The sequence below is a fragment of the Lemur catta genome, chromosome 12 (genome assembly GCF_020740605.2).
Source record: "Lemur catta isolate mLemCat1 chromosome 12, mLemCat1.pri, whole genome shotgun sequence".
Lineage (NCBI taxonomy): Eukaryota > Metazoa > Chordata > Mammalia > Primates > Lemuridae > Lemur > Lemur catta.
The window spans coordinates 88,306,818-88,378,906 of NC_059139.1; the positions used below are offsets into that span (position 1 = coordinate 88,306,818).

The 72,089-nt window shown below is 39.2% G+C and overlaps 1 long non-coding RNA gene across 2 annotated transcripts; it reads left to right on the forward strand.

Moving 5' to 3' along the window:
* Positions 1-242: 242 nt before the first annotated feature.
* LOC123648023 lies at positions 243-40,103 on the forward strand. 2 transcript variants are annotated; one of them, XR_006738457.1, is made up of 5 exons: positions 243-473; positions 4,161-4,258; positions 17,779-18,205; positions 18,451-18,560; positions 39,966-40,103. It is a non-coding gene; the product is annotated as an uncharacterized LOC123648023 (long non-coding RNA). The 2 variants fall into 2 exon arrangements; XR_006738456.1 differs by lacking the exon at positions 39,966-40,103 and adding an exon at positions 22,981-23,062.
* Positions 40,104-72,089: the final 31,986 nt, after the last annotated feature.

A 72,089-nucleotide genomic window follows, 5' to 3' on the forward strand; every position in this document is an offset into this window, starting at 1 on the left:
ACCATACTCACTTTAGAATCCTTGTCAAAGTACAGGAAACGCCTGATCTGCAGACACCCAGCTTAGAAATGATCCAGCCATCCACACACCTGCCTTCTGGGGGCTTTTTACCCTCAACTGATCAACTGTGGGGAAATGGTGGGGGGGGAGGGCAAACTTCAAGAGGCTGTTTAGAAGTGAGTGTGGTGGGGAGCAGGGGGGAAAGTGGGAGGGAAGATACACTGCAGAGGAAAAGACATTCATTCATTAACCCACTGCGATGAGGCAGAAAAATTGCCACCGGAAAGTTAGTGAAATTCACAAATCCCTTTTTAGTCCTTGTGTTTGAAGCACTGGACTAAGTGCTGGGAATACAGATCCAAGGTCTGCCAGTAACTCTAAGAGAAGACTGGGCATGAAGCATGGTACAAGAGAAGCACAAGACAAGTTAGAACACCGAGTCTGGAAGGTTTATTTCTGGCTGAGGCAACCAGGTAAGGCTTTGTGTCCAGTGATGGGGCTGTGATGATGAGCTGGACTCAGTAAAAGTTCTAGTTTCGGAAGTCAGGCTAGTGCGTTATTACTCTCTTGGTTCCGATCTTAGGCCCAAAAGGTTTTTGTGGGGTGTTCTAGGAATCAAATCACTTTTACAAAATAAGGTAAAATACATGAAGCAATGGACATAGTGTATAACAAATTCTACTAGTATGTCCTAAGCCCTTCTGGAGAGCAAGTTTATGTTATCATTAATTTTTACAGCTATTGTACAAAATAGATATTATAATATATTACAGTGGAGGAAATCGAAGTTCAGCAAGACGAAGTCACTCACCTTCACTAGTAAGTGGGAAATTAATGCAGTTAACTTCCAGCAAGCAAAGTGGCGAACAAATGAATAATGTTCAAATTATAACATACGTAGATAAGCCAACCTTGCTGGTTATTTAGGGAGGTACAGTGTGTAGAATCTTCCACCAGAAAAATATTACTATTTTGAAAAGGTGAGCTTTTCATGTGCTTGATCCCTTTTTAAAGCTTTTGTATGTAATGCAAACCTTTGCAAAATACATTTTCTTTTCTACAAGACAATGTCACTTTTATTTTGGCTAAGCATTACTTCTCTCTATTCAATAGGGAGCAGCTGTCTCAAAGACAGGATTTACCTTAATTTAAAAATAAAAAGAAGGAAAAGCCTATATGTAAATGTGAAAATTGATTTTGCCTGAATGAGAACTAATGGTTCTAGGGAAAAGTAAGTGATTATGACCTTTTTTTGTTTTGGCCTGTCAACTCCGGCCAGTGTCACCAGAGTCCTCAGTGTATTAACTGTTCAGACGTTTGATTCCGAAAGGAGAGTCTTCTTTAAGGCTGACCCATTGCTTTGGCGATGCTGCTTTAAATTTGGGTCTCTAAGAAATCAGTAGGAGCAACTTTCTTTGAGCCTTCAAAGTTAAGCCAAATGCTTGGTCCTCAGCGGGAAAGTGACTTTAATTAATTCTGGAGGACCTTTCCATTGAAAAGCAAAACACTGCCGGAGGCTTTGTAGAAAGGTTAGGTTGTACCTTTTCCCTCTTGCTGTTGAGAGGCAGATATTAGTGTTTCTCACACAAGTCTCCCCCTCCTGTGTTCTTGTGGATGAGTGCGCTTTTTCATAAAGGAAAAACAAAATAAAACAAACAAGCCAGCAGAAACCCCTGTTTGTAGCCAATTAACTTCTGGATTCTAACAAGAACTAAACCGGAGTACAGACTCTTCCATCACAATAAAATATGACTAAAGACCTCATCAATACTCATTTAGCAAATGCTTTGTACTGGACCATCTTTTTCTAATACTTAGGAATTCCATTATTTCTTATTTCAGTGAACATGTTAGAAAAAAAAATTAAGTGAAACGGGATTAGGTTTGCCATTTGTCATTTACTCAGAGTAGAATTCCGGTCTGACATGCAGGCACTCATACCAGGGGCTTAATGCTTTTAGTAATTATAAGGATCATGTAGAGTATGTTGATTGGTGGGGAAAAAATCTTTATTAACTGCTCAGAAATAGTTAATTCTTCATTAGTCAGAGCACTGCACTAGAGGCTGCTGCCTGTGAACCATGGATTAGAGTTTATGATAGTAATAACCTCCCTGAAAAAACATTTGTTACTATACTTAATGACCAGATTTTAGTGCATTAACCTTCCTTGGGAGGTCAACTAACAAAATGGATGTTAACTGCTTGTAACAACCAATTCCTCTGAAATTAATATTTAGATGCCTTTGGTGTCAAAAAACCTTCCTTCCATATCAGGGCATTAAAAACACTTCTAAATTATTAATAGCAGGCAGAATTCAATGCCTGAAAGATTTCCATTCCATTGCTCTTTATCCTCAGCCTCTTCCCATTTTCTCGAACAGAGTTCTCTTCTGCAGGAACAAGGAAGGCATTCAGGGAAATTAGGTCTCAAAAATGCATGTGGGTCAACAATGCACTGCAGTTTTGAAAAGGTCACTCTTGAAGTTCAACAGAAATAAACATAATAGGAGTGTGAACGGCGGCGCTGAGAGCACACTGGGAACCTGACAGGGACAAACTCCCCACCAGCCTGGCCACACAGCCACAGCCCTAGACACCAGCACCTGTCAGGAACTCCTTAACGACATTTCTGCCTCCTTTCCGCAACCGGCCCCCGGCTGGTCTCTCCAGCCCCTCCCCCTCCCTTCACATTGGAAACAAACCACACTTATGTCAAAACGACTTCTGAACTAGTTCCTTCCTGAGCAATCCCAGCATATAAAGCATAGTCTGAAAACCTGCTCCATTCCCTGGAGAAACTTTATGGTTTGGTAACTGCAGCTCAGCGTGCGCTGCTCCTTGGCCGAGGTAGCCTTGAGTCCTTGCCAAACAATGAAGCAGTGCTATTATTAGCCTTCCCATTCAATGGTGACAAAACAGTCCATGTTTCTATTTTCAGACTGTTCTCTTCGGGTGCAATAGATATGCAGACACCTAAGCCTGGGGCTAGCACCGGACCACAGTTAAAGCAGCCATCTATTGCCAAAACATGCAGAGTGGCACCAATGTGAAAATTCACGGTGATATTTTTAGGCGGACCTAAAACACAGATACGTAGCCAAGCCCTGCCTGCCAAAACCTCTGCTGGTATAGCATACATGAGATGTCAACCTCGAAGCTGCAGGGTTTAATAATTTCCTCAAATTGCAACGATGTAGTAATGTCTGTGACTCAGTTATTTAAATTAGACCATGTGCAGGCACCAAATGATAGACCGATATTGCACAGAGTTGTGGCTTGGATGATAAGGGTGACAATGTAAAATGCATGTGTGAAAGGGCAGCTTCCTCGTGGCATGATCAGTTACAAGCCCACCAGAGACGTTTCTAGAGGAGCCGGTCAACTTCTGGGCATTCGTGATTGTTACTGTCTGATGAATACTTCTGTAACATTGGAAATTTCATGTAGACACAGGTCCATTAAAATTTTTGGTCTGTTTCCATTTGTAAGTAGGATTTGCTGTCTGACCATTCAACTGGGGCAAATTCTGCATAATAATGATTTTAATTTAATGGTCAGATTCTTCATTGCTTTGGACTTGCTAATTGAAAGGTCACTATGCCATTACATATATATTATTTCTCTTTCCTATTGTAGCTGCCTTTCTCCTTGTTTATATTGTCTTAAGCAAGAAGCATTTGCAAGCAAGAAATACGCAATTCCTTCTTTTATACTGCTAACAGGTTTTGTAGATTTAATTGTCAAAATTTCAGATAATGGTATCTCTTAAGATTTGGCATTTTATTTTTGCATTGAAAAATAAAAATAAGACAATTAGACAAAATTCATAAATTAAAGGGAAAATGTGTGATGATGCCTTGGTTTCTCACATCTTTTTTTGCTAGAAATTATTTTTAACAAAGGTATTAGGAAAAAGAGCTCATCCCAATTATAAAACTGAAATATGAACTGTTGACATTTCCCCTAGCCCCATCGTCCCTATTTTCTACAGAAATATCAATTACAGGCTGCTGGGAGCCAGCTTTGAGACACAATGTTTTCAGTGGTAGGAATGATTAAAATACAGTTATTGCCTTGGTCTGCTTTATCTCTAAAGTGATAAGATTTCTGAAAGCTATTTAACTGTCATGTGAATCATTAACTTCATTATGTTTACAGAGAATATGTTATCTCCCCTGCTTCTTGGGAACATGGATCCTTCATCAGTGACCTGGAATGGTTGCTGAGTGTGATGCAGGTTGCTGAGAGTGATGCAGGTAATGTACCTGTGCAATTTATTAGTGGTGGGTGAGGTTTTAAATCAGGATGTTGATTGTAGTGTCGTTCATTTAATGAACTTCTATGCACTGCTTCCTGAAAACCTTTTTATGGTTTCTGTTGGCTCCATATGGCATTCTGATGAGCTTACACTTCTCCTTAAGTGCTTCTATATCAGAAAACAAGAGCAAAGCTGAAACAAAGTGAGTCATCTGGTTTTGTCTTTGCTTTCACTGCATGAGATAATGTGGAGGTGTTAATTACAAGACTTCACTGAGTCTTGACTAATAACAGTGTGCAAACAAATGTATGTCAGGCTCAGCCACAGAAAAGCTTCTACTAATAAGGTAAAACTAGCAATTAGAGCTGACAATGAAGTAATACTTTCCGTTGAATATTCATTAATGAAGTTCTTGTTTGGGAGAAGGGAGGCTTCTGATTGTCCAGATGGAAACCTAGAAGAGGAACCCTGGTCATTCCTTTTAAGTGAATGAAACACCATTTGGTGAGCCGGCATACTGGATTAATTCCCTTTTGTACTAATGCACTGACCCCTTGCTTCAAAGGCAGAGCCTTGATGGCCACTAAGATTCCTCAATCTGTGACCTTGGAGTAATAGGAACAAATTGAATTCCCAGAAAGAGAAGAATGATAGTGACCATAGAACATCACTCAGTGTGCTGGAAACACTACATGTTTTATCTGAATTCTTCACTATGGCTCCCAGGGTTTCAAGAAGGAGTATTGTTAGCTCACTTAACCTAAGCCACGTCGCTGAGTCTTGTGTTTCCCTCCCCCTGCCCTTCCCATTCTCTTTCTGTTCCCTTTCCTTCCCTTCTCTCTTCTCTATTTTTTCAGAAAGCAGTTTGACATGCATGGTATAATATGAAATATATTTGGTCTTTGTCCCTGTTCTTGCCATAGATCTCCTAAAGCCCCTGGAATTTCCTGAGTGGTAGGAATATGTTTTGTTATTCATAATAAGCCCCTTTGATAGCTCCTAAATTTGTGCTAATGATTACTTAGGTGGGACCCGTAGATGGCCTCAGGATAGGGCCAGTCACCCGAAAGACCAGGTGATGATTAGAAGACTAGGGATTTGCAACTTTCAGCCCAACCCACCAACCTCTGGGAAGAGGAGAGAGCTGCTAGAGATCAAGCTCTATGAAACTCCAGAAGCTTTGGTGAGCTGCAGGGTTGCTGGACACGTGGTGGTGCGGGGCAGTGGTGCGCCCAGAGAGGCATGGGAGCGCCACGCTCCTTCCCCCTGCCTTGCCCTGTGCATGTCTATGTCTGGCTGTTCATCTGTATCCTTTTTTTTTTTTTTTTTTTTTTTTTTCACAATATTACCGGGGTACAGATATTTTGGTTACATGAATTGCTTTTGCACAGTTTAAATCAAAGTTATAAGTGTGTCCATTACACTGTTAGGTGTGAACTTACTCATCTCCTCTTCCCCTCTCCCACCTGCTTGATTAGCGTTGAATTTTACTACCATATGTGCACGAGTGTCAGTCAGTTAGTTCCAATTTAGTCACGAGTACATGTGCATTTTGTTTTTCCATTCTTGCAATACTTCACGAAACAGGATGGTCCCCAGTTCCATCCAGGTTATTACAAAAGGCATTAGTTCACTATTTTTTTTATGGCTGAATAATACTCCATGGTATACATGTACCACATTTATTATATCCTTTATAATAAACTGGCACATGCAAATATGTGTTTCCCTGAGTTCTGTGAGCCATCCCGGCAAATTAATGGAACCCAAGGAAGGGACTGTGGTTGCAGTCAGTTGGTCAGAAGTACCCGTGGCCTGGATTTGCGACAGTCGGCGACTGAAGGAGGGGGAAGTCTTGAGCGACTGAGCCCTTACCCTGTGGGATCCAGGTGGTGTCAGAATTGAATTCAATTGAATTATATCCAGGACACCCGGGTGGTGTCTGCCGGAGAACTGCTTGGTGTGGAGAAAGCCCCACGTCTGGTCTCAGAGGTGTTCTGTGTTGAGTGTGAAAGGAGAATAGGGAAAAAACGGTTTGTTTTTTCCCCTTTTACAATCTGCTGCTTTGAGCACGTGAGAGCCTCTGCTTTCAGACTGAAGAGAAGCCTCCCAGCAAGGGGAACATTGAGCATGTGAGGCTCTTTTGTACGTGATGTTATAATTTCTGAAACACCGTTACAATTTATAGAGCAATGTATGCCTTTTTAGCATGTCTTAGTAAAGATATGCAAATGAGGGACTCTACTGATAAAAGCGGTTCATTTAGGTGACCTTTAACAGTTACGTATGTATGGAGAGAAATACAGAGAGGATGTTGTTTTTGGATTGGGAGAATACAAAATCTTCCATCAATAAATCCTCAAGATGTCAAATTTTAGAATGGATCAGGACTTGCATAAAATAAAACAATTTTCTGTTTGACTTTTTTGACAACCAAAATCCTAATTTGGTCAAAGTGGATCTGTGCCCAGATTAAGAAGCCACAGTCACAGACTCTTTGCAGGTGGCCACATAACACATATCTGGCCAACGATTCATAAAAGGAAGTTACTTGAGGCTACTTAAAATAGGGTAGGAGCAGCTAGAGGCACACAGTTTGCTCTCGTGTGTCCTCCTTTAGTAGCTGGAGTGAACTAACCGTTTGGTGGTGGAGCCATGAGAGAAAGGTGACCAGAATCATAGAGCCAGCAGTGTGGTCCTCTGGAGCACTCTTTGTGGGACCCCCACCCCCACCCCAACACTCGCACACAAACACACACACACACACACACACACACACACACATTGTTCAAGCCACTGATTTTCAGGTCTCCATTTTATACAGCCAAATGTAATAGAATATGCTATCAGAACTGATAGGGGACATTGGGGGAGGGGTGCTTCAAGTAATAGAACACAAAATGTCTAATTTGCCTAAAGGCACGGGCGGGATAGCGCAGGCAGGTATGGTAGGCAAGTTAAAGACAGGTGATCTGCATTAAATGGGACAAACATTTTTGCAGACCCCAGGAAAGCAGTCCACTGACTTTCAGATGCAGAATGTTGGCATTTGCTGGAACTTCCTGGTGCTTTTAGTAAAGCCCTAAGAAAGAGATGAACTTATTCAAGAAATACACAGTATACAAACAGATATGGAAGAAAACATAGCGCTGCTAAGAGAGGTGCTTTTGCCCAAGACATGCAATCTAAGTTGTTTGAGAATTCCAAAACTTGCAGCTGTTTATTCGCTGGGATACAAGTTTGACTGCTGTAATAGAAACCCAAAGTACCATGTATAGGAAAGTAGAAGCTTAGTTTTCTCTTTAGTAATAGTCTAGGTGTAAGCAGGAGAAGCTTGGTATTTGGCTCCATGTCGCCTTTCTATCTTACTACTTTTCAGTCACCAAAGTATTGTCGTCTTCTCAGGGATCCAGGATGGCTCAAGCCCAGGGAGGGGTGAGAAGGAGGGAGGGGAGAGGGCAGCCTTTCACCTTATCTGGAAGCTGCACACATTATTTCTGCGTGTATCTCTTTAGATGGAATTTTGTTATATGGCCATCACTAACTATAAGGTCTTTAATTTGGGCTGCTGTATTCTCAGCTAAAAATCATGGATTCTATTACTGTGGAAGGTGGGAAAAACTGATACTATTTTGAAAAGCCCACTGCTCCTCTATCCCGCATGGAAACCATTGTAAGTTTAGGACCATACCTTGTTTTCCCTTTCTGTTCTCCTAAAAATCCAGACTTAATAAGCTCTATATACTGTTGTTCCCTTTGGCTTCACACTGGAAAAAAAGATTGTAATGTAACTTTAATAAGGTGATGATGCATTGTATTTGTATTTTGTGTTTCCATTAGGGAAAAGGGGATGGCATTGAAATGGTCTTTGGCAGTTCCAATCAGAAGAAACAAGAAAACCTAAAATACCTTTTGAAGAAATCTAGGATGGTGGGAATGTCTCAAGGTTTAGTTCTAATTAGCATCTAAAATTCTTTTCCTGGAGATTTTATTGGACAGACTGAGCTCAGACCAGGCACCCCAAGACATTTCCTTCTGTCTTGGATGAGGTGCGTTGCTCATTCTGTACTCAGTGAATGAACACTACATTTGCCAAACAGCCCAACGCATTACATAAATATAATTCACAGCTAATTGTTAAAAAACAATTTACTGTGATTTGGTTAGATTTTAATTATATTCTTTGACTTATAAAAACATACTCTTAAATAGTGGAAAAATCTTTTTAAAATCTCTATTTTGAGAAAAAAACAGGCAATATCCAATTTTTAAAATCACATGTACAAATCAGTTGACTCAAACATTATTAGGTGAACAAATATATTTCTACAAGATTGTCCACTGAGGCAATATTTACAATTCCAAAAAAATTGCAAGCCACTTAAATATCAACAAAGGAATGGTTAAATATGTTGTATTTAAAAAAATACCATGTAACCCTCAAGAGGAGATATGTCTACATGAAAGGATCTCCAAGATATAACTTTAAATTTTAAGAAATTATAAAACAGTATGTATAGTTCAAGTTTATTTGTGTAAAACAGAACAAAACTGGAGGCATACAGATGTAGTTGCATGGAATTATATGTATACAATGCATGGAAGTTTCCAGAAGGATATATGGATGGTCCTTGATTTACGGTGGTTCAACTTCAGATGTTTCAGCCTTATGACGTGTGAAAACAACACAGAGGTAGGATGCTGTCTCCCGTTGCTGGGCAGCAGCAGCAAGGTGAGATTCCGAGGGTAAACAACTCATGCTGTACAGTGTGCTGTGTTGCCAGGTGATTTTGCCCAGCTGCAGCTAATGGAAGTGGTCTGAGCATGTTTAAGGTAGACTAGGCTAAGCTATAATGCACAGTAGCTTAGGTGTATTAAATGTATTTTGACTTAACGATATTTTCAGTTTATGATGGGGTTATTAGAATGTAACCTCATCGTAAGTAGAGGAGCATCTACACAAGAAGCTATTAATAATGTTTACAACTAGAGAGTGGGATTGCTTGTACTGGCATGAAGAATGAAGGACTCTTACCTTTTATGGTGTAACCTTCTATACTCATTGGACATTTAATTTTAAATTTGCACTAGTTTTAAACAGAAAGAAGTAACTAAAATTCATAGAAATAATTTTGTTCCAATACATATTGTCTTTAAATATTGTTATGTATGGAATATGTAGTATAAGGGATTATTGAAGGAATGACTAAGTTGAATTCTGCTTCCTTTTGCTTTTTACTAAGAGTCTACTATAAGACAAACACTGTATTTGCATATGTGCTTAGATAACATATAACTTGATACTGATTTGTTTAATTTATACTCTTGCCCTGGAAGTGAAGCCATTGCAAAGGAGTGCCATAAGATCTCTTAGTGATGCATTTACTATCTCACAAATGATTTCCCTTTTTTCTAAGTTTTGCTTGCAGAAAAGGTTTTAAACTTAGTGAAGTTCATCCTACTCAGCAGTTTTGGAACACATTGCAGAAAAAGAAGCGCTCTTTGTCTCAAACCAAGTCTAATGCTATCCCTTAGGATGCAGAACCTGCCAGAGAAGACATCATCAGGGATTCCCGACCATATCTGCAAGCTGAAGAGCAGATTAAGGGACCTGCGGTTCATTTTGATAACCCAGAAATTTATTTTTTGAATTTTCTCATTTTATCAAAGGAAAAGTGCTCAATCAACTGGATTTGAAATTTGAAATGAGTATGTGGTAACTCTAAGAAAGACTTTAGTCCTCTTACAGAAGCATGGATTTGAATTTGACAGGCTAAAATCAAGTTTAGCCTATATATGCTTCAGAGCTTCGCAGAACACAACAGAGATGTGTTTATTTCAGGAGAGGTTACACTTAACATTATGGTAAAAAACCAACCGCTGAGGGTCTACCATGTCCTAGGCCCACTGCAGGAAGGGGAGAAGACATAAAACCTGCTGTCTGACATTTTATAACATAGCTGGGGGAAACAGGACTTTTGCTACAGAAATCATTCATAATGAAAAAGTTTTATGTCAATATAATACCACATTATTCAATTTTGTCCTTCAAAAATTGAGAGCTAGACCCCTCCCTCCATGCTAATGTGATAAAATGATTTTTAAAATCTAATTTGCAAACAGAAGAGCAAGAATTGCTGCATAATAATGGCACTTACTATTGATGAACAACTCACCATGAGTTCCTTACTTTGCAGACATCATCTCTGAACTTCATGGGCATTATTATTTTCATGTTGCAGAGGAAGAAACTGAGGCTGTGCAAAGTTAGAGACTGAGTCAGGAATCAAGCCCAGACCCGAAGCACAAGTCTTTTGAACCTCTGAGCTGTAAGGCTTTGTAATCCTAATGAAGAGAAATGGAAATGGGGAGGGGGTGGAGAAAATCTTTAAATTCTTCTTTTTCCTTCTGCAACATTTTAAAAAGGGAGTGAGGACAAAAGAAGAATACGTATTCTATATGCACATTTCTTTGCAGTCCTCTGACGAAGTACCTCAAAAGCTAAGCTCCCATCAATCCTGAAGAGATAGGATCGGCAGAGCATAGTGGCACAAAGAATGGTTTAAAAGGAACAGCAGTGACCAAAGAACTTTTTATGCAGAGAAGCCCCAAATTTGGGGTAAAGCCCTCCTGTTCATTTTATTTCACAGAAAGTAGGGAGCTGCCTGTCAAGGTAATGCATTACTACACTATTTGGAAAAACTACAGTTCTAATTAGATGAGCAAATAAATGTTCATTTCAATTTATTAATATAGCTGTAGGCCTTGTTACAATTTATCTCTGGGTTCTGAGACCAATCCATCTCGAGCAGGGAATCATTGTGGTGCAGGAACGAGTTTTAATAATGGATACAGGCGGTGAATTATTCAGGCAGAAGGGAGCAAGCCTTGATGCCTTCACTCACTTCTTTAATTAACTGTGAGATGCTGAGTCTGGGCTGTCTCGAGGCTTTCTAAGTTTATCTCCATCAGAACGGTGAATTTTTCCTGGGCCATTGGATATGTTATGTTCAGGCCCAAGCTTATCTGAGAAAACGTAACACCAGCTATCACATTCTCGTTTTGTCTCCTTATATTCTGAATTCTGTGTCTGCTTAAGTATTATTGTTATGCAACTTCCTGAGCGATGGACATTTTTCTTGATAAAATCAACCCCTTTGCTCTTCTGCACCTCTGGATAAGACTTCAACACAGGAAAATCCAAAATGTTTCAGTCCTTATTTAAGTTTGGGAGCTAATCAATAAACAAAAACAAAATCCAGCTCTGGTCACTTCAGACCACTTAGCTTGATTTAAAGCCATTTATTTTAGTGGCTTAGAAATAAATGAACTGCTAGAAAAGATTTTTTAGTGTTTCCACTTGACGTAGCATCAAACAAACAAAACTAAAACTCTTACCAAATGCAGGTTCCATTATTTGTGCGGAACAGGGGATGTTATTTATGGAGACTTGCAATATGCCCAAGTGGTTCCTGTAAATAAAAGCCTCTCAGGGCTCGGCACGAAACAGATGACAGAACGTGGCTGTGGCCGCTGAATTTTCTCCTTTGCCTGACAGATCTTCTGAGTGAGAAGTACATCTGGCGCGGAGACTTTGTCCCAGTGTAAATCAGTGGTTTTGCTGTGCACACATTAATAACATGCTTAGATAATTGATTACCCTTATCTGGACGATCTATTTTACTATTCCCTGTTACCATGAAAGTTAAAAAAGAAAGTGCATATAAACTGTTGTACAGCAATTTATGGTATGACAAGAGAGCTCCTCTTTCAATTTTGTCACATCAGAAAGTAAGAATCTGGGGGAGGTCTGAGCTTACCACTTCTTGGTAGAAACGGAATCACTTTTTCTATAAATCAAAAGTCATGTTAAAAGCTCTGTGAAGTAAACAATGATGTATATGAATTAGCAGCACAACCGTAGTCGATACAAATCAAAGTGGCTTTATGAAGGTATTGATGTTTTCAGCTCTTCCTAAGGTTGAATACATTTAAGCGTTTATCCCCCCAGGGTATTGTTCATCCAAATGAATCTATTCACTTTGAAACCAGACTGTGGTTGCAGCTAGAGACAAAACTGCACACACTGACCCACATATGGTTCTTCCCCAAACTGAGTGACCCCGGCTGTGGCCAGAGTGCTCACAGTCAACTGAAATTACATGAATGGCACGCAGGACAAGACACTGGGATTACAAAGAGGCTACATTTCTATTTGGTTTTCTCATGTATTAATTTTGCAAAGTTTGGAATCTCTTGGAGTACAATGTAAGTGTGTTTTTCTGAGAATTTGGCCGAGTGGCACTCGTTTGGATGCAATAACCTGTTTATCTGTATCATGATTTACCTTAAACTATTCTTTTGAGTTACCAATTCTGTATCTTCACGTTGCATTAATACATCCTGTTGCTGGATATTGGCTAATTCAGTAGGTGCCACAGGCATATCTTACTTGTCTGAAAGGAAAGTTAATTTTATACTAAGATGCCATATTTTTAAAAGCAGACAGTGCAGGCATCCTGTTAGGATTTACTAGATTAGCTAAAGCATGCAGATTGTCATTAGATGACTGCAGAGGAAAATACAGCATGCATATTTCCACAAAATATCTGACATTCTTCTACATATCCAAAGTAAGATGCTTACCTTTACTATTTTGGCCTCTATGTTGTTCAGAGAAGGGTTCTTTGCACATTAGATACAATCGGAATTCATCTTCCTTTTCTTCTTAGTATATTAGAGCATCTAACTATGTCTGCAAAAGAAACAGCCTCAAATGATTTGGCCAAAGCCACTTACATAGAGATCTGCACTTATTAGAAAGAACACTGAGAAATGAAACACAAACTGATAAGTGGGTGTAAGCCATTCATCTTTTGAAGCCCATAAAAAGCGAGAATTGTAAATTAAAATGTCTACAATAGGTTCAACACCTCTCTCTCGGCCCCTCCCCTCCCTTTGTCGTGGTGTAGCATTCAAGTGTGGGAATGTTTCCCTTAAACATGTGTAAATCACACATTTAGTCATGCTGTAGCCGGAGCACTGCACCAGGAGGACCGGGGGGGAGGGAGGCAAAGGATATTAAATACTGGTCCAGCAGTTTGTTAATGAAACATTTACACAAGCAGTTTATATGGTTGTAATAAAAAAGGGGGGCCTCTTTCATCGCACCCTTTCATTACTTAGCACAGTCTTTAAGAGGATTAATGTGGAGGGGGGAATAAAGAATGTGCTTATCAGTTGAGTCTCAGCATTGGTGATGCTGAGTTCTTAATAGATTGCCTCTGGATTTAGGATTACTGCGGTGCAAATTCTTGCGGGCTTTCAATAGAATAGAAAGCAGTTTGTTTTCCCCCCTTCAAGGAGAAGGGCTATTGACTTGGTGATGAAATGACCTGAGACTGGGAGTTCATTCAAACCACTCCCTCCTGCTTCTGTCACTTCAAACAGAGAGATTTCCGTATTTATTTGGGCTACTGGTAGCCAGTGCATCAAAATGTGCACTAATTCCACCACTCCTATGATTAACTACTGTGATTACAGCTAAAAATGCAAGTTTCACAGCAACCACCCGACTTTCATGAGGTTCCTATTAAGGATCTGGTTGATCAAAAGGACACAGCAGAGAAGACACATCTACTTTTTAGAAGCTGTGCATTCTCTGCACCTCATTTCTGGAAAGGTTTCCTAACAGCTCAGATAAACTACATATTTTGGAGGACACTGAAGTGAATAAGTGGCCCTTTTATTTTTCTGGGGAGTTAGAGGCAGCTTTTGTTGGCAGTCTTGTGAAAGAGTACAGTACTGACGGATCATGCTGCTTGAGGTCCCGTGACTGCATACTATTTTTAGCCCAAGGAAGATGTTAGTTGTAACAGTGTACAATGGGCTAATCAGCCGTAATAGAACTCACACTGTTTTTCACTTCACATTGCACTTATTATGTGCCTTGAATGTAAACAGCTCTTTGCTCCTGACAAAGATGGCAGTTTGCCATGGTGGGATTCAGCCCTCTCTAAAGCTCAGCAAACATTGAATAGAAACAAGCCTGAGGACTCTGAAAAAGCAATTGTTTGAATTTATGTCACTTACAGCCTTAGACAAAATTATTTTTTGTTACTTCCGTCCTTTCCTTACTACCTCCCTCAAATTAGCAAGCATTCACATGTGCCAGTTATCTGTGTATGAAAAATTATTTCTATGATTTCTCCACCCACAGTTTAAGATCCAATAAATCACATTTTATATAAAGTCTTGTGAATGATGACATCCCTGTACATTTTATACCCATTGTGAAATATGTGGAACTTAATGTAATAATATAAAGCTTGATCATGTAAATAGATTGAAGTCACTTTAAAGCATGATAAAAGATATTCTATTTAAAATTACACTCAACACCAAAAAGAAGTTTATTGTTTCATACCATATGTATGTACCATTAGCAGATCCAATAGTTTGCTCTCAAAACAGATTTAGAGCAATTTACTAGAAAGCAAATTGTTGTTGGCTGGGCTTCCTGCATCGTTATCCTGTGATTTTCCAGCCACGGTGGCTTATTTAAAAGTTTTCTGAATTTTTAGCACAATCATACATGCACATGATAAAACCAATTGAATAGCATAAGACGGTTTTTAAAGAAAAACACTCCCTCCATACTCGGGCCCATTTGTAGCAGCGACTTTCAATCTTTTTTTATTTTTAAGTTCTTGTGGGGATTATGTCCTAAACTCTAAGTCATAGGCTTGTAACAGTATTTCTTGATTGATTCATTCATTGATTCAACAAATATTTATTGAGTGCCTACTGTTTGCCCCACACCACTGGAAGACTGAGATATAACAGTAAACAAAACACACACATCACTGCCCTCCGAAGCTTCCCTTCCACTGGGGTGGTGATGAGGAGAGGTAGACCCTAAACATCAGTCAGTAATTTGTGTAGTATATTGAAAAGGGAAAATTGGTATAGAATAAAAAAAAATGGGGACGGTGCACAAAGGGAGTACTGAGGGCGGGGAGGTGGTTTGCAGTTTAAAATACAGTAGTTAGGGGTGGCCTAACTGAGAACGCGGTATTTGAGCGAAGACACGAAGGAGGCAAACAGTAGCCCATGAGAATGTCTCAAAAGAGAGTAGGCGGACTAGGGGCAGGAGTACAAAGGCCCCACGCAGGGCGCTGGCTGGTTTGAGGAGGCTGGTGGCTGGGGCGCAGGGAGCCAGGGAGGTGCAGGGGGAGGGCAGGCGGACCAGCCTCGAGGCCCTTTCTGGATTTTATTCAGCATGAGATGGCAGTGGTGGGAAGGATTTGAGCAGAGAAGTAAGTAAATCATATTTAAGCTTTGGCTTTAGTGAGGAAAGGATGTCTAGGGCAAGAATGGAAGAAGGAAATTATTTTGGAGTCTGCGGTGATCCACGGGGGCGAGGAGGAAACGCAGAACCGGCCAGTGGCTGGAGCGGGCAAGCAGTGAGCAGGGTGATGCCACCATGGCTTCCTGGCGGACTGATCGTTACAGAATATGAGAGAAAGAAAGATTTCGCTTGAGCCACTGTAAAGATGGGGTGACCCTTGACAAAGGTAAGACAGACTGCAGGCTGAGTAGGATGTGGAAGGAAGATGCAGCTATGGATGTGCTGAGTTTCAGGTGCCTTTTAGACACCAAAGTGGTACTGACAGACAAGTGGGTCTAAAAAGGCTGGAGTTCTGGGGAGAGGCACGCACCCCAGATTTACATTTTTGGTCGTTAAATGTACATGGTATTTAAGGTCATAGGATGGATAAACTCATTAAGGGAAGGAAGCTAAAAGGAGAAGTCCAAGGACTTAGCCTGGGACACCCCCACATTACAAGACTGCAGAAGTAAGGAGAAACCTGCAAACGGATCTGAAAAGAAGTGAGGTAGGAGAATACTGGAATACAGAAAGGAAGAAAAATAGGCCAATAAATATCTATCGGTCTCACATGATTTACAGCAATGGGAAGGAATTATGAAGATCATGGAGACCCTGCAGCAAAGCAAAAGATAGCACTAAAAATTCCTATAAAATATACGAATGAGAAGCATTTCCTTTAGAGTTTAGAATCAGTATTCTAAAAGTGCCTAGAATAAAAGAAAATAAACATAAAATAGCATTGCTGTATACCAGCAGTAATCACTTTTTAAATATTATGAAACACAATGTCAACAGAAACTTCACATGCCAATGAATAGCTTTAACAGAAAATATGATAGACGTGTATGTGTACTTACATACTATTCTGAGAGGTATAAAAATTTAAAAGATTTAATGCAGATACATATCTGTTCATGGACAAGAAGACTGGGTATTAAAAGTGTTGATTTTTTTTCTCTTGAATGTGTGAGTTTCTTATAGTTCAAAACAGAATTCTGACAGGCAAATTTTGGGTACATTAATGATCATAGCAGCACTATTTGTAACAGCCAACAACTAGAAACAATACAAATGTCCATAAATGAGTAAATAAATTGTATACATTGAATGGAATAATATACAGCAATGAGAATTATTGAACTACAACTATAGTGACAATGTGGATTAATTTCACAAATATAGTAGTGAACAAAAGAAGCCAGACACTAAAGAGTATATACCTTATTATTCCATTTTTGTGAAGTTCCAAAACAGATACAAATGATCCAAGATGCCTGGAAGGGGTGCAAGGGAGTCTTTTGTTCTGGTAATGTTTCATTTCTTGATTTGGGTGCTGGTTGTGTGTCCATTTTGTGAAAATTTACAGAAATTACATTGATGATGGGTGTATTTTTCTATATGAATGCTTTACTTTGATAAAAATTTAATTTAAAAATAATAATAGCTTTTTAAAAAAGTGGACATACTGATTTAACTATTCACCTGCAAACACAATAAAAAATTAGCTTGGAGATTATTCAAAAAGAAAAGTTATGAAAACTGGCTCTATCATACATATAGCAAATGTATAAAAAAGCAGGAGTGCGTGAAATACTCTGGCAATAGCTGAGGATCAATGGACAGAATATAACATTATAGAGATGAAAAGATAATTCAGTGGGGGAAAGGAATGAATGGTCAATAAGTGATGCTGCATTTTCAAACCTCCCATGTAGCTGGTACATCCACGTGACCAAATTTTAGCTAATGGGATGTCAGCAAAATTGATAGATGCTACTTCCAAGTCTTGCTCCCTAATGGATTGGTCTTGTGTTCTTTCTCGTCCCACACCCCTATTTTTTTGGTATGGAGAAAGCGAGATGTAGAACAATTGCATGAGACCCAGAGAGGGGAGCCACTTGTCAAGGACGGCAGAACCACCGTGCCAGGTCTTCACTGTTAACTGTGGGAGAAATAATAAACTTTTAGCTTGTTTCACTTTGTAGCAAGTAAGCAAACAAGCAAAAATTTAAAGCTCCAAGTGGTGGTGGTTCTTTTGGGGAATGTATTAATTATCTGTTGCTGTATAACCAATTACTCCAAAATGTAGTAGCTGAAAACTACGAGCATGTATCATTATCTCACAGGTTTTTTGAATCAGGAATTTGGGGAGCAGTTTAACTGGGTACCTTTCACTCAAGATTGTCGTCAGGGATTGCTGTCATCTTCCAGACTCAACTGGGGCCGAAGGACCCGCTTCCAGGCTCAGGCACGTGGTTGCTGGCAGGCTTCGGTTCCTTGCAGGCTCCTGGCTTGAGAGTCCCCATTCCTCTGCGCTGTTGGATCCCCGGCCGGGTTCCTTGCCGCACCACGTGGTTACGTCCCCAGTGCTGTTAGCAGTATGGCTGCTTGCTGTCTTCCGTGCCAGTGACCCAAGAGAAAGGAGAAACAGAGCGCCCAAGATGGAATCCGCAGTTACAGCAGTGCCCCCGCCATCCGTGGTTTTGCTTTCTGTGGCTTCAGTTACCCGTGATCCGAAAATATGAAATGGAAAATTCCAGAAATAAACAATTTGTAAGTTTTAAATTGTGCACTGTTCTGAGTTGGATAATGAAATCTCATGCCCTCCTGCTCTGTCCTGTCAGGGGTGTGAATCTTCCCTGTGTCCAGTGGGTCCATGCTGTAGACTGTTGCAGTATCACAGTGCTTGCATTCAAGTAACCCTTATTTTACGTACTAATGGCCCCAAAGTGCCACAATAGTGATGCTGGCATATTGTTATAATTGTCCTTTATTTTTTCTTTTTCTTTTTTTTTAAGAGACAGGGATTCTTTCTGTCACCCCATCTGGACTTCAGCTCACTGCAGCCTCAAACTCCTGGGCTCAAGCAATCCTCCTTCTTCAGCCTTCCAATTGACTGGTACTACAGGTATGTGCCACCGCGCTGGGCTAATTTTACATTTTTATGTAGAGACAGGGTCTCGATATGTTGCCCAGGCTAATCTCTAACTCCTGGCCTCAAGGGATCCTCTCACCTTGGCTTTCCAAAGTGCTGGATTACAGGCGTGAGCCACCGTGCCCAACCTGTCATTTTTAAACAACAGAAATCTATTGCTTCCAGTTTTGGAGGCTGAGAAGTCCAAGATCAATGTGCTGGAAGATTTGGTGTCTGGCGAGGGCCCCTTCCTCACAGATGGTGCCTTCTGTGTGTGCACATGGTGGAAGGGGCAGACAGGCTCCCCTGGCCCCTTTGATAAGGGCACTAATCTCGTTCACCAGGGTGGAGCCCGTACGAGCTAATCACCTCCCAAAGTCCTCAGTTCTTAACGCCATCACTTTGAGGGCTAAGTTTGAATTTGGGGAGGGACACAAACACTCAGACCATAGCAGGGAGCTGGAGAGTGTTGACTGCCTCACTGAGAAGGAGATATTTGAATAAAGATCTGAGGAGGTAGGAAGCAAACCCTATGGATATGGTGGAAAATCTGTTCCAGAAAGAGGGCACAGATGGGCAGAGCGATCGTTATACCTGATACAGTCAAGGAACAGTGAAGAGCTCAGTAGGGAATGAGCAAGGAGGAGAGGCAGAGTAGGCACTGGTAAAACCAGTGAGGTCACACGGGGTCAGATAGTGTGCGAGCTTGTAGTTATTGACAAATATTTTGGCTGTACTCTGAGTGAGAGGAGGACCCATTGGAGGAATTTGAGCAGACAAAATGATGTGTTGAAATGCACTGGGAGAGCAATAACAATGCCGATGCAATAATCCCACCAAAAGATAAGGGGCACTGCTTTGGGAAACAGTCTGGCAGTTCCTCAAAAGGTTAAGCATAGAGTTATATGAAGCCAGCCAATTACACTCCTAAATATATACCCAAGAGAAACGAAAATGTATGTCCAGATGAAACACAAATATTAGTAGCATCATTATTCATAAAAGCCAAAAGGTGGAGACAACCCAAACATGCATTAACTGATGAATGGATACACAAAGTATGGTACGCCGATGTGAGGGAATATTATTTAGTCATAACAATGAATGAAGTATGGTTACATGCTACATCATGGATATACCTTGAAAACATGCCACATAAAACAGGCCAGTCACAAAAGGCCGCATAATGTATGATTCTATTTATATAGACAGTCCAGAATAGGCAACTCCATAGACACAGAAAGTAGATTATTGGTTGTCAGGAGCTAGGGGGAGGGAGGAAGGGAGAGTAACTGCTAATTCTCCTCCGGGTGATGAAAGTGTTTTGAAATTAACTGTGGAGATGGTTGCACAACTCTATGGATATACTTGAAACCATTGAGTTGCACACTAAATGTATGAATTGTGTATGTCAATTATATCTCATGAAAGCTGTTAGTAAAAATAAAAAGATAATGAGGCTTGGCACAGGGAGGTTGGAGTGGAGGTGGTGAGAAGTAGTCAGAGGTTGGAATACTTTGAAGGTAAAACTAATAAAACTCTCTGAAAACTAGTTGAGGGTATGAGAAAAGCAAGGAGTCAAGGATAATGCCACGTATTTTTTGACCTGAGTGACTCATGGGGTGGAGACTTGACACTGAGTGGGTAAGGAAGGATGCTGCAGGAGCAGGTTTAGGGGAGAAAGTCTGGAGCTCTGTCTTGAACATGTTAAGCTTGAGCTGCCCAGTTGATGTTCAGTCTGCGATGGGAGAGATGAGCCTGGTGTTCAGGAAAGAACTGGATTGGAGTTTTACATTTGGGAATGATCGGCATAGGAATGGTATTCAACTGGTTAAGTTATCAATGACCTTGAAGCCAAATCATCGTACTTGATTTCACAATAACATTGGACACTATTGACCACTGTCTTCATCTAGAACTGTCCCTTCTCTTACTTGTAGTAGAGAAATCTTACTGTTTTCCTCTTTCCTTTCTGGCCTCTCCCAGTCAGCATCATTTGCAGGTCCACCCTCTTCCACCTAATCCTCAATTCAGAGTTCTTCAAGGTTTCTTCCTAAAGCTTTTCACTCATCTTACTCTATGTTCTCTCTCTAAGAGCTTATCCACACCCACAATTTCTGGTTACCCACTTGACATAAAGACTCACAAGTGATCTTCAGATCCTTCAGATAAACACTATTGGAGACACCAGAAGCGTCTCAAATTCAGCCTGTACAACATGGAACCCGTGATCTCTTCTTCCACTGCTCCCCCAAACCTGCTCCTCTTCCAGCGTTCTTTACTTCAGTGAATAAGTTATTTATTTACATAAACGCTGAACCAGAAGCCCTTCTTGGTATCTCTTTCCCCAGGATATCTAACCCGTCACCAAATTCTGAAGATTTTATCTCCTAAAATATCCTCTGAAAGTCTCTACTTTTATTTTTACTGTTGAGTGATACAAATACATTTCTACTGCATCATTTTTTATACAACAATCCATATTCAAAATCAGCATTTCTACTATTCTTGTGCTTTGGAGGTTGACTGAACACAGAGTGCTGTGGATTAAAAAAGGGGAGGGGATGTGTTCCCTGTACATATCGAGGATTTACCCACCAAGACGCTCTCTACAACTTTTTCATTTTGTCTTGTCTCTTTTAAATCCAAATTATCCTACCAGTTATTGCCATACTAATTCTCTTAACATGTAGTTCAGTTCATTTCCCAGCTCAAAAATCTTCAAAAACTGCATTTTACCTAAGAAATTAAAAGCAAACTCTGACACTTAGTACTATAGGTTCGTTATAACAAATTCCAGACTTTCGTCTCCATGTTATAGTGTTGTGGGTTGAATAGTGTCCCCTGGAAACATGTGGTCTTCCAGGAACCTTGAAATATGACCTGATTTGGAAACAGGGTCTTTGCAGATGTAATCAAGTTAAGATTAGGCTATCAGGGCGGGTCCTAATCCAATGTGACTGATGTCCTTATAAGAAGAGGGAATTTTGGAAACACACACAGGGAGGACAGTGGGTGGCGACAGCGGCAGGGGTTATAATGAAGCGGCTGCAAGCCAAGGAATGCCAAGGATTGATGGCCTCCACTAGAGGATAAGAAAAAGCAAGGAAAGATTCTCCGCTACAAGTTTCAGAGGCAGCATGGCTCTGCCAACACCTTGATTTTGTACCCTTCAGAACTGCAAGACAATAAATTTCTGTCAAGGTTGTGCAAGTGACACCATTATTTGATTTAGAACATTTTTCTTACTCCTAAGGTAAAGCCCAAACCTGTTAGAAGTAGTTCCCCAACCTCTCTTCCGCCAGCCCTTGGCAACCATGAATCCCCTTTCTCTGTGCATCTGCCTATTCTGGACCGCACTCTTTGTTTGCTTGTTTCCGTGCCTTTTTTCTCATGTCCTCTCTCTGCCAGCCCCATTTGCATTTTATAACTATTTATGCCACTTAATCCCCTGCTAAATTGGTTCTGCCTGAGGGCAGAGAATGTGTCTTAGGTGTGTCCCTATTCCTAATACAGGACCTGGTGGTATACATTGAGCATTCATAACATGCTCTCTGGGTGAAAATATGAATCAATGAATGCCCATTTTTAAGGTCATTCTCTTTGTAGCATCTGTGTTCTCTACTCTGGTTTAAAACTATGTTTTTAACTCACGTGGTTCTCCTGGAATTGGATTGGTTTTTAATACATAAAATAGAAATGGTGTGATGGTTAATGTTAGGTATCAATTTGACAGGATTAAGGAATAGGTAAGGCATTATTTCTGGGTGTGTCTGTGAGGGTGTTTCCAGAGAGGACTGGCAGGTCAGTCAGTGGACTGCATGGGGAAGATCCATGCTCAATGTGAGTGGGCACCAGCCAATCAGCTGGGGGTCCAGATGGAACAAAAAGACAGAGAAAGGTGAATTCTTGTTTCTCTTTCTCCTGGAGCTGGGACACTATTCTTCTGTTCTTGAACATCAGAACTCCAGGCTCTCTTGCCTTTGGACTCCAGGACTTACACCAGAGGCCCCCCAGGTTCTTAGGCCTTTGGCCTTGGACTGAGAGTTACACCTTCAGTTTCCCTGGTTCTGAGGCCTTTGGACTTGGACTGAGCCATGTCAGTGGTGTCTGAGGGACTCCAGCTTGCAGACAGCCTGTTGTGGGACTTCTCAGCCTCCATAATCTCATAGGCCAATTCCTCTGATAAATCCCCTCTCATATATTTATCTATCTACATATGCATATTCTATTAATTCAGTTTTTCTGGACACAGTAGTATGTGCAACAGTATTTGGTGGACAAAATTTATTAAAGAAATTATTCTACCTAGCATGGAGCAAGACTTTCTACTGGGCAAAACAATCATGATAAAGAAATAGATGTAAGTGAAAAGTTGATTTTTTTAATGCCACCTTCACTGTTTACTTTAAAGATGTAGCAGTCTGAATGAGGCTGTCCAAGAACAGAAATGATGTGAAATACAGGAGATCAGCACATGCACTGTGGGTCTAAACATAGAAGACAAATGATGCTGCTTGAAATTTTGACTCGAAAAGCAAGTAAATCATGAATCATCCCAATGTATGAGCTTGTAATCGGAACAATGGAAAACTGATACGTGAATAGTTGTCATTCACTCTGTTCTTGGCAAAACATTGACCAATTCATGGCTATGCATGTTAAATGGTGTAACATGAACACAATTCATGTTATCTGGAAGAGTGGACATTTCTGTTTACAATTTACTTAATTTTTTTGTTGTTGTTTTTACCGTATACTTAGAAAAAAAGAGATACTCTAAATTTGCCAAAGCTAGGAAAGTACATTGTGCTTCTCTGGAGAAAGCCATTTTGTTAACAGTGATAGGACTAAGTACACGTAGTATCACATAGTGCTTTAAGATGTACAAAATACAGTTTCATCTTTTATAAAAAATTTAAAACATCCTTGTGAGTTAAATATCATCATTGTCACACATTTACAAATGCGGAATTCTGTTTGCCGTGGATGTGGCAGGGAGCCAGCATGTAAACCCATTTCTTCCCCTGCAGAGCTCCACCTCTATGTTCACAGTTCAAACGCCAAGCGGAGCACAATTAAGTACAGCTGCTTGATTGCGATGATGTGATAACAAATACTAGTAGTAAATCTATTTATTTATTTGTCCCTGTTAGAATGTAAGATTTACAAGGACAGATATTTCCCTTTGTTCACTGCTGTTCCCCAGTGCCTAGGATAGAGCCTGGCTCTTAATGGGCCCTCTGTGAAGACTTTTTATAAATCAGAGTGATACATTACATTTTTAAATATATTTCTCAAATATTATTTTGTTAATTGTCATGGCAATTTCCAAGTTTTCTGACTGAAATGCAAATATTTTTATTACTCCACATTATATAAAAATAAGAGTTAAAGGACTGCTGAAAAAAATCAGTTCTGAGATATTAAGAATAGGATATATGGGTTAAGACCAATCCCATAATAGGACGCCAGTAGACCTTGCCTTATGGGTGGGAAGTACTGACTTGAACAGGCTGGCCTCTCTACGGATGGAAGGTGTTGAAAGGCATGTCGAGATATTCACCACTGAGGAACATACATATCTGCCAAGATTAACAAACAAATCTACATCAAAATTCTGGAATATACGGGAAGTTTGGTTTCCCTCCATAAGGAAAGACAATAATATCCCCTATTAGAGATATTAAAATGTCTTTCTTTACTATTATCCTGGGTTTTACACTTAATATGGAGAAAAAAATAAAAAAGTATTTTAATTGCTTTCAGAAATTAGCAAGCACCTTGCTTTGGTGCGGGGAGGTGGCAGGGCCGGGCGCGGCAGAGGCTGTTAATGTTCTTGGGAGGAGGAGGTGCCCACTGGGTGGGATACGATTTCTGCTGTCGAAACAAGCTTGAAAACTGCTTGTATTTCAAGTACATGCCAAACTTTGTTTACTATAGTAGGGTCTTATTTATTGATATTTTTTACTCTCCATCCTGAAGCAACGTCCCTTCAAAGGCAACTGGAGTGTTTTTAATGCGGAGGCTGCTTATCTGGCCCCTCGGTAAGGAGAGCCGAGCTGATGTCTACTCGCGGGCAGGTGCCCGGTCCCCACCACAGCCCGCTGGAGTAACCCCTAGTTTACCCAGAACGCTAATAGCCTCAGCTGTCTGGTTTCTCAGCCGTAATTCTGCACTGTTACGGTTTGAATGTTTGTCCCTTCCAAACCTCCTGCTGAAATTTAATTGTCATTGTAAGGGTATGAAGGGCAGGAGCTTTGAGAGGAGCTTAGGCCGTGGGGGCTGCACCGTCAGGGGTGGGATTGGCGCTCTTACACAAGGGCGGGTTCAGACCCCTCCTGCTCTCTCTCTCTGCTCGTCCTCCCTGTGACGATGAGCAAGAAGGCAGATGTCAGCGCCTCCATCTTGGACTTCCTGGACTTGGGAACTGTGCGCTGCTGCACTTCCGTTCTGTGTAAATGATCCCTTCTCAGGTGTTCTGTTCTAGCAGCACAGCGTGAAGTAAGCGGTGCCGGGGAGGAAGGCAGGCACCAGGGAGGTGAGGGGAGCTGTCAGAAGTACGGGCTAATGGCAGCAAAACGTGACAGGGAGAGACGGGTTAGGACAACAGAGCTCCTCCTCACCAGCCTTGCTCAGACTGTATACAGCAGGCCCCAGTGCAGTGACCGACTCCAAGGCTCACTGACTTCCTAAGCCTCAGCTGACTTACACAACTTGAATATTTTAAATATATTTAAAATACCCTTATGAGTTAAATATCCCACATTTACAAAAGAGAGATTAAATTGTGTTTACTATCAGTATTTAAGAAAAGAGGGACCCATGTGGTACAATTTTAAAGAAAGATTTGAAAAATCTTGGTAGATTAAAGAAAAAAGTCTACGTTACCTGGAAAAGTCCGACTATATGGAACAGTGAATCCCTAAGTGACATCCAATAAAGGAGGTATTACTTTTCTTACATGGAACCATATGTTAATTAGAGAAAGAAATATTTGTCAAAAATCAATAAAATGTCCACAGATAGTTTTATTTCACAAAGCATAGCTGATAGTATGTGTTACTGTCCTTTTTCTTTCAAAATGTAAATTATTTTGAATAAATACATTTAAAACTAGTGTATTGAAACTAAGCCTATTCTTTATGTTCATAATTCTGTAAATAAATATATTATTTTAAAAATGAGTTCCTACCAGAAAAACTAATGGCATTATCAACTATTTTGCAAAGGAGTGTGTGTGTATGTGTGTGTGTGTGTGTGTGTGTGTATACATAAAATTGTGCATTAAAACTAAACAGTGCTCAGGCTTTTCAGTTACCTATTTTTTTTTTTTTGAGACAGAGTCTCGCTCTGTTGCTTGGGCTAGAGTGCAGAGGCATCATCATAGCTCACTGCAACCTCAAATGCCTGGGCTCAAGTGACCTTCCTGCTTCAGCCTCCTGAGTAGCTGGGACTACAGGCATGCGCCACCATGCCCGGCTAATTTTTCTGTTTTTTATAAAGACGGGGTCTCCTTATGTTGCTTAGGCTGGTCTTGAACTCCTGGCCTTGAGTGATCCTCCCGGCTCAGCCTCCCAAAGTGCTAGGATCATAAGAATGAGCCACCACATCTGGCCTTCAGTCACTTATTATACTAGTGTTTTAATATCACTGATATTATTTGTGATCTTAATTCATCTAAAAACTTATAATCTCAATTCACCAGAGAAATAATTCATCCAATAACACCAGTGAACACAACTAATCTGGTACATACAAGCGGGTATGCACACACACATACACACACACCCATACCCTGAGATACCATCCAAAACCCATAGCAACTAAGGTGCCAGCCCAGAACTACCAACAGCGATAGAGGAAAAAAAAATGAGAAAAATGTTCTTTTAAAGAAATATTTCTTTTGCTCTCATCTTACCTTTCTTTTATTAAAAAAAATCACCTCATCCATGTAAAAAATGAAATGAAACAAGTTATCTTTGAAAAACTCAAGCTTGGGTACACTCCGTACGCAGGAAGTAAGTCAGAACGATTGGAAAAAAACTAGATGTACTATGATTTAATGCAATTGGAAAAAGAATGACTTTTTCCTCCACTTTTTGATGAAGAATTCTATGAAAGAGTGTGCTGGCAAGAACAAGTTCCCCTAAGTGACATTTCATTTCTTAGCAGCTGGATAGATTAATGCTTGCTTCTTGCAGCTCATGCATTACTAAGCCCAGTACTCCCAGAAATGAAAAATCATGTACTCAATTCATTCTTTATTGCATAAATGTTATACAAAGAGAATGGAAATTTGCATTTGGGTGTTCATTCCTGTTAAAATATTGCAGTCTCGGTAACAGGTTAAGAAATACTATAGTGCCACTGCCCTATCATATTTAGCCTCTGTAAACCAGCTTAATGGATTATATGTATAAGGTGAGGGGAAATGAAAGAGTAGAATTATGTTAAATTGTGTGGCTTCTAAATAGATTACAAAAACTTCATCCCCTTTTCAGGGCATAACTAAACAGACGCACCTGTAAATCTATTTAATAGCCAAATTGCAGGGAACTAGAGATATCTTCAAATTATCAGCAACACAACTCAACCAAGAGACTATTGAGGTGCAAAATTCAAAAGAAAAAAGGCAAAGTCTAAAGAAATACACAGTGAAGGCCAGAGGGATTACTGAACAAAATGACTGAAAGCAGAGCTGAGAGTCACATCTGATCTCTTCTTGTCCAGACAAGAGAAAGGAATTTTCAGCCAAGGAAGACAAAGAAGCAAACTTGGATTTTCCTTCGTGAAAATGAACAATTTCTGCCTTTTTAAATGTTCCTGACCCATGAAGTTTAGGCCTAACCTCTAGGCTGAGGGCTTTGGTTAAATAGAAGCTTTTGTTCTTCACCTATGTATTTCTTTCCTTCATTAGAATACGAGGGTTTGAGTTGGAGTGGGGGGTGGGGGGAGGAAGAGATGCTGAGCTTCTGCTGCTCTCCTGCCATCGTGGAGATTCCTTTAGTGAAGCCACCCCCAAGAAAGCTTAAGTACTTTGTAGAAACATGGTTTGAAAAAATTAAATAGAATTAAAATAGTTATGGCTGGTAGACTTGTCTACATGTGACAAATTATAAGATTGTATGGTTAGAAATATATTTGGAAGGTGAAATAAATTCTAGGAAAATGCAAACGTTCCTAACTTGAAGGGTTAGCACAGTTGTCTTGCTTTATGAATCATTTCTTTAGAATATTTGATCTGACCAAGGTTTTATTGTGAGATAAATTTTTGGCTAATAATTTCCTATACTTGACTCAACGTCCTTAGCAGCCACACTAAACTTTGCAAAACAGAACCTCTCTGTCCCTCAATCTTCACCCTTAACCCCTTTTCTCTCCATAAACACCCTGGCCTCCAGTGTTCCCGCCGCATTGAGATGAATGCTGGAGATTCAATGAAGGCTGTGTTGAACTTATAAAACAAGGAGAAAGTTTGAATTTCTGCCCTCTGTGGCCTTGTAAGCTGCTTCTGGAAGTTTCCTAAGTTAGACAGAATCTAACACTCAGAGGAAGGAATTGTTTGTGGTGATAACAAAGAGAAAGGGAAACACTTGAGGGTTTAATTGAAAGTAATTATGGCATTGAACCACTGCCAATGGAAAATTTTCAGAAAGCCCATCTTTTGCAAGAAAGCAAACTTCTAGATATCTTTGGGAGGGAAAACTTTTTTGAAAAAACACTGAAAACCAGGTAATTGTTTTAAGCAGTTTTCCCCCATGGGTAAAATCTTTGTATTTTATCTATGGCGTAAACATTCCAAAACTTTCCTGAAATACAGTGTAGAGTAATAATAAATATAAAGAAATGTAACAAAAGTGAAAACTCTCTTTATTTCAGAGAAGTCATAGCTGTTTACATAGTTCCATGGACCTCTGACCTGAAGAAATTTATAGCCATGTGGCAAAAGCCTGAGGGAAATGAAATATATTCTGTTTCCTTTCTGTTCTATTTCTGTTGGGTTTCCTGGGAATTCAAATAGGCAGGGAAACTGATTATACTTCTTGTGACTATCTGGGTGTTCACATTCTGAGTCATCAAGGGAGCAGTGAAACAAAGTTGGGATTATATTGTGTTTGTCAAAAAACTTAGGACAGTGGTCCCCAAACTTTTTGGCACCAGGGACTGGTTTCATGGAAAACAATTTTTCCATGGATTGGGGGCAGCGAGGGGGGTCTGGAGGGTAGGGGTGGTGTTGGTTTCAGGATGATTCAAGCACATTATATTTATTGTGTACTTTATTTCTATTATTATTACATTGTAACATATAATGAAATAATTATGCAACTCACCATAATGCAGAATCTAATGCTGATCTGACAGAAGGCAGAGCTGGAGCAGTGATGCGAGTAATGGGGAGCGGCTGTAAACACAGATAAAGTTTTGCTCACTCTCTGCCACTCACGTCCTGCTGTGTGGCAGGTTCCTAACAGGCCACTGACTGGTACCGGTTCCCTGCCCAGGGCTTGGGGACTGCAGACTTAGGGGGAACTTAAAATGGATTTAGAAACTACTTGAGTTTTAGAAAAAAAGCCTTTCGTATGTCTGGGATATAAAGATGCCCAGAGGCAAATTAATTTCTAATGACTGTTCTTAAATACATTATTGGAAAGAATTTGAATGTTTAGAGACCAGTTGGTACACAGGTTTAGTCAGGCTGGCACAGTGGGTTTGTTGTTGTTGTTTGCGATTGTGTTGCTGTTTTTGCACTGAATGCCTTTAGGCATGTTACATATTTTCCAGTTGGCCGTAGCCCCAGCTACTGCCCATTCCCCATTGTTTTATCCATGATTGGACTCAGTATATTTATCCTTGTAACTCTTTAGTTAGCAATTTTAGAGGAAGCCTGTTGTTGGCAGGTAATGATAACAAAAGCCATCTTTTTATAAGTGCCTACAATATGGCAGGCAGTTAACATTCACCGTTAACCTTTACAGCAATCCCGTAGGTAGGCATTATCGACTACTAATGGTAATGCTAGAATTTGAGCCCAGGTAAATCAAGCTTTAATATCTACCCTCTTTCCACTAAATCTCAACTTCCTTGTGATTCAGAAATAACATTGAACATATGCCTCTTCAAACAATATGTAGGATAAATGGCATATATAGCTTGTTAAGTTGCAATATAAAAGAATGCAATAACCTTGGACTTTAACTAAGATTCATAACAAAAAGAATGAGACATTTGTTCTGCATAAGATCAGCAAGTAGAAAGAACAGATTTTTTTTCTTTTTCTTTTGGTAATACTGCCCCAGGGCCCAAAGGGGTCAACCGTTGTCATAATTCATTTGGCAACCCTGTCAAAGATAGCTCGGTCATTTAGTCTAACAAAATATTTTTTAACAGTCACGGTACACACTTGATTTGGATCCAGGGACAAATGGCTCTCCAAAGGCTTCCTGGCAGGTTGATGACGCGATGCATCAGCTGGCTGTTTCAGGACTTAATAGTACTGAAGCATGGAGTCCATTTAAAAAGCTCACATACGTTCTCAAATATCATACTATATAACAAATTCCATTGCCTTCAACTCAATGATATTTAGAATATGTGATACATCAGTCTTTCGGCTCTGGGATTTAGTAATGGTCCAAGGTTGTTGTCTTCTTTTCAAATGTAAAAAGCTTAACTTGAAATATGGGTCATTTATCTTGGGCTTGGTTTGAAATGGCATATATTCAATCATGTTGTAATGCATACTATCTTATAATTTAATCACGAAGGAAGTTATAGCTACACATCATTTATCCAGAATCACTGAGAATGGAGATGCTCCACTTAAGCACATTTTCTTGAATACCTTAAAGTACCTCCAAAATTACAAAAGCTACACTTATTTTTATTCATCCAGGCTTGACATAACAGGGTCAGCATCACAATTTTTCTTTCTAATGATTTAAAGTTTTTGTACAATTAGCTTTTTTACTACCAAAAAGAAAAAAAAAAAAAAAAGGAAGAAAAGAGCACTAAAGAAATTCTCGTGGGTCTGTGTCTGGATCCACACTCAGCCTCCAGCACTCCAGAGCCAGAGGGAGTTGCTCTTGCCCTGCTTTCTTTACAGTGATTATGCTTTCTTCTTCTTCTTCTTCTTTTTTGCTCACTCTGATTTTATCTCAGAAAATACATATTAAACACTGTTTAATCTAGAATTCAACTAACCAGAAACATAAATTCCATTGATGCTTCCATCTTATCTCGAGTTATACTTCCTTGTGGAGATAAAGTGGGTTGATTGGTAACTCCTTTCTTTTGCTTCCCATCTCCGAAACGATATGGGTCTACCTCCGAATCCTCAGAATCTGTGATTATTACCTTATTTACATCAAAGAATTTTTGCAGCTATAATTAAGTTTTTGAGAGGAGGAGCTTATCCTGGGTTATTCAAGTAGCCCCTAAATCCCATGACAGGTCTTTATAGGCGACAGAGAGAAGAGACAGAGGCAGAGAGAAAGCCACACGAAGACAGGCCAGGACTGGAGGGACTCAGTCATGAGCAAGGGGACGTCAGCAGTCAGCAGAAGCTGGAAGAGGTGAGGGACAGAATCTCCCCTAGAGCTTCTGTCAACACCTTGATTTTGGACTTCTGGTCTCCAGAACTGTGAGAAAATAAATTTCTTCCATTTTAAGCCACCAAGTTGGTGATAATTTGTTACAGCAGCCACAGGAAACTAATATAGGAGGTTTCTGTGAAAATTTTTCAGACTATATAAGAGCTAGAGGCTTTTGGTAAATTGTTTGCTTTTCTCACAAGTAAATTTGTTTTCCGTTTCACTCTTGCAGAGATGCCGTCAGTGGCAGTGTTTGCTGGTGCCCACGTACCCTCCAGGGTGAGAGGTCCTCAGTACACTCACACCTACTTACTGCCCTGCATCTGTTTGTATTGCTTGTTTTTTTTTTTTTTTTTTTTTTTTTGAGGATTAAGGAAAAGGTATTGCCAGAGTTAGAAAGCATTTAGGATGAAAGTGTTTGTTTCTCTGATAAAGTCCATCCTAAATGTATGTCTTGGAACTCTCTGTGGCAGTAAAGCAGTTCATGATTTAACTTGTTTTGTCTCTCAATTTCTACATCACTTTCTTGTTCTCTTCATGCATTCTCTGAACATTTTTTGTGGTAGACTTTACAGGTCTCAGCCAATGCATCTAGTTCAGTTGTCCTGTGGAAGATGTGCCCCCTTCAAGGCAGGCATGGCTATGCTTCTTGCCTTAGCCATCATATATGAGCATCACCTCGGGCCAAAGCATTACTTGCTAATGTTCAGCCCTCAAGTCCCTTCTTCCTCTGCATGGTGGTCATGGAGGCACAGGGAGACTGAAGTGGCCTGAGGTGCTGAGCCTGCGCATGGAGACTTAGAGATCTTGGCAGGCAGAGGACTAGTAGCAAACAAGAAATAAACCACCGTTGTTGTAAGTCACTGAGGTTTTAAGGTTGTTTGCTATTGTCGCATAGTCTAATGTATTGTGAATAATACAATTTCTTAATTTTAAATTTTGTAATTTTAAATTCTGGCATCAGCTACATTGTTCCATTTTTGTAATTATTTCAATCACACAAATATTTTCTGATATATATTACCTTGCAATGAGATGATTTATGTACTTGCACAAACTTAAAAATAAAGTAGAAAATGAGAACTCAGTATTGTGAATTCACTAGCCTTAGTCTGGTGAGAGGAATAACAAGTATTTTTTTTTCCATTAAAAACATCAAAAGTAAGTTTGATTTATGAAGTAATCGTTTAGAAACTTTAGCAAATATAGAGAAATAAAAAAAAGATTTAAAGACTCAGATTAGAACTCTACACATTTTTGTGTACAAAATCAGCTTATAACAAAACTGAGCTGAATTGAAAGTAAAGTCGCAGCAAAATTCTGAGGTCAACAAATTTACCCTGAGAACCCCATTTTCTGCCTCCTTTTCATGGCTCATTCAGCCCTCGTCTTCTGCAATGTGAGGGTCCCTTCCCAGAGGCATCAATGTGTGAGCACATTGGTTTTCTTAACTGTACCACGCATGTAACAGTGTCAGAGGCCTTCAGAGAGGTTACTGTGCAATGATATCCCCAGGGCATTAATTTTAGTTCCTGTATCTGTTTTTTAAATATTTATTTATTTATTTTATTATTATTATTATTTTGTTTTGGTTACATGGATTGCTTTTGGACTGTTTGAGTCAAAGTTATAAAGTGTGCCCATTGCCCAGATAGTGTACGTTGTACTCATTAGGTATGATTTCACCCATCCTCTCCTTCCCACTCCCACCTGCATGATTTCTGTTGAGTTTTACTTCCATCTGTGCACATGAGTACTGGTTGGTTACTTCCAACTTAATAGTGAGTACATGTGGTGTTTGCTTTTCCATTCTTTAGAAATTTCACTTAGGAGAATGGTCTCCAGTTCCATCCAGATCAATTCAAAAGGTATTAATTCATTTTTTAGGGCTGACTAGTACTCCATGGTATACATATACCGCATTTTATTAATCCAGTCATGAATTGATGGGCACTTGGGTTGATTGCACATCTTTGCAATTGTAAATTGTGCTGCAATAAACATTCGAGTACAAGAGTGTTTTTGATAAAATGACTTTTTTTTTCCTTTGGGAAAATTCCCAGTAGTGGGATTGCTGGATCAAATGGAAGGTCTATTTTTAGTTCTTTGAGGAATCTCCATACTGTTTTCCACAGAGGTTGCACTACTTTGCAGTCCCACCAACAGTGTATTAGTGTTCCTGTCTCTCTACATCCATGCCAGCATCTATTGTTTTGGGACTTTTTGATAAAAACCATTCTCACTTTGGTTAGGTGATATCTCATTGTGGTTTTGATTTGCATTTCTCTGATGATTAGTGACGCTGAGCATTTTTTTTCATGTCTTTGTAAGCTATTATTCTATCTTCTTTTGAAAAGCTTCTATTCATGTCTTTTGCCCACTTCTTAATGGGATTGTTTGATTTTTTTCTTGTTGATTTGCTTGAGTTCTTTGTAGATTCTGGTTATTAGACCTTTATTGGATGTATAGAATCAGAATATTTTCTCTCATTTTGTAGGTTGTCCATTTTCTGTGTTAATTGTTTCTTTAGCTGTGCAGAAGCTTTTTAATTTAATCAAGGCCCATTTGTTGATTTTTGTTGTTGCTGTGATTGCTCTTGGGGTCTTCTTCATGAATTCTTTGCCTAGGCCAATATTTAGAAGAGTTTTTCCAACATTTTCTTCTAGAATTCTTATAGTTTCATGTCTTAGATTTAAGTCTGTTATCCATCTTGATTTAATTTTTGTGAGTGGTGAGAGATATGGATCCTGTTTCAGTCTTCTACATGTGGCTATCCAAATTTCCCAGCACCATTTATTGAATAGGGATTCTTTTCCCCAGTGTATACTGCTGGCTACTTTGTCAAAGATCAGATGGCAATATATAGATGGTTTTATATCTGGGTTCTCTGTTCTGTTCCGTTCCATTTGTCTATGTCTCTATTTTTGTGCCAGAACCATGCTGTTTTGGTAACTATAGCCTTGTAATATAGCTTAAAGTCTGGTAAAGTGATGCCTCCAGATCTATTCCTTTTGCTTTGGCTATTTGGGCTCTTTTCTGGTTCTAAACAAAGCATAGAATTATTTTTTCTAGATCTGCAAAAAATGATGTTGGTATTTTGATGGGGGTTGCATTGAATCTGTAAATCACTTTGGGTAATATGGACATTTAACAATGTTGATTCTGCTGATCCATGAATATGATATGTTTAGGAATGACAAGTATTAAAGCACTGATTCTGAGTTAAAGTTTCATCTGTTCTTTGTTATTGTGAAAAACTGCTTGTTAATTTGAAAAATAGTTATAAAGTCTTCTAAGATACTTTACTTTAAAACTATGTACAATGAAAATGTTTGTCCAATGAAGAGTCATCATAAAACCAATTTGTTTTATAAATGGAAGAGACTTTAGCATTTATTAAATCAAATATTTTCACTTTTTTTGGCAAAATGGCTGATTCTTTGTCTGGGACAAGAAATGTACAGGATTTACCAGGAACATCATGTCATATCACAAAATCAAGGTAGTTATCAAAAACACCAGTAGAGTTATGTCAAAAGGACCTAGGAGCATAACTAAAGAGGCTCCCACAATCCAAGTTGGATAATTTTGGCATCAAATTATTAATCAATTTATCATGTCAAATACATTTAAAATCAGGAGTTAATAATAGTATGTAACAAAAAAATACAGAGAGAAAAGGAAAGAAAAAGAAAATAACCTTATTGCTTCATTTTGGAGGATGCTAGGGAAACAACTCACTATTTCAAAAACTTGTAGAACTTCAAGCATGTATCCTATCTTTTGAAAATCAGTTGTACCTCAGGGTAATCCAATATTTAACAAATGGACATTTATTTTTTTATAAATCCATTCAGCTAAGAAATGAAGAAGAAATGATAGAACTGGAACATCACTATTTTGCAACTCCCAATACAACAGTAAATCTAAGCATTGATCTTCAATGGCTGCTAATATCACAAGAGGCAGCTAGATACTGTGGCCTCCTAATTCAAACACGTATCATCTAACAAGTATTATTATCAAAAAAATCTGAATCTGATCAAACTATATCTATCTACTAGCTTTCTTGATTGCACCATAAGAATTAGTTTTTGCTGAGAGCTATACAGTTAGATTAGGGACAGAGGAGCATGTTAAGCAACACTATAAAGATGCAATTAGTAAAAATCTAGACTGTGGAAATTCTACAGGACTCAAGATCCATTTTTTCAACAAATAAATTTCAAGGAAGGGGAAAGAAAGGGGAAACTGTTGATTGAAAGAGACTTTTTTTTTTTTTTTTTTTAGACAGAGTCTTACTCTGTTACCTGGGCTGGAGTGCCGTGGCATCAGCCTAGCTCACAGCAACCTCAAACTCCTGGGCTCAAGCAATCTTTCTGCCTCAGCCTCCCAAGTAGCTGGGACTACAGGCATGTGCCACCATGCCTAGCTAATTTTTTCTATATATATTTTTAGTTGTCCATATAATTTCTTTCTATTTTTAGTAGAGATGGGGTCTCACTCTCGCTCAGGCTGGTCTTGAACTCCTGAGCTCAAACAATCCACCTGCCTCGGCCTCCCAGAGTGCTAGGATTACAGGCGTGAGCCACCGCGCCCGGCCCTGAAAGAGACATAAGAGATACATTAGCCAGTTGAATTTTAAACACTTTATTTGAATCCTTATGCAAACCAACTAAAAATAAGTGAGATAATCAGGAAAATTTGAACACCCTCTTAAATATTTGATGATATTAAGGAATTACTGTTAATTTATCTGTGTGTGCTAATGGAATTATGGTTATATTTAAAGAAAAGGGTACTTAACTTTCAGATATACATCAAAATATCTTGAGATGAAATTATATGATACTTGGGAGTTGCTTAAAATAAGCCACTGGGAGGGAATGGGTTAGTGAGTGGGAAGCAGGTGTGAATATAGATGAAACTAAATTTATTTGAGGTTATAATTGCTGAAGCAGGGTGATGCATAGATAGTAAGTAGTTAATTATGCAATTTTTTTCGTTTTGTATATGTTCACAATTTTTAATACAAATTAGAAAAAAATTCTCATTTTGAATATGTAAAAACTGTCTAAACTAGGGCTCCTTGGGAAAAATGACTAATTGGAAATTTTAGGAAAGGCACAAGATTTTATCATTTCAGAAACCACAAAAGTTATTGAAGACATTTGGGGTCATGTTGTGAGGACTTAGTAGCCTAAAGAGTTTCCCGCTAGCCAATCTGGGCATAAATAAGCATAATAACCAGAATGGATAAAAGCACATCAAGTATGTTTAAACCCACACACAAACTGACAAAACCTCCTTGCTCTCCTTTGGAGGACCCTAGAGAAATAATTCATTATTTTTGAAAACTTGTACATACAAGGAAAGGTTCGAGCATGTGACTTACCTTTTCTACATGTCTATACCTCAGGGTAACCGAATAATTTATAAGGAGAAGTTACTGTTTATAGAAGTACTGCAACTTGTAAATGCAGAAGGCATGCTAGAATTACAGTGTCTACATTTCGCAACCCCTAATGAAAATAACGGGTCTAGGCAATGGCTATCAATGGCTGCTAACAACTCAAAAGGAGAAGCAGCTAGACATCATGTGCCTCATAATGGAAGTACACAATGCCACCTAAGAAGCACCTGAAATAATGAAGCTTCTAGATCTAGCTATAGGAAGTACAGGAAATAGAGGAACATATTAAATATCACTGCAAGGATGCAGTGAGCAAAGTCCAGACTGAGAAACTCTACTGACAAATGACCTAGTTTTTTCCTCCCCAAATAAACTGAGGAGAGGAGAGAGTGAGAACGTGTGTGTGAGCAAGAGAAAGAGGGAATCTATAGTTTACAAGAGTCTTAAGAGATATTTCAACAGTTGACTTTTATGGACATTTGGATTTTATTCAAATAATATTTTTAAAAATTTAACAATTAGGGAAATTTAAATACTGGATATTTGGAAATATTAATTATTGGTTTTTTTTTAGAATTTAACATTATGACTTTATAAAAACAAAGTAGTTCTAATCCTTTCAGAATTTACTCTGAAATACTTATGGACATAATGATATAATAATACGAACCTGGGATTTGTTTTACAATACCCCAGAGGTGAGTTAGGTACAAATGAACAAAAATTGACCATAAGTTGATAATTGTTGAAACTAGATGATAGGCACATGGGATTTATTATTCTATTCTTTCTACTTTCATATGTTTGAAATTCATATTGATAAAATGTTAACAGCAACAACAAAACCCAAAAAGCTAAGGCCCAGAGACATTAAGCGACTTGCCCAGTACCATCTATGTGGTGAGGGACAGTTCAAACTTGAACCTGGACTCTTCCAGTCAAATACTCTTTCCATTATAACAGGCTGTTTTGCAGGGAAGCCAAACTTCTGGGTACCAGATACCTGCTCAGCTCCACAAGCCAAGGGGTGAACTGGGGAATACACTGTGGTGTGATCGGATACTCGTACAAGCAGCTCATCAGCAAGTAGCCAAGTGGCAAATTGAGATTGACTGGGAGTGTAGAGCAGCTGTTGACTTTTGAAGTATTGCCCAGAGCTCTTGGCTTTTCCCCACGTAGTTTTTAAGGGAGCCATTTCAAAAGCAGACCAGCTTTCAAAATGCCCAAACATGGTTGAAAGACTGCTTAGTTTGCACCTAGACTTTTCTTGATTGTGTCCTAAGAGTATTTTTGCTGAGATCTATTGAGTCAGACCAATGGGGGAGGGGGAGTGTCTAATGAGGATAGCTAAGGTCACAGTATATGGGCACCAGAGATTAGCGGATAGAGTGTTATTTCCACATTGATTAAGTTTGCTGTTTCACTAAACACTAAAACAAAGTCACCACTGCTGTAGGTCTGGCATTGCTGACACACTTGGGCTGGTGAGAAGGTCTGTGGACAGATGAAGAACAAATGAAAATCAGAATTTTGTAGAAGTGGCCACAGGACACAACCATACAAGGGCATAGCGATCTTTCAAAGTTGGCAATACCGAACCAATGTTTAAATGAAGCTAGCTAGGCAAGCATCCACTGCCCTTATACAGCATCCTTATTTCTGGGTTTTGTTACGATGTATTCAGAGGTTGAGGATCTCTGCAGGTCACTGGTGGGAAAGAAAGGCAAGGTCAAATTTGTCTATTTTCAGTCACGAATACTCTCACCTTTCCTTTTTCAATATACAAGTCCTGTATTTCAGGCAGGTGCTCCTAGTGGACATCTAGTGCTCTTTCCTGTCCAGTGTCCATTCACATTGTCTTTCTAACAGCATCCACACTCTCCTTGAAACACAATCACTGCCCCATCATGTGTAGTCTTGGTGGAATTATTAATCAAATGGGCACCTGACCCAAGTTTTGCTAATATGACTTGTTCTAGTAGAAGTTTGGATATTGCAGTTATGAATTATCCCAATAGTGGCATCCTAAAGAGAAAGGCTTTTGGATCATGTTCCCTAGAGCTCTAAAATTTAGCTACTCAGTATCCTGTCCTCTCAAAGGCCAGACACTTGTCTTTTATTCTGTTACGTGTCCCTTATCATCTATAAGATCTATTTTTTTCCTTATGTCAGAACTAGTTTATGTTGCTTAAAACCAAATCTAAATGACATAAATGTCATTTAGATTCTGTCCACAAATGATAGCCACAAATGATAGCCAGCCACTAAAAGAAAACAAATCAAGAGTATGGAATATTTATCTAGTATGGGGCAGGGCAGTACTTTGAGCCATACCTAACTCAAGTTATTGGCATATACTAAAATCAAATCTTTTATGCTCCTTGACTTGTTCTTGGAGAAAAATCAATTGGGGTACTAAAATCTTGGTGTGCTTTGGTTTTCCTTTTTCTATTGAAAAACATCATTAAATAGTCATGGTATTTTTATAAGCCCACAATGCAACATACCAATATCACATCCGTATTTTTATTCCTATGTCTTCTGAAGAGTTAGATACAGTAGATAGCAATAGCATGAATCTAAAATAAAATAAACTTTCTTAAGGCAGAGAAAATTCAAGACGGTTAGAATTCATGTACTGCCTCAATTCATTTCATGTATATTTTCACAGAGGCTTAGTTAGCAAAATTTATCCCAGAAAAGAAATTATTTATAGTCTAGATAAACAAAGTGTAGATGTAAGTGGTGAATACTTCTTCTGGTTAAATACTCACTTGACTGTAGGGTGAATCAAGACCATTCCTCGGAAACCCTGAGAGAGGAAAATGGCTTCTTCCTGAGGCAGCAGCCTTTCTTACTTACAGGTCATGCACAACCCCTGAAGATCGATGAGCATCTTTAGCCTTCAGGCAGGAATGAGGTAGAACTCTGGAGCTTTTCCATTTCTTAGGTTCATTCCTGAAGGTCCATCCTGGCTCCCTGTCATGGACTGGATTGTATCCCCACAAATCCATATGGTGCATCCCTAACCTGCAATATGAGATATTTGGGGACAGGACCTTTAGGGAGGTAATTAAGATTAAATGAGGTCATAAAGGTGGGGCCTTAATCCAATAGTACTGGTGTTCATATAAGAAGAGGAAGAGCCCAGGCTTAAGGCCAGGAGTTCAAGACCTGCCTGGCCAACACAGCGAGACCCCACCTTTACAGAAAAATTAAAAAAATTAGGCAGGTGTGGTGGTACATGCCTAAAGTCCTAGCTCTTCAGGAGATGAGGTAGGAGCATCGCTTCAGCCTGGGAGTCTTTAGCCTGGGTGACAGAGCGAGACCCTTCTCTAAAAAAAAAAAAAAAAAAGGAGGGAGAAACATCAGAGATCTCTTTCTCTCCTGCAGAGCAAAGGACACAGCCAGAAGGCAACTATCTGCAAGCCAGGAAGAGAGGTCTCTCCAGAAACCAACGCTGAGGGCATCTCAGTTCTGGACTTCTGACCTCCAGAACTGTGAGGAAATAAATTTCTGTTGTTTAAGCCACCCAGTCTGTGGTATTTTGTTATGGCAGCCGTGGCAGACTAACACACTCCCTGTCTGTGTTCCAACAATACACGGCATTTCCATATAAAAACCTCCCTTAGATGCCAACAGCCTGTGATTGTTGGGTAAGGTCAGTGCAACATTTTTATCGATACTTTGAACTCATAATCTCGCTCCTGCCTTGCTTTGCTGTGTGCCATTGCCTGCACCCTGCTGTTCTGTGCCCTGTGGCTGCTGGGTGTGACCTGAGTGATGCTCTGGTGCTGTCCCAGCACATCACCACTGCTGTGTTCAGGCTTCCAGAATGCTGGTGCCTGCCTGCTCTTAACCTCCCAGGCTTTAGGAACTCTGCTCTCTGTGCTGGACCCTCGGAGAATGTCCTTGGCATTCCTTGCATACTTTTGGGCCTCTGTTCACCCAGTCACATTCCTCTTCTGATTTTCTTGTCCCACAACCACATAGAGCCTTCTTTTGCCCAGCTTCCATCAGGGATCTCTGAAGGTTAAGTCGGGGTGTATTCAAGTCCAGCTTCACCGTGTGGTCACTGAGCCCCTTTCTTTAGACCTGCTTTTGCATCTCCAGAACAAGCTGCACCAGATGCAAATCCTTTCTTATTACTGTTTTTCTTCTGAGAAATGTCATTGTTTCTTCTGCAATCTAACCTCCATTGCCCTCACTTGCACCCAGTCAGTGTATGTCTGAACCCTGTGAACAGGGTTAGAGATCTTTCCCTTGAGTTTGAGGAGAGCCATGCAAATCAGTGGAATATGCTGGAGACTGAATGTCCCACTGAAGTCATGTGTTGCAGTCGGATCACCAATGTGATGGCCTTTGGAGGTGGAGCCTTTGGGAGGTGATTAGCTCGTGAGATTAGTATCCCAGGGAGCTCCCCTCACTTCTGCCATGCTGAGTGAGGAGTCCGCAAGAAGACAGCCATGTGTGAGGACACAGGCCCTCACCAGACTCTGGATCTGCCAAAATGCCTTGATCCTGGACTTTGCAGCCTCCAGAACTGTGAGAAATATTAAATAAATTTCTGTTGTTTATAAGCCACCCTGTCTGTTGTATTCTGTTATAGCTTCCCATAGTAGTCCCCCTTATGCACAGGTGATATGTTCCAAGACCCCCCCCCCAGTGGATGCTTGAAACCGAGGATAGTATTGAACCTTATGTATACATATATATACTCATAGTTATATATGTAACCTTATATGTACCTTGTGTGTGTGTGTATGTGTGTGTATATAAACTTAAGCTTAAGTTTTTTTCCTATATATGTACCCATAACAAAGTTTATAAATTAGGTACAATAAGAGATTAATAATAAAATAGGACAAGTGTAACAATATACTGTAATAAAAGTTATATAAATGTGGTCTCCCTCTCTCAAAATGTCTTACTGTGCTGTACTCACCTATTTTCAGACCATGGTTGACTGCAGGTAATTGAAACCACAGGAAGTGAAACCTGAGCTAAGGGGGCATTATTGTATGTCTACTAACAGGTAGAAGTGGAAGGGTTGCCTCAGTTTACAAGCTGTCGTGGCCAAGCCTCATCTCCAGCCAAGTGTTCGGTAGCATCCCTGTGGGAGTTTTACCGGCTGGATTTTTTTATGTTTTATTCTATTTTAGATCAGTTCGTAGGACAGGATCTCTGATATGGAGGTGTGTAATAAATTCATACGAGCACTGTCACAGCTCGGAGAATCCCAGAGAGGGTCTGCTCTCCTCTCGAGCCTTTATGTGTTCCTGCAGCCCCCCACCCTGCAGGGTCTTCCCCTCACACAACCTGAGCTTCTTCAGCACCCTGGTCCCGCCAGACTTCCTTTTATTGCTGTACCTTTGACAATTGCTTTTCCTCTATTTGCCTCGAATATCAGCTGGGTATGTTAGTATGATCTCTTACTCTTCTCGCCTGTTCTGGCTCTCTGTTTCTCAGAACAGTCTAGAGAGCTGCTGGTAACAGGGACAGCCTGTCTCCCTGTATTCCTTGTTTTCCTTCATCTGACCAAGTAACACAGAGGTGTAGAATCTTGGTCCGTCTTTAGTTTGCCCTCTACCAGATCCAGGCCAGAATGGCGGGCTCCTACCTGCCTACTGACAGGGAACTGGTTACTTTCCCAGAGGGGAAAACACTGCGCACAAATTGCATACCTCGCACAGGGGCTTTGTCTTGCTTTTTAAAGTTAAAACCTAAAGGAGATGATTACTTAACAACTATCATTCATTGCCTGACATTCCTTCTCTTTTTAGAGAACAGATACATCACTGAAGAATTTTGACAGTTTAGGGAAGAAAACAAATCTTTTTTCCTATCCCCTACATTTCTCTGGCTAGGGACCTGTAAATTAGATCAATAAAAGACAGATTAAGATGAGAAAAACATACCCATTTATTTAATAAAAATTTTATAAGGCACAGGAGCCCTCATAAAGAAATGAAGATCCAAAGAAATGGTTGAGCCTGTGCATTTCATACTAGGGTTGATGAAGAGTAGAAAGTCATGGAAAAACATGGTAGGACAAAGGGACGAGCCCAGGGTGGTAAACTGGGGGAACCTAGCCAGGCCTGTGCAGTAGGGCTCGTCTAGGTGCCCGTCCATCTTTGGAGAGAAGGACACCCCTTTCCTATGGGCATAGGGAGGGGGCCTCTCACATGAGGTCTTATGTCCTGCTGCAGGGGACAAGCGGGAGGTCAGAGAGTCCCTTCAGCACCTGCTGTTTCTCAAATTCCTTCAGATTAGAATATGCAGTATACCAAGATGCCATCTTTTGGGGCATTGTATTCTAAATCTTGTCAACAGATAAAACAGAGGTTACCTAAAGTGACTCTCCCAGTTTATGTTGGCTTTGTCTTTAGAATCAGATAGGAAGATATTATCAATGGAGAAAGTGAATATTGAATCAGTAACTTTCAAAGAAGTTTCGACAACAAAAAATAAGGTGCTCCCTAAATAAACAGGAGATTTTTGTTTGCCTAATTTTTTACAGATTCTCTAAGGTGAGAAATATGTGTTTTCCCCTCATCACTTCATTATGGCTGTTACTACAGGAATTGATGCAGTTGTTGTTAATTTGTTGATGTTAAATTAGCACTTATATGTCTTTTTCTTTGTATCCTTAACAGAAATAATTATAACATGAGTTTACGTCATTGTTATTTGAACTGTTTAAACTCCAGGATCATTTGCCTTAAACTCTAGTCCTACTAGGGATCTTACTCTTAATATTGTTCAGCTCTTGTGTTTCAACCACATAAGAAACCTTGTATAAATTAAATAAATTTGTATAGTTGAAAGAGTACTTTTCAAAGTCAATTATTCTAGATTTTTCCATATTAATATTTATGTGACTTTTGAAAGTTTACTCTTCAAAAGTATAGATTCATGGAAGAATCTCAGGGTTTGTTCTGAGAGACCCGTCTCCTCAAGTTACCCGCCAAACCGTTACCCCACACAATGCCCACAATAACATGCCGTGTGAAACCAAGATTATATGTACTTCAGGTCTTCAAGACAAATTTATGTTTTAGGGCTGTGGAGAGAGTTAACTTTCACCTATCTGCTCTTGCACGCTAACCTGCATTTCCCACCCAAATACCTATGCCTGATTTTTAAGAGTAATTACTACAAGTGCTCAATTTTTTGGGGGGGTGGGGAATTGATTTTCAGAGAGAGTGACCACACAAAAAATAATAGATTAATCACCACAGAGTAGTTTTCCTTAACTCTGCCCAGGTTAACAACAGATTTGTCTTTTCAAAAATGTTAAATCTGGCACCTCAGGAGACAAAAAGTACCGTGTTAGTGTTGTTAAGATAATTAATTGGAAGGTCATTAGGCTGAGACAGCCTCAGTGCCATGGGTTCCTGTGTAAGCAAACCAAAACCGAATTCAATATAAACAGCGAAATGAAACTTAAGCTTAACCAATCAGAAACTGCCAACTAACCTCTAGCTAGGAAGTTTCTACCAGATCATACCCTAATAAGGCAAATGCTTAGCTGTAGCCAATTAAGTAATTTCTTTACTCTGCTTCTGAATGTAGCTTATAAAAGCCTGCTGCTCACGTGGCTACAGCAGGGCTCTTTGAACCTCTTCTAGTTTTGAGTGCTGCCCTATTCATGAATCCATTAATGCTCAAATGTACTATGTCAAATTACTTTTGTCTAAAGTTTTTTTTTTTTAACAATTTTAAAGAAAAAATATGTTCTGACACCTGTTAAAACAATAAGGCAGACTTTATTCAGAAGTATTGCAATTGGTGTAGGGACTACTATTATACAGTGGGGTTTTGCAGTAGAGGGGAGATATTGGCCTCAACTCTGAATACAACAAAGGAAAGTGGGAATTTACAGCCAAGGAGCTGGGTGTGGGGCATTGTAGATCTAAAATTACTGTTGGGGTAGAGTAATTCTTGCTAAACTGTCCTAATAGGATTCTTGCTGAAGTCAGGCCAGGGTGATCAGACCTCATCTGGAAGATGATGGCAGATGAGGAATTTGGTCAGATCTCACCAAGGGTGGGAGATTTTGGCTGAACCGACTTGATAAGATGCTTGCTAAAAGTGGGCTCTTAAGGGCATGCCCAAGGACAGGGCCTAACTGAAAATAGAGCTCAGAGGAGCCAACCTTGGTTAAGGAGAGAGTCTTTGTTATTAGTGCATTTTAAAATACCAATATGCCTATTCTGTCACTGAAGAATGTGGGGTCTTTCTCATAAACTGAAGCAATATGAAGAAACATGGGTGGCTTTTATTCTTTTTTGATGAGTTTCAGAATTTTTCTCATTTTAATACAATGAACACATATTACTCTCACAATAGCAAATGTTAAGAAAAATCTTTAAAAGTAAAATATATTTAAGAACAGCAGCAGCAACCTCTCAAGAAATGCTTTGATTTTGTCCTCAATTCTATCTCCTATCACATTTCTTATTCCTTATGATTTTTGAACATTGATAGGAATAATTTTTGAAAGTTGATAGGATAGAAAAGTTGATAGGAATACAAGAATCCTGCAAGATGAGTATTTTATTTTATTTTTTGAAAGAAACAGAATAGTATGGGATGGAGAGAGCCTTGAGCGTTCCCAGGGGACCGTCGCTCTTATTGATGTGCAGGGCAGGTGAACCGCGTGAATTAGGTGAGCGTTCAGATCCCAGACAAGACATTAAGGTGAGTCCCAGGTGTAGATAGGATTCAAAAAAGCGCTCAGAGTGGCTAGAATGTTTGTTTAGCAAGCAGCAGGAATTATCTGATAAATTGGGTCAACAGCTTGTCATTTTTACAATCTAAATGTAACCAGTAGTAAAGTGAAAAGCTGACATCCTCTTGCAACAAGATTAAATCAAATGATTATTTTTTTAGATTCATTTACATAAGAAGCAAACATTTTGTTCCCAGTCCCCAATACTTACCAACTCACCATAGCCTCTCAGAGTGTTTGTTGGGGCTGGGTGAGTGGGAAGTGACTGAGGGGAGGAGGAAGGGGGGCAGGAGTGTGAGGATGCCTTGGCTCTGCCTTCAGGCTTCTGACCAAGGGTACCAAGCACGTGAAATTGGCCACACAGTGAGGGTTTACACAGAAGGAAGGGTTGGTTGCTTCTCTCTGGGCCACAGAAGCCTCTGTATCTCAAAATTATTGCACCAAAATGATTTACCCACAAGGACCTGACCCAAAAGGCATTTAGTTTTTAAATGGGCACACAAATAATTCAAAACAAAACAAGCTCTTAACAACAACAACAAAAACCTTATTTAAAATCCCTGGAAGGCTTCTAGTGAGAGCCGTGTGTGACTGACGTGGTAAATTAGGCCTTCTGGAGAAAAATCAAGACAAAATATGGATTCATTGTTTTTTTGAAAGGCAGCCATCTTTCCCGGAGAATGTGTACACTGCACTTTATTAAGAAATTACATCTTCCCCGTGTTTCCATCTCTGTCATGTGCTGGCAACGGCAAGCAGGCTGAACAGATGCGATCAAAGAATTAATACCAGCCTTGGGAACATGTAGACGAAATATTTCTTTAGAACTATCTACCTTTAAATTCTATTAGTTCAATCTGATACTGGAAGAGCCTGGATTAGGAAAGTGATTACTCAGCGCAGGTTGTTTGTCCAGACTTAGAGCCTTTTTGTAACATGAAAACTGTGAAGATGACTTTAATATTTCTCCAGTGAATGGGCACAGGGTTTAAAAATCTTGCTTTGACTGAAGATAATTGCATTTGTTTTAGTGTTAATAAATTCACCTCGGTAAGAATTTTCCTTCCTTTCTTTTTTTCCTTCTAGATTCATTCATAGCCGCTACACATTCATCTCTGTACAAAACCAACTCTCCCCTCTGAAAAAGCAGCATAACCAGTCAACGAACAAGTATATCGGATTAGCACATTATGAAGAATAAAGAGAAGCTTTCAGCTCTCTGTCATGGGTGATATTTATCACATTTTCCCCGACTGGCTCTAATAACAGTGCAGAGATAAAATAGGCTTGATGCATCTCTCCTGTACGGAGAATTTTACAACAGCAACTATAAGAAATCCAGGACATGAAACATGCACTTCTCCCCTCTTGCAGTTTTTATGAGTCTTAAAAATGGGAGGTGCGTGTTGGGAGGGGGGGAGAGACTATTTCTACAGAAGTGGGCTTGAATTTTCTGTCTGTTATGCTAATGTATTCATAGAAAAAGCTGGTGCTGAGGGCGGTTCTCCAATTAAGACAAATGAGGCACATTGAATTTCTCCCCCAGGGCACAGCAGGGGTGCTGGCAAAATCTACTTTATTCTTTTCTGTCAGGACTGAACTGGAAACAAAAGCATGAAAATTCAACACATCCACTTACAGAATAATAAAGGCTGTTGTTTAAAGCGTGAAGAGTTTTGGCACCCTTCTGGGGCCTTATGCAAATCGCTCTTCCTCTCAACTGCTACCACGCCATCGGTCTTGGAAATTAAAGATGTACTTGGTCGGTTAACAGCTGAAAAGAGAGGAGCAGCCTGAAACTCAATTAGATTTGTATTAAGCAAATAAATCAGGACTGACTGATATTGACTAAACTAAAATGCATTATGGGCTGACAGTAATTCTCATTTGATTGACAAATATATGTAGTATGTTATTAACCTAAATGAAAGATAAGCATCCTTTTTTAAAGAATTTTTTTTATTAAACAATCCTTTCTCCTTCGTTATTTACACCGAACAATAAACAGACACTGGCAGGATGATGCTGTTTACAATGCGTGCTCAAGAACACAGGAAATCTATTTTCTGTTACATGGCAAAAGTTTAAGACAAAATTATTCTGCTGAAAGACATTCGTTTTCATTGATTTATTTCGTGTAATGTAATGTCTCAGCACATCATTTATTTGGCACACCAAATGCACTATTTTTATTATGGTGAATAACACAAAAGCATAGACCTGTGTATGCCTCGTTATTTATTCGGAGCCCGGCAGGACAGGAGGCTTTTCTATGCTGGGGCACATGCGAAGGAGCCTCAAATGAGGTTCAAAGTCATGAATCAAGATTTCAATCAAATCCTGCAAAGGTTTGAAAAAAGGGACAAAAACCTCTTAACAAATAGTTTAAATGTGTTGGTGTGTGTGGTGAGATGAATGAAAGATTTTCCCTTGAGAAGAGTTTTGGGAGTTTCTTTTTAACTTATTTCCTTGTCTTTGCTATTTACACTTTTAGAACTTACAGAGATTTAGGTCATTACATTGAACACACTGCTAAATTAATAATTAAAGACTGACTTCATACTTTTGCTTTAGTTGTAACTGCTTTCTATTTTCCTTCTGGCTGCCAGATTAAAGCCTCGTTGTTATCTTTGTTTCTGTGTTTGCCTACCTGGCTCCACTTGCCAAATCCTGCTGGGTTTTGCTCTGCGTCTGTGCCAGAAATCATCTCTTTCTTCCCTTCAAAACTTGCCCAAACCGCTGCCCCTGTGTGGGCAGCTTCCTGCTGCTGCTCTTGCTGGTACCTGCTCTTCAGTTTTCCTGTTCTCAAAGCGTCTTGTTGGGGCTCGGGAAATGGCACCCCAATGTATGGCACTTCGGCTCGTTGAGTCCTTTGAACTAAAGGAGTTAGAATCCTCAGAAGCAGCTTCAGAAGCAAAGTCTCTGTCTCCTTCTCTTGCCCTCCTGCTTTCCACCTCTTTTTCTCCTCCAAAGTCATAGAATGCAGAACTCCTCTTCTCCAAGGCATTCATAGACTGGAAACCCTACTGCAAAGCCAGCCATAAAGCTTAGAGACTCTCGCCCTTCTCCCTTGCAGATCCTCACTCCAGAGAGGTCCTGCTCCACATCCTGGAGGAAGGAATGCTGCATGTAGTGAAAGCTCGGCACTTGTTCTCAAGGCCACATCAGAAGAATGAGAACAAGTTTGAGGAGGAAGGAAAGAGACATTTTATTACTTTGTCAGCAAAGGAGGAGGATGGAGACTCCTGTATGAAATGCCATCCTCCTTATAATATGCAGAAATACAGAGCTTTGAAAGGATGGGTTCTCAGCTTCAGGCAATTGCTGCTCAACTACAGTTGACGACTCTAATCAATTGTCCCATCTCCGTCCCATCTCTGCTGAAGACAACCCCCTGATCTCTACCCAGGACCTCCCTTTACCCGGTCCGCTGAGCCATCTCCTTTAGCACAAATGACAAAAGAATTACCCTGTCCCTCCCAACCACTGGCCTGAGGCAGGGATGCAGGTTTTAGTTCTCAAAAAGGAGTGGAGGATGTTCCAAAGGGACAGAAAATATTTTTGCCATTTTTTCAGGCCATTCCCTCTGTTACACACAGAGAGGCCACGAAGACTCTGAACAGACAGGGCTTACTGGGGTTTGACTACTGTTAGATCATGACCTTTTGTCCAATCACACTTCTACATTAAGGTCCATTCTGCGTTGAACCTAAGCATAAAAATCGATAGTTTTCCCCAGGTCTTTGGGTCTTAATTTCTAAAGGCTCTTGTGTCACATAAAACTTTGATTAAATAAATATGTTAGGCTTTTCTCTTGTTAACCCATCTTCTGTTACAGGAGCGTCAGCCATAACCCTTACAATAGGTGAAGTAAGAGAATCACACCTTTCTGCCCCATCTCCTGTATTTGGCACAGCAAAGATACTTGGCCAAAACAATGTCTCTTGACACCCAATCCCAAATATTCCTCCTCATCCAGTCAATAATATTCTTCATTGATACTGAGAGCAAAGTAGGAATTTCCATCGCAGAATGAGACTTCATGAATTGCCATCATGGTTTCCACACAATTTCTTTCATCTCCAGATTAAATTCTCTATTTTTAGCTTTTCCAAGAGTTGCCATCTTAGACTTCTCAACTGCTGCTCTCATTTCTCTCTTCTTCCCCTGCAAAGCTGACCGTCCCATGGGCTTCATTTTGTCTCTCCATTTTTTTGCGAAGTTTTTGCTCTTTCTTATCATCTCCTTTAAACTGAATCTGTGAAATCAGTTTTTTAAGCTTCAGTATCCACCCCAGTGCTCATAGATAATCTGCTAGTGACAATCCCTACTACTTGTTGTGGATTTAGAGTAACTTTGTTCTATAACATCAATATGATTCAGAACATACTACCCCAAAATATGTCACTTTGGCATACTGAATATTTTAAGCTGAAGAAATTTTAGAGATGAGCTGTGCAGGAAGGACTTTCAGACCTTCTCTGAAGCAGGTCATAAAATCCTCATGTGAAAGATGCCCTTCTAATACCAGGAGGGAAGGAGCACCCTTTGTCCAAAGACACAGGGGTGCTGAGGGGAGTCTGAACAACCATGCCTTGCTGTTTCCCCTCGGTTATTTCTGTAAGGCTGGTGGCAGGCACCCCTCCCCTCCCTAATGGAAAAAGAAGAAGCCCACCAGACCTGCCGAAAACAATGCCTGCAAGGCCCAGCTAAGTTAAAAGACGACCACACCTGGATGGTTACCCTGATAAGAGTCACGGTTCCTAGAGGCCACACATACCACCCGCCCCTCCTATTTCTCAATACCTGCCCTAAAACTGCAACAAAGAAATTCCTCACTCTTTGCACTGAAATCTTCCTGCCAAAGAGACCCCTATCCCCTAGCCCTAAAAACATATATAAACCCACTCAGACTTTTGGGGATGCAACTTCTCGAGTCTCTCTCTCTCTCTCCTGGGACCTGAGAATCTCGCCCGGGCCCCTTTCTTGGGACCCGTTACCCTCAGCTGGAAGCGCTCCAATAAAGCCTCTTTACTTATCCGTTTCAGCTCTGCTCGTCTTTCTTTCTCTGGCGCTGGCCAATCCAAAAAACCTTACAATTTCATGTAGCTATACCCCTTTGTCCTACCATATTTCTCCTTGACTCTCCATGTTTCATCAAACCTAGCATAAAAACACCCAGCTTTAACCACTTCTTTATATCTTCATTTCCTGAAGGCTCCTGTGTCATGTAAAATATATTAAATAAATTTGTATAGTTTTCTCTTGTTTGTCTTTTGTTACTTAGGATGGGCAGAGGAAAAAGATGTTTTTCCTCCTCTACAATATTTAATTAATGCTTTTTCAGGTTTCAGGCTTTTAGTTAGCATTCTATATTGTGGGATGATTGTTAAAAGTGAGATTCAATATAATTTCTTGAAAGCTTTTGTTTATGCCTGTTCAAGTGTTCATTTTGCTTGTTTTCTTTTCAGAGCAGTGATGCCATACACCTCTTGACATTCACCAGGAACCCATTCTATGGACCTTCACAGATGCCAAGATTTTTCTTTTTTCATTTAAAAAAATCATGGTAAAACACCTAGAACATAAATTTTACCATTTTAATCATTTTAAGAGTATAATTCAGTGGCATTAAGTACATTCACAATGTTGTATGAAAACATTCAGAACACACTACCCCAAAATGGGGCACTTTGGCACATTGAGTATTTTATGCTGAAGGAGTCTGAGAAATGGCAGATGCAGGAAGGACACTCTGACCTCCCCCTTTGTCCCCTGAAGCGGGTCATGAGACCCTCATGTGAGAAGTGCCCTCCCTATGGTCAGAGGAAAGGAGCATCCTTATCTCTGCCGACCGAGGGAGGACAAGAGGAATCTCAATGCACAGACCTTGCGGAGTTCCCCCAGTTTACTGCCCTGGGCCCGAAACTTGGTCTTGTCACATTTCCCATGAATGTCTGCTGTTCATACAACCTAGTATAGAAATGCATTTAACTATTCTTTCAGGTCTTCATTTCCTTATGAAGGCTCCTGTGTCACATAAAGCTTATATTAAATAAATTTCTATTTTTTCTTTTTAATCTGCCTTGTATTAGTCTCATTTCTAGGGCCCCAGGTTGGAGAACTTAGGAGGGTAGAGAAAAAAGATATTTTTTCCTCTCCTACATTGTAATAAAGGAGCTCAGGAAATTTCACCTTAAAATATGACTCCTTGGTCTAAAGAGCATTTTGAATTAAAGGCCCTTGAAGATCAATGGACTTTGGAAGGGGCTTTCCTTCTATCTACATAAATCAGACAGACTCATCAAAAAGAGCAATTGACTTTCCTTCCCCTCTGTGTTATCTCACCATATTGCAGAAAGAAGATCAAGAATGCAACCAGACCTAGCTCCAAATTATTTTATTTATTTTATTTTTATTTTTATTTTTTTGAGACAGGGTTATGCTCTGTCATTCTGGCTAGAGTACAGTGGCATCATAATAGCTCACTGCAACCTCAAACTCCTGGGCTCAAGTGATCCTCCTGCCTCAGCCTCCTGAGCAGCTGGATCTAAAGGTGTGTGCTACCACACCTGGCTAATTTTTTCCATTTTTAGTAGAGACAGGGTCTGAGCTCTTGCTCAGGCTGGTCTCAAACTCCTGACCTCAACTGATCCTCCTGCCTCGGCCTCCCAGAGTGCTAGGATTATAGGTGTGAGCCACCATTTGAAATATAATACCTGTCTCTCAGGTTAATTTAATTTGTAAAGAGGATCATTTACAAGTCAATCTGTTTCCCCATCTATTCATCCTCCCTAGCAACCATTTATTGGCCCTAAACAAAATGACCCATGTTCCTCATCTCTCGCTCCTCTCTAAAAGGAGGGTATAAACATTTCTGGACCCCATTGGGATACTGGGTAATCACTCTGTGATTCTCCTTGTGTGCGTGGTAAATAAATTCTTTCCCTTATTAATCTGCCTTAATTGTGATTTTAATCTTTCATCAAACTTTTGGGGAAAAGGGGAAGTTTTCCCTTACCCCACAACAAACTTCACTGATATTTATTTCCAGAGCTTTTCTTTAATCCCAAATTACAGCTCCACCCTTTAAACAGTACCTCTCCATTCTTCTCTTCCCCCATTCTCTGGTAATCACTATTGTGCCTCTATGAATTCGACTATTCCAGTTATATAAGTGGAATCATACAATGCTGTTTTTTTGTGACTGGCTCATTTCACTTAGCAAAACTATAATGTTTTCAAAGCTCATCCTTGTTTGTAGCACGTATCAGAATTTCATTCCTTTGTAAGGCTGAATAATATTCCATTGCCTGTATATATTGCATTTTGTTTATCCATTCATCTGTTGATGGACATTTGAGTTGTTTCCCCCTTTTGGCTATTGTGAATAACCCTGCTATGACATTGGTGTTCCAGCATCTGTTTGGGTCTCTGCTTTCAATTCTTTTGGGTATTGAATATTCTCAACATTTGATCACACAAATGCAGCATATGATTTTTCTCATAAAACTTTTATTTTCCTTTTTAGACCCTTTCATGTCTTCCTCTCTGTCATAACCTTTATAGTTCATTTCCTCTTTGGAGACATTTTCTGCCAAGAAATATAGCTTTGTATCTACTCACAGGCAAAGGTATGTCAAAACCAGCAAGGGGATGTTGTGACTCCCTTCCCCCCACTCTGTAAATGTGCAGCTAGTCCGGAAAGAGGAAAGTTGCCAAATCCTAGAACTGTGATCAATCGCCCAATTTAAACCAAATTGTATCTTGGAGGATATAAATTATATACCTCAAATTCATACTCAAAGTATTTTTCTGCTTCTTATACTGCTAGGGAAGGGAGAGAAGGCCACACAGGAAGCCAGACTGGAGCGGGGAAGATGACACCTGGGTGATCAGGAGGCTTCCTGTCCTGAGGCCCATTAAACAGCGTTGAGCTGTCACTCAGTATCAGCAGCAATGGTTTCCTTCTGCATTGCAGGAAGACCAACTACTAAATAATGTGAGGCTATCTTTGAGATAATAATGTGCAATCACTCATAGTTCTTTTGAAGGGAATGTGGTTAAGATAAAAAAACCCAAAGGCACAGAGAGCTTTTAACTAGTAGCCACTTGGCAGTACTATTACTTCTACTCTCCAGCCTGCCCGCCCCGCCCCCCGCTCCCCCATAAACTTGTAGTGCAAATCTTCTTTCCAGGTTTAGTGTTGGAGAGAGATTCTGTGATCACTTGAAGAAAAATACTTCTTGTTTTTCTTCATTTGTTCTGTTGACTTCACTATATTTTAAAATATAAGTATGTGGTAGAGAGCATACTGAATTCCGAATTACAAGTTTACATATCTACTTGCTGTGGAAAAGGATTTCAATCCACCAGTAAAAGAGCTTAATTTGCCTCCATAGCAGGTGGTCCTGACCCCTAAGACAGATAAAAATGAGATGAGAGAGAGATGGAAATAGAGAGAGAGAGAGAGTTGTGATTCCTTGAAAGGCCAATGCTACTCCCATCTCCTTTGTTTCTCTTGCAGATACAGAGATGGGAGGGAGATGGTGACAAGGGTTTCCAGGGGACTCGTGAGGAGTCAAGAAGGAGTCTCACAAAGCACCGACTGGCAAAGGAAGGAATCCCGCGTGGTTGCCAGGCCTGCTCCAAGCCAGTGTGGACAATCCTTAAAGTACCCTCGGGTAAAAGCATCCGTGGAGAAGTTGTCCTCCGGGCTGGTCTGCTCAGAGCTTTTCTTCAGTCGATTAGGTATAGCCCTGATTTAAGGTATGAATAACCAAGAGCTCGGCCTAAAGGTCAAGGTCTAGGAGCCATGTCTTCTGCCCAGGTGGGAGTTCCGTCTCTCTCCGCACACATCATGGGGGAGCTCTCCTAGCTTCTTTGTGTCCCGAGGCCCCTGAAATGACAGATTGTTCTTTCTTAGTTCTCAACAATATATTTCTTCAGTTCATTTCCCAAGATATACTACAAAGATAGACATTTTAAAAAGCTAATGCCCTCTCTATGCATCTGAAGGGATTTGCAGAGGTGTGTTTATATCCTCACCTCATACATGTATCAGGTTTGTGCTATCTATCATCTATCATCTAACTATTTATCATCTGTGTCTACTTTTCTATAGCAAGAGCTAGAATGCACTGGGACCAGCCTTGTCAGTGGTCAGTCAGTTAAAAATGTTGCCAAGGAAGGAAAACATAAAAAATGACATATATGTACGTTAAACATCCATCTAGCAATCTTTTTATGAAGAGATAAGGGTTTTTCTATCTATTGGGAAATTCTGTATGGTTTTCTTTGCACATACTTATAATGCATGGTCTATAGTTTCCACTTGTTGTTTCTTTCAAGTGAAGTGAGAGTTTCTAGATAATTGAGAGCAACGTGCAACTAGAATCATTCCAGATAACCGATTCTCAAATGTGGGCCTCTGAATCACTTGGAGGGTAGATCTGAGGTGGGGCCTGAGAATTTGCATTTCTCATACCTTTTCAGGTGACACCCATGCTGCAGGCCCAGGGATCACTCTTTGAGAACCACTGTGGTAGATTTTCGTTATATTTTCTGGAAAGGAAGTATGTCATGTTTTGTAAGAAGAGGAAAGAATGTTGATTAGTAGGAGAGCTGAGTAATAGAAAGCAGGCTGAGAATGAATATAATTGTATCCCTATTTTATACACTTGACATACAGCAATCCATATGCACATGCATTTTTTCAGAGCACTCTTAAATCTGACATAGGATGCTGATAATGTGCTACCAATAATTGAGTTTACAAGGGGTTAAGAGCGGATCCTTCTGGGAAATGAGAATGTTCTTCAAAACCCTTCCCCTCCACAATTGAGGAAGTGAAATTCTCAGTGCTTCTTTACTTACCTTTAAATTGGCATGAACACAATGACATCACAGGGCTCTCCGGAAGACAACAGGCGATAAGATACAGTAGTTCTCAAATGTTTTCACCACTGTCTTTCATGATCCGTAGGGGAAGAAATGGGGGAAACCCAAGAGAACAACTTTGTTGAGGTCTCCTCTTTTATGTTTTAAAAAGGAATACACAGGAGCCAAAAATAATGAACACATATTTTGCCATTTTTGGCCATGAAAGATCCATTTATTTCATATAAAATATATTTTACACAACTTGCCACATAACCATGTTTATCTTTTGATTTCTGCTATAAAGAAAAAGTACTTTAAGAGATTCAGGAAAACGATTTGTAAACAGTAATGTATTACATAAAGTTTTCCTATTATTAGATTTTGTTTTTGTTTTATTTTGGGAAACATGAGACACTCATTAGCAGATCCACTGGCTTGGATGTCTCATTTACAGATTCCTTATGCTGATGTTTGGATTTTAAATGATTAGGCCTATGATAAAATCTTTCCTACTCCCCCCACAGATGTTTTATATTAATACAATCTTAAAAGTTTACTTTTTTTTTTTTTTTTGAGACAAGGTCTTGCTCTGTTGCCCTGGCTAGAGTGCAGTGGCATCATCATAGCTCACTGCAACCTCAAACTCCTGGGCTCAAGGGATCCCCTGCCTCAGCCTCTCAAGTAGCTGGGACTATAGGCACATGCCACCACAGCTTGCTAATTTTTAAAAAAATTTTGCAGTGACAGGGTCTTGTTATATTGCTCAGACTGGTTTTGATCTCCTGGACTCAAAGGATTCTCCCTCCTTGGCCTTCCAAAGTGGTGGGATCACAAGAATGAGCTACCACACCCCACCAAAATTTATTTCTAAATTGGATTTCAGAGATGCACCAAGGCCAAAGCCATTTTAAGGGTGCAATGGTTCATTAATTTGTTTATCTCTTAATAGAGTTATTTATTTATCCCTTAATAAAGTAATAATTAGGGGACAGTGAATGAGTATAACAGATAGCTAATGATATCTGTTACATCATTGTATAGTACAATCACTAGCATATTCAAAAATTTTAAATGTATATCTTATATTTACACAAGGGTACTGTTTCAATGTCATTTCTAATTAAAGCAGGCTGAAAAAATATATTCCAATTTATACATGATCCATTTAACCACTATTTCTTGAGAACCTGCAGTACTAACACTTAGCTAGTCTCCATGAGGGATGCAGAGATAAACAAGACACAATCCACAACTTTTGAGAATCTCAAGAATTTTCCATTCTAGCAATTGACCAGAGAGCTGCTGGATTTTCCCCACTCACAGGTAGTAAACTACTTATAGCTAATAATCTTTAACAGCAGGCTAAAATAATTATCTGGGCAACTGTGGAGTCAGACAGAACTTCATGTGAATTCCTATTCAGCTTGTCAGTTTTTCAATCTGTAAAATAGCACTGGGTCTTGTGAAAAGTGGAAATTATGTATTTAAAGCATGAAGAACAGTGACTAGCAAGCACTTAGGTCTTCCATCTCTGCTTTTTCCTATTTTCTTATCTATTAGCTTGTGGGTGTGTGCTAGTCTGACACCAAGACAGCTGGACGTGTAAAGATGTCTGCCTTGGTTTAGGCTCAGATGATGGCTTAGGAAGAAGCTGTGACCAGGAGGGCAGATGTCACAATGAGCTAGGAATGAAGAATTGCCTTTGAAGACCCTCATCAGAAGAGGGCAAAGACTTAGCTCTCATTTATGGTGCCATGTCCTGCCCTGCTCACCAGTGAAACCTGAAAAGGGAAGACAGAGTCCATGAGTAATTGCCTGGAACTCTAGAGTAACATTATGATTCAGCCAGGGGCATACCACAGCTTCACATACCACAGTTTCACAGTTTCACACCACAGAGGGACATCCAGAGCAAGACTTTTTCCTTCATGAAATTCTACTTTGGATATCAGAAATGTTTTCTGTAAGAGAAACAAAAGCATTAAACTGCATTCCCTTTCTGTTTTAATTTTTGAAAGACTCTAAAGGGCAGATGGGTAATTACTGTATGCTTAGGAAGAGCTTATATGTAAATTTTTGGGGAAAAATGTCAATCAGGAAGTGCTAATACTATAGTATACTTAAAGACATGTAAATTGCACATTGATCTATAAAGATTATATTCTTAATGACAACTCTTCAGAGTTGCACAGCCAAACATAGGCTCATGGATATTTCAACCATATATAAATTAGATAATGCTGCAATAAAAGTAGAGCTTACCATATCCTTTGATTATATCCATCATCATTTCTTATTCCTCAGAGACAAATTAGAAGTTTTAGGGTTGACCATACATGTTTTTGTGTGATATGTATGTATAGCTATATGCACACATACATACATACCAAATAGATACATACACGGGTCTAACAATATACATACTAATTCAACACTTTCTCTTTTGTATTATTGGCACCAAAAATAACAATAAAACTTTATAAATTTACTAACATCTAAAAATAGAATGAATGCCTTGGTATGCATCTTTTATGTATTGTTTTCACTTCATTTTTTTTTTACACTTGAAAGCCTAATATGCATAATAGCAAAAGATCTTGACTTGCAGCAATTTACAGCCAAAGCTCTTTGCCTAGAGTATCCTATTGCTAAGGTTTGGGTGTGGTTGGTCTCCACCAAAACTCATGTTGAAGTTTAACTGCCAATGTAATGCTATTTAGAGGTGGTGGGGCCCTTAAGAGGTGTTTGGGTCATGGGGTCTCTGCCCACATGAAGGAATTAATGCAGTTCTAGCAGGAATGGATTAGTTCCCTTGAGAGTGGGTTATAAAGCAAGGTTGTGCCCTCTCCTTGTATATTCTTGCTTCTCCTTCCTCTTTTCCGCCATGTTGTGATACAGCATGAGGCTCTCCTCAGGAGCAGAGCAGATGCCAGTGCCATGCGTCTTGGACTTCCCAGCCTCCAGAATCATGAGCCAGATAAACTTCTTTTCTCTCTATATTACCCAGTCTCAGGTATTCTGTTATAGCAACACAAAATGGACTGAGATATTCATGTAATTATTTGTGGAACTAAAAGCAGGCAGGTTATGCATTACATTTCTTAGTCTGCCTCCATCTCGTGTGAGGCATCATAAAATCATTCCTTCCTCCTCTCCCTCTTATCCACTTGCCTGGCTTAAGTCTTGCTGGGACTTTTTATGGATGGACTCAGACATAATTCTTATCCTAATATCTCTTTAATAAAATATTTAGAATTGGCTATTCTATTAACTTGATTATACTATGCTGAATATAAACAAATTGTTTATCATTAATTAAATATAAAACTTACCCTTTATTTTTCTAAACAGTTTGTCATCTTTTTAAATTGACAAATAAAAATTAAATATATTTGTGGTATATAACATGATGTTTTGATATATGTACACATTGTGGACTGGCTAACATTTTTTTTTGATGATGAGAACACTTAAAATCTACTTTCTTAGAAATATTCAAATATACAATATATTGCTATTAACTATATTTGTGGTAGATCTCTTGAATTTAGTCCTCCTGTCTAACTGAAGTTTTGCATCCTTTGACCAACATCTCCCAAATCCCCCCACCTTCTAGCCTCTGAATAACCACCATTTTACTCTGTTTATATAAATTCAATTTTTTTTAGATTCCACACATAAATGAGATCATATGGTATTTGTCTTTTTGTGCCTGGCTTATTTTACTTAACATAATGTCCTCCAGATTCATTCATGTTGTCATAAATGACAGGATTGCCTTCTTTCTGACGGATGAATAGTATTCCATGGTATATATATATATAACACATTTTCTTTATCCATTCAGCCATTGATGGGCACTTAGATCGATTCCATACATTGGCTGTTGTGAATAAAGCAGTAAACATGAGAGTATAGACATCTCTTTGACATACTAATTTTATATTCTTTGGATATATATCCAGTAGTGAGTTTGCTGGATCGTATGCTACTTCTATTTTTAATTTTTTGGGCAACTTCCTTTCTGTTTTCCATAATGGCTATACTAATTTACATTCTCACCAACAGTGTATAAGGATTCCCTTTTTTCCACATCCTCATCAACACTTGTTATCTTTCATCTTTTTCATAATAGTCATTGTAATAGATGTGAGGTGATAGCTCTTTGTTGTTTTGATTTACATTTTTTGTTGATTAGTGATGTTGAGTATTTTTTCATATACCTGTTGGCCATTTGTATGTCTTCTTTTGAGAAATGTCTATTCAGATCCTTTGCCCATTTTTTAATCAGCTTATTTTCTTGCTCTTGAGTTGTTTGAGTTCCTTATATAAGTAACTCCTTAGCAGATATTTTCTGATATCTCCCATTCCATAGGTTGTCTTTAACCTATTTTGAGTTGGTTTTTGTATATGGTGTTAGATGAGGATGTAATTTCATTCTTCTGCATGTGGACTCAGTTTTCCCAGTACCAATTAATGAACAATTGAAATCTTGTAGGCAATGTACTAAAGCTAATTATTTACAAATAAGGAGAAGTCACTTGCTAAATTTGCATAGTTTCCCAAGTAAGAAATTAATATACATATGCCAAAACAGGTCTTTCTATTGGTTTTGGCTGGTATAGCATTGGAATGTATATGTGGATATAAATAAAAAATATATTATTAAAATCTAAGTTAAAAACAAAAACTAAGAACACTCATTCTATCACTGAACTTTATTCCATCCTTTTATTTTTGGCAAGAAAAATGTTGCTGAGAAGCTTTCTAGAAGCAACAAGGTGTTCACATTAGCTAAAAACTACTCTGGTTTGGGGCAGTAATTTCAGATTTTTGTCAAATACAGAACTCATTCAATTCTTCCACAAAATGAACTGCCAGGATAGCTGGTTAAAAAGGTGATTCTTTTACCTTTTTATGCAGGAAAAAAAAATAGAGTGAACACTCAAAAGAAATACATAAAAACAAATACCTGTCATGGATTTATGATAAGGAATGACTGAATCCCAGAAGTTATTTCTAAGGTTTTAGATACATTGAGCCCCCCCAAATAATAGTGGTCAAACTCTTCAAATAGGATATTTATTTTTAATTATTGGTATCTGCTCAGATTCAGTTTAAATTGTTCCCACATTATTAGAAAATGAAGTGTTGACACAAAAATGGAAGGTGTTTTTCCTCATGGAACCAAAATTATTCACACGTCACAGCTAAGAGAAAGAAAGAAACATCCAGATGAACTACCCTTTTTTATTTCCTCAGTATATACTGCACATGTTTAGGGAGTGCATCTCTGCAAGCAGCATACTTTTACATTAGGGAAGTGGAATGTCAGAGCAAGCTTTTGTAAAACAGTACTTCACTTTCTGTAGTTTGGGGTGAAGCCAAGGCAAAAGTTAGATTTCTTCTATTTCATAAATGAACTCTACAACAAACAAAACTAACTCCATAAAGTCAATTTATAATACGGTCATTGTATGGGATTCAACATCCCTGTAAAATATTACATTTGACAAAATTAATGCTGCTGAAAATCCTTGCTGCCAGCAGCTCTCATAACTATAAGGAAATGCAATTGGTAATGAATTCTTTTTACTTGGAATTCAAATCTCAGGACTGAATGTTGCCCATTATTGGAGTTCAAAGGCAACTATCTCTAGAATTGTTCTTTTAATGCTTGTTGGATGGTTTTAGTTGTTCTTTTCTTGTAGGCACACAATTGTTGTCTTGATCTTTGTGATAAAAAGAGCTTCGCTGGGTCTTTGTAGTGAACCCAGTTGGCTTGGTAACATGCCTGTAGTCAGAATTCCAAAGTGGAGAAACAAAGACTTAGAAATTATTGGCTGAGAACTGTTTGTTCAGGACTGTGGGAATCTTAGCCTGGCTGTGGAACCAATGGACTCTCTTCATTAGATCCACATTCATCCAGAAACTCCCCAATTCCTTGCCCTTTTGTCTTTTCCCAAACTAGAGCTTTAACCATAATAAAAACAAATGTGGCAACTTCTTTTGTAAATCAATTCCTACTAAAATTCTCAGTGTGCTGTAATTCTTCCCCTTCATGTCATAATTCCAAAAGAATGGCATTAGCTTATTCAATGTTACATTTTATTTCCATAATGAGGATGTGTCAGGGGGCAAGACTTTACTTAAAGGCAAAAAAAAAAAGCCTGCCTTTAGGCCTAATTGAAGGTGATGAGTTAGCTTCCATTCTGTCCAGTTATGTTCATTTTCCCAGGTTCATTAAATAAACAAATATAGTCCAGCATGACTATTTTAGATTGCTTAGTTTAAAACATTCAGTCTAAGTTGAAGTATAATCCAGTAAAATTAGTTTCACTGAAGAATACCATCTAATAGAAAGAGAAAACATAACAATTTTACTTTTTTTTTTTCCTGGATGTAAAGATATTCTAAACCAACTGACCCTATGTCATCTGATTACACAGTTGTGCCTTGGACATACCAAGAATTTCCCTTTGTGTGTCTAAATAATGCAAGCTGAATTCAGCAGTGTTCATATAAATACTTTAATTGCACTGAAGCTTTATCAGCAGGGAGCCATGGGAAGTATGTAGAGCCCTGGATAAACATTTTTAAAAGCAAGAACCATTCAAGTTACACAAAAGACAGGACAGTCGTAACAACAGCAGCAACCACAACCACAACAAACTAGGGAAACTAGTAGCTCAGTACTTTTTATGGGAGTAGGATTGGATTGTTTTTCTTTCCTTTTCTTTTCTTTTTATTTCCTACCATTGTTTTGGGGGAAATACCTAAAAAATGGGAAAGATGAAGCCTGAGAAACTGAAGGGACTGAAGAATTCTAAGTAGTGTCCTGTGAGAAAATTAAAAAGACACCAGATTAATAGTGGTTCAGATACATTGACACTCAGGATATTTAGGCTTGGCTATTAGATCTAAAAAATGAGAACAAGGGTAAACATAATTTCTTTGAGGAAAGCTTTAATAATCTTTATTTGAATGTGGTAGAATGCCTTACTAATGTGATAGCCATAGGTCACTTTGTTTTCTCTGTAATCCCAGAAACCTTCTATGTTTCTTTCTGAAATTTGCTGGCCCTTAGTATTATGAAATAAAAGTTTAATGTGGTGTTGGCTTCAGTGTTACAGGTTACAGCCATTAATTATTGACTAAGCAATTCATGGCTTAATACAAGAAGGAAAATAAATAATGAGAAAGAAATCATACCATGTATCTTCACTGAAGCTTATTATGGTCTAGTTTTCTCTTTTTGCTCTGTCAAGGGCTAAATTAAACTATCTAAACTTCATCACTGCAAAATTGATGAATGATCATCACCATGTTTACCTTTTTTTTGATCTTGCTTTCTAACTTTCTTTTGTTACATATGCATTTGTTAAATGCTGCGTTGATGACTTTCTGAAAATAGGTAGAAATCAAATAAATAGAAATGCACATCAGCATAGCAAGGAAAACACAGTATGTGTGGAAAAAGCCTTTAAACACATTCTTTAAGCCATGTCGGAAGGCAGGCAGCGGGGTGAGCAAAGTACAGGAGACCTGGGCTTTCTGGGGACACCGGCCCCTCTCTGGGCCTTGGTTGTTTCATCTGTTTTTACTTTTTAACCTGTAATCTTTCAGAAACCCACATTCTGCCACTCAGTAAAATGAATAGTGCTGTATTCTCCAAATAAGCAAACAGAACTTTGCTTTCAGATTCTGTCTTTGAGTAGGTGAATTTTGACATTTTTTTCAGGCGTAGATTGGGCATGACTGACAGGTCCCCGCAGTAGCCACCAGCAAAATCCCACAGCCCTGTAAAGGACAGGTTTCCAGGTGTTTCCAAACATGGGGAATCAGAACATTTTGCAGTGGGGTCTGAAAATTTGTGTTTTTAATAAAAATTTTAACAAAAATTCCCCAGAGGAATATGATGAATGTCCAAAACCATACTCAATCCAGCTAGCTTCCTCCTAGATTGCGGTTTTGTCGTCATTGCTGCAAGGAAGAGTTCTCCTTGTGGACAGTAAACCCTTTAAACCAGAGCCACAGAGCCCATATTTTCTATAACTGCATGCGGATCTCAGTTACTTGATAAACATGTGTAACTTCTGTGATAAGCATAGTTCTTATTTGATACATAACTGCAAAAGTATACTTCTTATTTTTGAGTCTTATATCCATTTGTTCATTTTATTTATTTATTTATTTAATTAAATTTATTTACTTTTTTCATTTTTACTGTTTTATGTAAAAACACTTGTTTTCATGTTTATCTCTGAAGACAATCGGGGTTTGCTACCCTGAAATATGCCACATTGGAGTAAGAATTATTTTGAGCTGAAAGCATTTGAGTTTCTGAAATCCCTTAACTGTCTAAATGCAGAGCTTCCTAAAGAGAACTCAAAGGAATGAAATTGTCATAAATCCCCTTCCTAGGAGCAACTCCCATCTTCTCTCTTGGACCACACCCAGACATTGTCATGAGACTGTCATCATATCTACCATCCAGTCACTTAGGGCCCACTTATCTTTCCAAAAAGTCATTTGCTTTTCCGTAAGTGCTCTTTCTTTTTCCTTTTATAAGTAAGTTAGATATATAGACTCCAAATTCTAACCATCTCTTTGGGTTACTCATCATTCATTATTAAGTGGTCCTAAATGTATGAGGGATGAACTTGTTGATAAAATTCTGTTTGTTTTTCTCTCATTAATTTGTCATTAGTCAGTCTAATTTGCAGGGCCCCAGGCAGAGAACCTAGAAGCGTAGAGGGAAAAAGTTTTTCCTCCTCTACATCTCCCACCAAAAAACCTAGGAAACTTTTTTCCCATATCAGCTTAAAAAGCCTGATCCTAAGTTTTCCACAGATTCTGTAAGCTAAGGATGTTCTTTCAGTTTTCCCCTTTTCTGCTTAATGTGGTCAAAGTAAGGGTCTCTTGTTTGCAAAGAAATAGCTATGTTATAAACTTAGTAAAAGAAAGGCACAGACAGGTTGATTTTCTACATGCTTCATAGGAGATGATAAAAATAATCTTCTGGGAATACTTTTGTGTTTTGACAAATTTGTGTCTTTGAATTAGGAAACATTTTTGAAGAGTAAAAAAATGGACTCTGTGTGTGTGTGTGTGTGTGTGTGTGTGTGTGTGTGTGTGTGTTTTGTAAAGACATTTACTATTCTTGCTGGGTTGAGCAGAAATTCTGTGCCAGCCTCATCTTTAAGATATTCAGCCAAGACAGAGAGCACTGCACGTGTCTCCAGAGCCTCCATGCTGCTCCAAACCACCATACTCTCTTCAGACTGTTAGTTCCCAGCCGAGCTCCAGCAAACCCTGACCCCATCTCCCGCAGCAGCCGATACAAAATGTATATCGTATCATTCCACTTCTAAGCCTCAAGCCTTCCGTTCACTTCCCATAACACAAATATAAAGTCTTTCTGAGGCCTGTGAGGCCTTCCCTCCTCCGCTCACTGCCTGCTTCCCTTGCTCTGTGCCTTCTCGGGCCCAGGCTCACTCTGCCCCATCAGACTGGCCTCCGTGCTGGGCCCACACGCGAGCTCGCTGTCGCAGAGCTTGGCACTCGCTTCCTCTCTGCCTAGAAGGCCTTCGCATAATTCTGACCCTCACTTCCTTCATGTCTCTGCTCAAACAGTTCCATATTAGTGTAATCTTTCCTAAACATATTCTTTAAAATAGTGCTTTTCCTTGCCTCACGCCCACTCCATCTACCCTGTTTTGTGTTATTTTCCTCCATAGCACTAAACACCATGTGACATATATTTATAATTTACTCATTTAATTACTCATTTTCTATCTTTCCCTATTAGAATATAAGACAAAAATATTTACTTTGTTAACTGCACTATCTTCCCCACTGAGAATAGGCACAGGTATATAGGTGCAGTAGATAATATATATAATTAATCTTAAATGCAATATTTAAGGGTATTTATTCATTCATTTGTTGAATCAAAGAGATTCAACAAATCTCCTTGAGTCTGTCTCTAACAAATGCCAGAACCTCCAGGATTACTTGATCCTGTATAGGATATGCACCTTTTTACAATTCTGTAAAGTAGAAAGTAATTTGTAGAAAATTGGTAGTAATGCAGACAATTCATTTTCTTTAACAGGCAAATCAATTCTGTCCTGTGAAGGTTCAACTGGTTCCCCCACTGTAGAAGAAACCAGTTTTGCACACATTTGCAAATTCTTTTCATTATTCCTAATCTATATATGTGTCTGTTTTGTGGATTTTCCTTTGAACTAGTTCTAACATTTTACCAGTTCCCTCATTTGATTAATGAGTCAAACAGAATCTTTGATTTGTGTTCATTTTATATTTGTATGAGAGTCATGATTTTATCTCTTTCTGAAATTTGTTCTTTAACAAATTTGGAAATATGCCTCGTGATTGTGACTTATTTTGTCAAAGCATATCTTTGGTGTGGTCATTTTATGGCTGGCTACTTTAATGTCCCCGAGTTTGTTCATCTGTGATGACTAAGTGAACTAATATCTGGGAGGTGTAAAGTCATGTAGGTAAAGAAGACATAGAAGGAACAGATTCGAAAGGCTAGGATAAGTAAGAACATGGGAGGATACTGGATGTTAAACTCTGAGAGAGTGGGGGCAGGGCACTTATTTGTTGATTAGGAGCCAGTTACCTTTTAGAGACCCTTTCTGTTTTCACAGGCAAAGGCCAATTAGGTCTGATGCTGAATCAGGGCTCTCAAAGGGAGAAAAATCTTTGAATTTAGGGGCACTTTTAATGATCACACAGATCATTCAAACACTGGAATTAGTCAAAGAAAGATAAAATCACATTTAGAGAAAATGAAATACTAGAGAAAGTAAGTAGGCAAGAAAAATATTTTGTAGGGCAAATAATTTTTGAAGATCTAGTGAGTGGTGAGAGGCAGACGCATACTCTTTTATGGTATGTGCACTAAAGTTAACGGGAGAGGGTGTGGATATGCTTATTCATGAGAATAAAGTAGAAATAGCCCAATGAAACCTCCACTTTCTCAAAGATTTTCCTCTTTGAGATTTGACATTATAAATGCCTGAATGTGGCTGAAAGTCACGAGAAGGCATACAACTATTGAGGAAATATTAAGAACTCAGAATGTCAGGGGGGAAGAGCATAAGACCAAAATCTGAGTCATCAATCAAATTTCTTGACACGGACTACAGCAGCCACTGGTGCTAAATAGATTTCAACCACTGCCGCCAACCATACAGGACAGATAAAACCAGTAGTTCCAAGGAAAGAGCACAACCTCAAGGACTGGTGGCCACAGCAGGGCCTTCCACTGACAATGGATCCATAATGGACCTTTTGCTCTTTTATTCACTGCCCCTGTAGATGTTTTTTGTTCCTCTCTGGTGAGAAGGAACAGGCTAACATGGGACTCTGGGGTGGGAACAGATTCTTTCCTTGTTGCTTTGAAAAAGTGCTGCTTGTGCAGCTGTTATTTCTATGAAGACATCCAGTTGATAAAAGAATCAAGGGGTAAGAAAACATAATAATTTAAGTATAACTGGCAACCAGATTCTTGTAGCCTGAAAAAAAAAGAAAAATTGTTTTGTTAATTAAAAAATAGATCAAAGTCTTTTGCAGGAACATATAGTACATTTTCTTAGTATGTTTCTTGATGGAGCCAGTTAATCTATATATTTCTGAGGCTTAAGTAAAAATTCAAAGTTGATGCAGACCTAAGCTTGGCATCAAAAATATTCTGGTTGAATACTATATCATTTTTTTATGTGACTATTACAGGTCTTATTCACTTTATAGAGGCCATATACGCCAGAGGACTGGGATATGTGCTCATTCCAAGTGCCTGCAATGGAGAAGATGGAGAGGAGAAGGGATAGAGATGGAATTGGAATGGATCTGGGTATATTAGTTATGGTATATGCTGTTTATCTTGAAACCCAGAAATACACATTTGGGAACAAATCCTGTAGTAGTTAATCATTTACATCCACGTTAGTGGTGTGTTTGGCATCTACTTACGTTATATATATATATATATATATATATATGCACACATTACATAGTTTATTATTATATAATTCTTTGGACAGAATCTACTTAATCATGCCAAGGCTTAGCCTCGTATGGTCTATTGATTTCTAGTTTAGTCCTGGATTATAACTTGATCTTCTCCTTTGGTAGGTAGTTTACAAAATGTTAATAGGCATAAGCACGACAAAGACCATGAAAGTAAATATCACAATAAGAAAGATATAAAAGGCAAATAAAAATCTACCATGCTAAATGATCTCAAGAAGGTCATCTTTCTAATCCAGCCACTGTTACTAAAGAACACCTACATCAAAGGCAAGTTTGTTTATGACTATGGTCCACTGCATCTTATCTGCACAATTTATTAGTCACATAAAATATTTTGTAATTTTGTATTACAGTGGGTTTGACAGATTTGTCAACATATTTTATAATACTTTGACTAGTTCCATCTATTTAAATTGAAATCTAACATGTTATTTGTAAAGTTTCTAGGTTGAGTGTATACATTGCACTATGTACATAGGTGGTTAAACCTAACCTAAACCTAACCATCACATTTCTAAAAAATCTTTTTCTTCCTATATTTTATTCAAGTAATAAGAAAAAGAAATGCATCAGTACTTATATTTAGGTATGTATCTAGCTCCATTTTTTACTTTTAGAATTTGAATGTGTATGAATCTCTTCTTTCTTTTATATAAATACATATATTTTTATACTGAAATCTCTCAGCTAATTCATTACACTTGACATTAATCACATACACAGATCAACAAAGATTTTGCTTTCATACAGAAAATAATTTAGAACATATTTCTAAATTACAGCTTGTTATTGCAGTCAATTTAATTATCTAGCTAATGACAATATCTGTTCATAATCAAAGTAGTCAAAAATACCAAGTTTAGTAATTAGACCATATAATTCCTTAACAGCTCAATTTTATAATGTAAAGTACAATGCTTCTAGTCAATTTTCTTCAGATACTCCTCTATGCTCAAAATTAGGAATTCCACAGTGTATTCTTTTGACATTTAAAGCTGGAGATGGAGTGTTCAGGTTAGAAAGCGCAGGTCCCTCCTGCATTCGATGTGAAATTGCTTGTAAGTCACATTACATTCTAAATCCATTTCCCCTCAAACCATTCTGAGGGTATAACATTTACTCTTTGTCACTAATGTTCTTTTCTGTAAGAGACACCAATGTGAATTGTAACACAATGAAAAAATTAATCTTTGTTGGCCAATTTTAATGATTCTATAATTACAGAAAACTATAGAAGATCATGTTTTCCCCTTTACCAACTCAGATGCTCAGTGACATTTCAATGCTAAGACAAAAAAGAAAAAAAGGAGAGAATCTCTATATTTCATTTTAAGAATATCATATTAACGGAAATCTATAAACCAAACATAGATAGTGTCACAAATGTGAACTGACACATGGCATAACCGGTGGCTGTGCAAAAATCTAGCCGGAAAAGCACTAAAATAGGCTAATTTCATTTCTCCCAGCTGCCTGCCTTTCAATTCTTTATCTCAGCTATGAGGTCTGAATAAATTTCATCTCCCACACTACAAGTAATGAGCAGGCAATGACTTATGAAGCATGGAGACCAAGTTAAGACAGAATTAGAATACAATTTTAATGAGACGGAGCTGAGAAAGTGGGAGCTGTTACTCCTTTGACAGACTTGGCAAAACACCCAATATTATTTCAAATGCTCTTTCCTTTCTACAAAGAAACTGTCAAATATTAAAATAAAAATTAAAAAAATAGAACTCTGAAGAATTCTTTAGGGGCAGATTGTTAATGTGATTATAAGCTAAAACACAGTTATTAGAGAAGTCATTTAAGGAGTAGAGCAAATGTGACTTAAAATGTAAATGTGTTAAGTATAAATACTCCTAGGAAAATAAACAACATGCTTTGGTTTCTCCGGCAAAAAGAAAACACATCAACATTCAGGTAACATGGGGCTCTTTGAGAGGAGGTCCAGAAGTTGTTGGGGAAATGGAGAGTAGACAAATATTTTCTTCCTTCCCACTTACTTGGAAGTCTATGAAATGGTGTTATTATATGGTTTTAAAATACTCTTAATTTAAGCTGGTGTGAAAACAAGATAAACTCAGGCATGATTTTTTTTTAAGGGTGGATATCCAATGTTCAGGACAGCAGAAAGAACCCGGGTGGTGGGTGCAAGCCCCCTGGCAGTGTACAGGGAAGTGGTCTTTGGCTAATAGGGGAGGTTCACACCAAGATAAAAGCATTCATTTTCACTCTTAAAAAAAAAAATCACGGGGTACTTGTTCTATGAAAAACCTGGATGCCACAAAAATCACAAAAACACCTAAAAACATTAAGGACTCCAACCCACCAAGAACAACGGAGAGGGATTTTTCCAGGCTGATGTCCCCGCTGGGCTTGCGTGGGCGACGCCCCATCCTTCAGCGGGGCTGGGGCGGGCCGGGCTCCCACCGAGCGCAGGCTGGTAGCCCGCCGCACCTGCACCCCCTGCGTTCCTGCCCCTGCCCCGCACGGCAAGGGGGCTCTTCCTCCCCGCCCCGCACGCCCCTCACTGTTTCCTTCTTTTAGGGATGACTTCCTGTGGGCTTTCCAGTGCATGAGACATCTGTGATTCGCTGCAGGCACTCTGTTTATAAGGGGAGCCTCACAGCGGGAGCCACTTACAAAAACCCGGCCCTGCGCGCACGTGCAGTGTTGCCCCAGGACCCAGGGTCACGCAGCCGGGGCTGCGCCGCGCTTGGCAAAGGCCGCTTCCCTCCATAGCGACTGGTCGACAGTGTTTGTCTGGTGGGCCCGACGTTTTATGAAATGATAAGCTAATGAATATATCTCTCTATCTTTAAAAAGACATATGTGTGCTTTCAAAATTATATGTAGATATCTGACCCTGCAGTAAACAAATGGCAACCCCCCCCCCCAAAACCAATCTCGTCATGCTGAAGGGCAGTTTCACTTGGTGCCCCCCCACGCCCCCACACCCCCCACCGCCCTACCCCCGTCTCCCATGCCCCAAATTCGCTTCCTTGACTTTGAAGTCTGGGTTCCCTAAAGCTGTGAAATTTCCTGGATAACAAACAACGCTGGGGAAACTCTGGTTCGAGAGAATCAATTTGATGGCCATGGGGCCTGTAAATGTAGTTTGCTTTTAACACCCAATAACAGGGACCCAAAAGGGGTGTGCTACATTTTCCCATAAATGTCTCCATTCTTTAAGCATGTTAGAAATTTAGTTAAAGGGATTTAATGGAGCTAATTATAGTTTGTGAACCTCTCCAGCCTTCTGGTTTTTTTTTTTTGTTTTTTTTTGAGAGTTGTGTAGCATTATCCACTAGAACAGCAGTCCCCAATCTTTTTGGCACCAGAGACTAGTTTCATGGAAGACAATTTTTCCACAGACAGGGTGGGGTGGGGGGGAGGATGGTTTCGGGATGATTAAAAGCGTGTTACATTTATTGTGGACTTTATTTCTATTATTATTACATTGTAATATACAATGAAATAATTATACGACTCACCATAATGCGGAATCTAATGCCACCGCTGATCTGACAGGAGGCTCAGGTGGTGATGTGAGCGAGGGGGAGAGGCTGTAAATACAGATGAAGCTCCGCTCCCTGGCTGCCGCTCCCTTCCTGCTGTGCGGCCCAGTTCCTAACAGGCCTGGTTCCTAAAGGGTCGGGGGTTGGGGTTGGGGACTTCAGCACTAGAATACGGTTGGTTTTGTTTTTTTTCAGCCTGGTCTCACATGCCCCCATCAGCATATCTATTGTAACTTATTGTGAAAATCAGATCCAAGAGATCCAAAGAAAATCCAAAGCAATACGGGGAATTTTAAAACTGTTTTCCCAAGAATGGTCAACAAATCACATTTGGTGTGTTTAAGATATTTGGGAAACCTAATTAAATTGGTAAAAAATTATGTCATTATATATTATATATTTTAATAGTATGTATAAAATGATACAAAATTAGAAGATGAGTTTCCAATTCATGAAAAAATGATGGAAGAAGATGAAGGAATGAAGCTTTGTCTTCCATGATATATATTTATTGTATGTATGGGAGAAAGGTCACACTGTCAGTTTATGTCTATTCAAGGTTACTTAAAGTTGAATTTTCACAAATTATAAAGTCTTATTCCATGATCTCCCTCTTACTTCTACCCCCAAACTTATTCCTAATTAAGGATGTTATTTAGTCCTCAGTAATAGAATAATACATAAATATTCCTTTTTTTTAAATTTTTTTTTTGAGACAGAGTCTTGCTCCGTTGCCTGGGCTTGAGTGCCGTGGCGTCAGCCTAGCTCACAGCAACCTCAAACTCCTTGGCTCAAGCGATCTTTCTGTCTCAGCCTCCCAAGTAGCTGGGACTACAGGCATGCGCCACCACGCCCAGCTAATCTTTTTCTATATATATTTTTAGTTGTCCATAGAATTTCTTTCTATTTTTAGTAGAGACGAGATCTTGCTCTTGCTTCGGCTGGTCTCGAACTCCTGAGCTCAAACAATCCACCTGCCTCGGCCTCCCAGAGTGCTAGGATTACAGGCATGAGCCACCTCGCCCGGCCACATAAATATTCTTGATCTCTGACTGGGTCCGTTGCAGATAATAATAAGGAAAAAATTAACATGTTAAATACTGCTCAACTTCCCTAAAATTTTAGGAATCTTGTTCATAAAATCAGAGGTGGACCTCAGACGCAGCCTCAGGCTTGGAGGATGGACTTGTAATTCTCAATTCCCTTGACTGAAGATACTATGTCCCATTCATTCCTTCTCCCTCAACTCCATTGATTTTGATATTTTATTTTTTCTTCCATGGAACCTTGTCGATGCCTCCACTGTGACAAATA